Below are 72,089 nucleotides of genomic sequence, written 5' to 3' on the forward strand. Positions count from 1 at the left end.
TCTCCAGTACAATTTCAAAGGAAATATTTTTCTCTCCTTCCATTTTCTTGCTGTAATTTGCATAAAAAATAAATGTATCAGTAGAGATAGGGCACTGTTGGGTTTAAGTTCATACAGGTAGTTTTGAATTTTTTAACAGTGAAGTTATCTTTGGGCAGTGTATGGTATCAGGCTGGAAGTAGAAATATAAAAAAGTGTATATCATGAAGCCTAAGTAAATTCATAATTATACAAGACAAGCCTAACTCCATCCATAACTATAACAGAGAAGCGTATCTCAATCTATAACTATTACAGAGGGATAGTATATAACTATCAGAAAATGTTTTCCCAATTAACTTAAAGTGCACAACATACTTCAGTTTTCAAAATAACATCATACCTTTCAAAAAGAAGTTTAAGTTCTCTGTGGAAATGCTTTTGAAATGTACTTCAGGAAGTAGTAGTCAAAATGGCTGTGTTTCCCTCTCTTTGTTTATATATACTTATGTACATAACCAATCAAATGTCATGAAATAATAGTAGAAAATGAAAGTAACATTTTAATTGGTTATAAATTCTAACACTTCAGATGTGTTTTTGTGAAGTAATTCACCTCAGGATATTTAGAGAGGTCTACAGGCTAAATGGCTCAATGGAATTCCACCAAATTTAGGAAAATGGTAGGGACTGGTATATAGTATGGCCTATTCTATATTTGGTGAAAGTGTATCCGGTAGTTTTTATGTAAATTAACTTTTAAAATTTTTGGGGAGCGCTTCCCGGAGCGCGCCCCGGTACGCGTACCGGCAGCGCTACGGGAGTCCTCCATTTTGTGTTTCGGTAGATTTGAGATAGAAAATGGAGGACAAACAACGTTGGGAATGGGTATAAGGGGCCATCGTAGGCACTCGCTGATCCTCTAGGTTTTCTGAGGGGGTCTTAGGAGGCCCATATAGGCCAAAATAAAATAAAACAAAAATTAAATTTTCGCGGGGGGAGCGCCCGGTACGCGCACCGGGAAGCGTACCGGGGAGCGTACTATGGTGAAAAATAGTGAAAAAAGTTAGAAAAATATAATCATTTGGAGTGATCAGAGATAGGGTAGCCCTGAAAAGGGCTTTTGGGTTCTATGGCTGATTTAGGTACCCACAAGTAGGTACCAATGCACAGTCTTAAATTCAGGAGGAATATTCTATTCCCCTCATCTGAGAAGTGCACACCATCTCCTCTGTAGATATCTTGCATGTTGTAACGCAAGTTGTATATTGAACCCATTCCATAGTCTCTCATGTAAGCAGAAACAGATTTATTCACATGTTTCCGTGCTTTCTCAAATTGTGGACAAAATTGGTTGGACCAGTTCCATTTCTGTCTTTGGCATATATTGGAAAATACCATGCAGTTTGAGGAAAAAGTGCCATCAATTGTTCAAAGGTGTCCTTTAAAAGCATTTCCAGACCTACCCCAGTCAAAGTGCCTAAGTCATTTCCACCACAGTGCAGAATTATGAGGTTAGGGTGTGGCAAATGCAAAAAGGTTTTCACCAATGGTATCAATTGGTGACATCTCAATCCTCTCTTGCCAATCCATTTAATGTTCACATTTGGTAAATCAAGGTTGTGAAAATTTCTGGTAGCTGCATACCTTTGAGCCCAGTGGATATAGCTATGTCCAATAATCCAGACAGAATACATGGTAGAGGAGGTTCTGGTGCAGTCAGATGCAGTGTAGGAATAAAATGGCAGTTGGAACAGTAGGAGTTTGCAAATAAAAACCTGTGGAGTTTCAGTGCTCTTGAATCACAAGCAATGATTGGTAGATTGAGATAGTTGAAAACTGTAAGTTAGGGTGCATGGTTGTGTTCTGTGTAAGAAGTAATTTGAATGGTTAAAAAAAAGTCATTTAAAGAAACATTGCACCAGATAAGCTGGTGTATTCGCAGGTCAAACATCCTTGCTGAGGTGAATTGCAACATTGTAGAATAAACTTTTAAACCTGAGAGCTCAGTGAGGAGGGAGTTGCTATGGTAACAGGTAGAAAGGGCTGAGGGGGGGAAGGGTGTTGGTTTGAAAATACAGAGGGAAGAGTTTTGATTGGTTACCATGAGCAATATGTGGGTAGATTTAGAGATTTTCTGTGCCATTATTGGTTGCAGTGCCTGGAGAACATACCTTTTGCTCTGCTATAGAAATATTGGTGTGTGTATCTGACACTGTTCTGAATCTCTCAAAGCATTTGTAAAGGTGAGTTATGATTCATTTAGATAGAGAGTTTAGATTCAGAAGCACATTGATTTTCTTTGCTTTTGGTTTGTGTGATGCTTTTAAAAAGTACATGGTTTCTATATTTGCAAAATAGAGGATTTTTATTTTGTGAAATAGTGATGTTTCAGCAGTGAAGTTGAATGGTTGTACATAGGACTTGCACTTAGTATTTAAAATGTTATTTTAAAAATTAATTTTAGGGCAAATCAATGGGTTTCAGTAGTGAAAATGAATGCTTGTATATAGGATCTGTGCAGTGTTTCTAAAATGTTAATTGAAAAACGATTTTAGTGCAAAACAATGGGTTTTAGTAGTGAAAATGAATGCTTGTAAATAGGATCTGTCCTCTGTTCATAAAATATTAAATAAAAAACGATTTTAGGGCAAATTAATGGGTTTCAGTAGTGAAAATGAATGCTTGTACATAGGACCTGTGTTCTGTTCTTAAAATGTTGATTGAAAAACGATTTTAGTGCAAAACAATGGGTTTTAGTAGTGAAAATGAATGCTTGTAAATAGGATCTGTGCTCTGTTCATAAAATATTAAATAAAAAACGATTATAGGGTAAATTAATGGCTTTTAGTAGTGAAAATGAATGCTTGTACATAGGACCTGGGTTCTGTTCATAAAATGGTAATTGGAAAACGATTAGGAAGCACACTGAGCTTGTTTGCTGTTGGTTTGTGTTATTTTTTTGGTAATGCTTGGTAGCATTGTTTGCAAGAGAGAGGAAATGTATTTTGTAAAATAGTGAGTTTTCAGTAATGAAATGGAATGCTTGTACTCCAGCAATGCATCATTTCACATGGGGAAAGCTGCATGTGAAAGCGTTTGCCTCAGTCTTATGCTTGCTGTAAGGCAGGCGCAAGATTTTGACGTAACAGTGTACTAAAAGTGATGCAGTGAAATCTCCTAGATTTTACTGTGTCACTATTATGAGGCTTTTTGCGGGGGAATGCCCCCTCTGTGTACATTACATATATACAATACATACATTACACCTGACAGAAGTATAATGTGGCGCAGAGATTTAAAAAGTGACGCATCTACCTACATGCGTCACTTTTTAAATATGGCGCAAAAAGGTACATGTTTTATGCCACCGATGCGTCACAAAAAGTGACGCATTAGCAGTGCAAAACTGACGCAGGGCCTCATAAATGAGGTTCATCTTTTTTTGCACACTACTCCAGTTTAGTCCTGTCCATTGCACTCTTGGACACAAGCCTCACCTTTTGTGCTCCCCTGGACAGGCTTCATCTCATCTGTACTCCTGCTTAGGTGTTAGAATCCTATCATATGGGGAAAGCTCCATGTGAAAGCGTTTGCCTCAGTCTTATCCCTGCTGTCAGGCAGGTGCAAGATTTTGACGTAACAGTGTCTTAAAAGTGACGCAGTGAAATCTCATAGATTTCACTGCGTCATTATTACGAGGCTTTTTGCGGAGAAATGACCCCTCTGTGTACATTACACTTGAAAGAGGTATAATGTGGCGCAGAGGTTTAAAAAATGACGCATCTACCTACATGCGTCACTTTTTAAATATGGCGCAACAAGGCACATGTTTTATGCCGCCAATGCGTCACAAAAAGTGACGCATCAGTAGCGCAAAACTGACGCAGGGCTTTATAAATGAGGCTCACCTTTTTCTTGCACACTCCTCCAGTTTAGTCCTGTCCACTGCACTCTTGGACACAAGCCTCACGTTTTGTGCTCCCCTGAACAGTCTTCATTTCATCTGCACTCCTGCTTAGGTGTCAGAATCCTATCACATGGGGAAAGCCCCATGTGAAAGCGTTTGCCTCAGTATTATCCCTGCTGTGAGGCAGGTGCAAGATTTTGACGTAACAGTGTGCTAAAAGTGACGCAGTGAAATCTCATAGATTTCACTGCGTCATTATTACGAGGCTTTTTGCGGAGAAATGACCCCTCTGTGTACATTATACTTGACAGAGGTATAATGTGGCGCAGAGGTTTAAAAAATGACGCATCTACCTACATGCGTCACTTTTTAAATATGGCGCAACAAGGCACATGTTTTATGCCGCCAATGCATCACAAAAAATGACGCATCAGTAGCGCAAAACTGACGCAGGGGTTTATAAATAAGGCTCATCTTTTTCTTACACACTACTCCAGTTTAGTGCTGTCCACTGCACTCTTGGACACAAGCCTCACGTTTTGTGTTCCCCTGGACAGGCTTCATCACATGAGTATTCCTGCTTAGGCCTTATAATTTTATTTTAGAATAACATTTGAAAAACAATGAAAAGGTCATATGTATAAGCTTTTCATTACACTACTAAAATATTTTTGCTGCAAATTAATGAGTTTTACATTTTTGTGAAAGTTTAAATAGTAGGACCTGCACTGTGTTTCTAAAATGTTATTGAAAAATCGATTTTGGTGCAAATTAATAGCTTTTACATTTTCGAGAAAAAATAAAAAGTGTGTGCATGATTACATAAAAAAATTAGACCTTTTCACAATTATGTCACCAGTGTTACCTGAGATTAGGAAGTAGATTGTGCAGATGAGGTGAGACATGTCCAGAGGGACAGAGGAGGTGAGGTTTATGATCAAGACTGTAGTGGGAGAGAGGCCTTTCCTGGGAAGCATAGGTGGTGAAGCCTGGTATACAACGGTAACCACGCATTTTTTACAACGCGGTACCGTTACCACGCTACTTTTACCACGCAAGTCGTTACCACGACTTGCGCTGGGGGGCGCTCCAGGATAGTAAATAGATTAATTTACTATCCAACTCCTTTCCCTAGAGTCCACGGGGACTGGAGTTGGAATAGTAAATTAAAAAATTTACTATCCAGCGCCCCTCCACGCAAGTCGTTGTAACGACTTGCGTGGTAAAAGTAGCGTTGTAACGGTACGCGTTGTAAAAGTACGCGTGGTACCGTCATATATCCGTGAAGCCTGTGTATAAGAGTGCAGTGGACTAGACTTCATGAAGTCTATCCCCTACTGGACTCTTAGACAGAGGTCTCATATTCTTTGTACCTGTGGACAGAGCTGTCTTCCACTATACTCTTCAATACAGGCCTCACCTTTTGTGCACCCCTGGAGAATCCTCACCTGATCTGTAACCCTGAATAGATCGTTTGCTTTTTGTCATTGCTTTGTTGTTTGGTAATAGTGGTCTATAATGTGCTATTTTTTTCTTTAACACAGATTGAAATCAAGATTTCAAGAGTAAGCAAACATGCCCTCAAGGGAAAGGAGAAGAAAACAACATAACCGCCAAAAAACAAAAACAACACCGGAATTACAGCACTCTTCCACAACAAATACTTCAAAAAACAGGAACCAAGCTCCTGGTAAGTCATCTAAGTCTTTCATACGCAACATATGTACTTCAAAAAAAATTGTTGGACAGCATGTAGAAAAAGAGAATGAGAGAGTACATTTGAAAAGGAAGGAGAGAACCTCAAAGAATCCTACAACTGGAGCAGGAGAGAATAATATGTATAGGAACAAAAGGCAGAATCAGTTTAGAGACATTCGTAAACGAATGTTTCGCAATAGGGTGGTTTTAAATCTGTTAAAAAACATTAGGAAAGGTAAACAGAGAGCTGCTTTTTATAAGAACAAGAAAAGTGTAGAGAAGATTGTTGATCAGGCTTTTGAAGTTAAGAAAAAATTATTTATTTTAATAATCAATAGAATTAGGACACTTAACAAGACAATTGATGTTTTCAAATCAAACAGTAGATGGAAAAGAGTAATTAATCGGACTAATTTTTGTAAAGTTTTTTCAGGAGAATGGATGCACAGTTCAAGTTGTGAGCCATTTTTTAATGAGGAGAGTTACTTCCAGGAGAATGATTTAGTGCATGCAGTTGACACCAGTGGTCGAGCGTATGAAGTGAAAGACGGTTGTCTGATTGAAAAAGAGAAACTTGTGCCTAGAGAACTAGAAGAGGTGTTAACTGATGAAGTTTTAGGGAGACGTACTAAGGGTCCAGTGTACACTTGGAAGTGTAGTCGTATTTGTAGTGTGCGACAGGAATCAATTGATTTGTTTTGTAATTTCTTACGTACATATAGTAAGAAAAGTCTAAAGCAAAAAGTGAAGTTGTTGCATGACTTAGATCCTTGCAGAGTGAGAGAAAACACAGATTTGCAAGGCCATTCACTGGCTTGTCTTTCTAGAAAAGTCTGTCAGAGTGTTTTTCATCATTTTAGGATGTTAGCAGTGCATCATACCAAAATGAGGAAATTAGTAAGAATGTTGTATTATGCAAAAAGTCCAGCACTTAAGCTTAAACAATTAAACAGTGCTCTTTTGCATGGAACTGAATTAGATGTGAAGATTTGTGACAAAATTGAGATTTGTTATTTTGGTGAAAAAGAGGACAGTGTAGAAATTGACACAGCAATTCAAGGTAATGTGGAAGACAATGTACAGATTTCAAGTACAGAAAATTTTGAGCAGGAAATTACCAGGTTTAAGGTGAAATCAAGTGAAAGGCCGAATTTTACTTGTGTGTGTTGTCGACAAAGTCGTTATAAACATCAAGCTAGATTAGTTGATTTATACGTAAAAAGTGAAAAGATGAATAAATATGAGTGGAAGGATTTTGCAACTTATTTGTGGGTGGAGAATTGTTTTGATTTGAGTTCTGATCAGCGTATTTCTAAATATTGTTATGATAAATTAAATCAAAACAGAAGGCCTGCTAGAGCTGTTCATAATAATCTGGAGTTGGTAGACATTCCCCGTGAATTGATGGATTTAAATACATATGAGTCTATTTTGATTCAATGTGTCCATCCTTTTCAGGCAATTGTTCGCATGGAGCCTAAGATAGGGAAATTGCCTCCTACAGATTTGCAGAGAGTATTAAAGGGAAGAGTTGTTTATTTGCCTCTAGATTTCAAAAAAATATTGCTACAATTGGTATAGAACAAGTAGAAGAGGAACCTTTAGTTATTCTAGTTAATGGGGTTCCGACAAAGAGTAAGAAAATCTGGCAAGATTTAGTGGATGTTAGGAAAGTCAAAAAGGCAACGTTGTATTTAGTCAAAAACAATGAGTATTACAAAGATGTATGTGTTGCAGCAGAGGAAACAGCTGCAGATGAAGACAGTGATTGTTCAGGCGGCCAAATTGAAAAAGTTGATGTGTCTAGAAGTGAAGAAATATATGAACATTATACTGTTCATCCTTTGCATTCCAAAGAAGTAATGGGGAATGCAATTGAATTGTTTCAAATGAAAGCAGCAAAAGGAAGTCCCATTAGTGTATGGGAAGAAAGTTTGGAAACTCGTTGTTTTCCACAGCTATTTCCAACAGGTCGAGGTGGACGATATGACGATCGACCACTTCAAATTCCTGCATCTGAATATCGAACTGTTAGATTATATACTGAAGATCCAAGGTTTCGTCAATGCATTCCCTATTTGTTTCATTTACTGTATGAAAGTGACTTGTCTGGGCTTTCTTATGCAGTAAACCATATACTGAAAAGTGGAGCACATCTGCAAAATGTTTCGGCGAGGGACTTTATGGAGAAAGTGAATCTGCAAGATAATATTTTGGAATCTCATTTAATCAATTTCATGGCATGTCAGCGTGGTACAAACGAGTATTGGTACCGTCGTCATGGGGAATTGAAATGTATGCTAAGAAACTTAGGAACTCTTACATGGTTCCTCACTAGCTGTGCCGAGTATGCATGGGACGACTTACTTCAATTTCTACGAGAGGCAAATGCAAATATACAAAATATAGAATTCAAAACACCTGGAGAACTGTGTTCTTTGGATCCAGTGAATGTATGCAGATATTTCAATCATAGATTTAAAGCTATGATGTCTTTTATTACCAACAAAAAAAATCCTCCCCTTGGAGAGGTTTTGGATTTCTTTGGGAGAAAGGAGTATCAAGCGAGAGGTGCTCCTCACATACACATGTTTTTGTGGATTAAAGATGCACCCAAATTTGGAATAGATTCGGATGAGACAGTGATGAGCTTCATTGAAGAGTATTCAACATGTGCTGTTCTGAAAACTACCGAAGAAAATAGTTTAAGGCAACAAGTTTTACGCTTTCAATCCCATCGTTGTGGAAAGTACTGTCGTCGAAAATTCAGAAACAAGGACAAGTTCTACACAAAATGTCGTTTCAGCTTTCCACGACCAGTGATTTCTAAAGGAAGAGTAAATAATTTGATGTCTTCTCTGCGACATACTGTGACGAGGAAATCACCAAAAAATACATACAATTTAAAAAGAAACGAAGAGTCCAAGTACATCAACGATTACAACCCAGTGATTTTGTCCATGTGGAATGCTAACATGGATATTCTATTCGTTGCTGACAACTCTAATGCTGTGGCTCGATATGTGACGTCTTACATCACAAAAAAAGAAAAGACAGAACTGAAGGAAATGTGGGAGGACATTTCACATGAAAAGAGTCTAAGCAAGAAATTATACAGTTACAGTCTGAAGATGTTGTCGCATCGAGAAATTGGAGCATATGAATGTTCTGATCGATTGTCATCAGCAAGTCTCTATGCCAAATCTAGAACCATCATTTGGGTGAGTCTAGGTCTTGCTGCAACACAAAACCGACTTTTGAAATCTGTACAGGAAATAGAGTATTTGGCGCAGAAAGAACCAGAAAGTACAGATATTTTGAAGACAAACATGTTGGATACATACTATCCAAATAGAAGTCCTTATCTTGAGAACGCTTGTTTCTATGAAGTTCTGCAAAGATATATTTATAAGAGGAACATCAGAGAAGATATCAATAATGGAATATATACTGTCATTGGATATGAAGGATGTCTAGTGAAACAGAGAAAAGGTCATTTGATTAATCATCAAAAATTGAGTTGTGAAAATCCAAACAAAAGAGATTTTTACTATTTGGCTCTTTTGCAACTCTTTAAGCCATGGCGTACAGAAGAGGAACTACTTGGAGATTTTCTGTGTTACGAAGATTCTGTTAATGCAATCAAGGATACCATAGAATGCCCTGTTTTTCCAAATTATCTGCAAATGTTGAACGAAGAAATAGAGCAAGAAGCCACAATTGCTGCAGAGATTGCTAGAGACAGTTCTCAAGTCAGTCAGAGTTCTGCTTCATTGAGTCAGGATCCACTTGGAGGACCAATTATACAAAATGAAGCTGCCACTGCCATGGATGAGGTGGAAAGAGCTATGGAACAAGCTATGGAACAAGCTCAAGATGATGTAGTTAACTTAGAAGATTTGGTGAAACAACTAAACCTTGAGCAGATATATGACGAAGTCACAGAACAGATTGAACATGGATTCAGTCATGAGAAAAAAGAGTGCTCATGTACATCATTTAAGCCTGTCCAACTGTACGTGAGTGGAGAAGCGGGAACTGGAAAAAGTTTTCTGATTAAAGCAATTGCAACTTATCTGCAGAAAAGGACTGAATCACCGCTGTCTTGTGTTGTTGCCGCTCCAACTGGGCTGGCTGCACATAACATTAAAGGGATTACTTTACATCGTTTACTGATGCTGCCAGTGGAGCATGATAACAAATTGCAATATCACAAGCTATCTGGAGATACGTGTTCCGAAGTTTCGAGAGTCCTGAAGAAAATGAAACTTCTTATCATTGATGAAGTAAGCATGGTGTCAAATATAATGCTTGCTTTTGTGCATTTGAGAATGCAAGAAATTCTTAGAACAGACTATCATGTCTTATTTGGAGGAAAACACATTATTGTTTTTGGAGATCTACTGCAGTTGACTCCAGTGAAAGGACAACCTGTGTTCAAAATGCTCACGCATGAAGATACCAGGAAGTGCCTAGGAAGCATTGGAAACGTTAATATATGGTTAAACTTCAAATATGCAGAACTGCTTCAAAATATGCGGCAGGCAAAGGATGAAGATTATAAAAATATTTTACAAGATGTAAGAATCGGAAAAGTAAGTCAGCAAGGGAAAGAAGCTTTACATGGACAATTAATTTCAAATTTGTACCCAAATGAAAACATTCTTCCAGAGAATATTTTTAATAAAATTACCGAGAAGAAATCTGGCATATGTTTGATGCCAACTCTGAAAGAATGTTCCATGTTCAACAACAAAATGTTAAAGTTAGAAAATGAAGAGATAGTGAAACTGGAAGCTACAGATAAAATAGACATATGGGAGCAACAATTATTTTGTCTGAAAATTTGAAATCAAATTGGATTCATTAGAGAAGACTATTTCTAAAACTGCTGGTTTTAAAAAGACTCTGAATGTGTGTTTAAATTGTCGTATCATTTTGAGAAGGAATTTAAATGTTGAAAGAGGTCTGGTAAATGGAGCAATGGGTCATGTTGTTGGTTTTGTGAATTACAAAAATAGAGATGGAATTGAAATTTTAAAAATTAAATTTGATGGCATTGATTAAATAGAACAAATTTGTCGTTGTTCAGCTAGATTTTTGCTCGTGAAAGACTTATATGTTCGCCGAAAACAGTTTCCTATTTGTTTGGCATATGCGGTGACAATTCATAAGTCTCAAGGTTTAAGTGTGGATAGCGCTTTGGTGAACATTGGAAGTTATGTGTTTAAAGAGGGTATGGCATATGTGGCATTATCACGAGTCAGAACTTTATCAGGATTGTACTTGATTGAGTGTGATGAAGCAAAGATTTGTGCAGATCTACATTGTGTTAACGAATACAATAGGTTAAGAAGAGAGTATGTTCCACATTTGCCTCAATATCCTCTGATTGAAAAACGTGTGGTAGGCCAAAAAAGAAGAAATGAGAGTAATTGCAGTGAGGTAGTAGCAAAAAGACAAAAAGTAGACGAAACTGTAATTGTAAGCAGAAGGAAAAAGGATTCTGTTGAAGATGTTGTTGGGTTTCAGTTTGAAAACAGGTCTGGTGTCAACTGCTATGCTAATGTAGTGGTTAATGTTGTTTTTTTTCTTCTAAATATTCAAGAACAGATTGTTGAAAATCGGGATCAAAGATTCTGTTGTTTGTTGAATTCCGTGTTTGAGAAATGTACCAGTGATAGAGGAAAAATAGAAAGTGTTTCAGAAATTCGAAATTTTCTAGACATATGTACTGGTCAAAATCAATTTTCACAGAATATTCAGCAGGATTGTCAGGAATTTTTAATGTATATGTTTGATGTATTGGAAGATGAAGGTGTAGATATAAAAAATCTTTTTAGCCTTTCTTATCAATGGCAGCATGACTGCGACAACTGTACTTTATCAAGTACTACTAGAATAGACACTGAAAGATTTATATATTTGACTTTACCAGACTGCAAATCAGTGCCTTTTAATAATCTAGTTAAAGCAGCGGATCACAATATGGTGTGTCCCCAATGTAAGTCTACAATGCTGTCCACATTATTTCTACAAAATTATGGTCAGTATGTCATTTTAATGTTCCAACGATGTAGACCTGATGGAACTAAATTGACAACTTCTATTAAAAATGTTGTGGCTTCACAGTTATCGATATCAGGAAGAACCTTTGCAACTGCAGCTATTATTTTTCATGAAGGTCCTTCTACAGCATCAGGGCATTACACATGCTATTTAAAAAGTTGTAAAGGTTGGACCCAATGTAACGACACTCATTTGACTTTCAAACAACGTTTGCCTTTTGGCTTAAAAAATTCATACCTAGTGTTTTTACAACCAAAATTTAGGTAAAGGTAATTGGCCTATGAAGACGGAAGCAGTTAATAAAGGTTATTTTGCTGTTTAAAAATATATTCTGAGTAAAAGTGATCCAGGTAATATAAAAAATGGACTTGTCATATAGGTACTGTTAGTGTATCTCATAGTAAGTGATATTAGTATTATACAAAATGATGAACATGAGTGAGTCAGAGATGGTTTTACAAATACCTAAATATTGTGAAAATGTTGTAGAGCCTTTCTTTCAGAACGTCGGAAAAAAGGTCATTTCAGAGTTTCTTTGAATTAATTTGAAAATATACTCATACATCTGACACTATTAGGCCAAAAGGAAAGGTACAGGAATGAGTAAAGCGTCATGACTGAAAAAAAGGGGTATATGAAAATAATGAAAATATTTCAGATGTTCTTGGAGCTTTTCTTCTAGAAAGACGATGAAATGGATTTTTTACTGAACAGCAAAGTACTTTGCAACGAGAAAAGGACCTCTATGATATACTATTTGGCCTCAAGGAAAAGTAAGTCAATCAAAGATTAGTGTACATTTGTCATTTGTCAGTATCTAAGGTTTTTTTTTAAACACAATCTTTTAGATTGTGTTTTTTTCCTGCTGTCATATGATGAGTAATTTGAACTCACTGTTTTAAGTGAAATTCAATATATTCTGAGAACAGCAAAAATAAACTATGTAACATGTTGTACAAGTTATTCTATACTTTGGATTGTGTAAATTAAATTGTATCCCCATTCTCTTACACTCACTTTCCTTTTTCCATCCTCTTTCAGCTCTTTTTACTCACTTGTAATGTCTTTCTCTCACTCTCTGTAACCCCCGTTCCTTTACTCCACTTCTTTGACAAGCCCTCATCCTCATTTCAACTGTCTGCATCCCCTCTCTCCCTTGCATAAGTTTTCAGCTTTCAGTCTCTCTGCTTTACATCCCTTTTCCGCATTTTCCTCCTTTGCTCTTTTAGTAATTCCTGTTTACTCACTCAGCAGTATTATCGCACTCTATCACTATAAATCACCCACTCTTCCTCGCTTATCTTTGTTTGCTCCTTACTTTTGACCTTTTCTCTCCATTTTTCGTTCACTACTTCTATGTCCTCAGTGGCTCACTCTCCTTGTGTTATGTTCACTTGTGTTTATCTTTTCCGTCTCAGTCATTATCTTTTTACTTACTACTGTTTCCTGATTTAGTTTTGCTAAGTCACATTGTTTTAGTATCTTTCTTACCTTCAGTTCATTTCTCTGTTCTTCTCTTCCTCTCTGTCAGTGAATCTATATGCCTTACTTTTAGTAATTTGCTCTCATTCTATTTCTTTTTTTCTCTTTTTATCCTTCTACCTTACTTTATTTCCCTTCCTGTGTCCTTCACTCTTACTTTATTTCTAGATACACTGTTATGATTTTTAACCTCTTCATTTGTATATTTTAATTTAAAATAAACATTTTACTAATTATAACTTATTTTTTCTTCTCTCTTTCACAGATACAAAGTGCAGTAAAAAGAAATAATTAAAGTTTCATTTATTATATGGTAAGTATGACTAAAAAAATGTAGTTTGTCATCAACCTTTGCTTTAAGCTTACTAATATTTTCTCAACCAACCTCACTCCTGTGTCTTTATTCTGCTTCCCTCACTTATTCTTATTCTCCATGTTTACTCCAATTTCCCTATTTCCCCTCTCATATTCAACTTCTTTCAATCCCTATTCTTTACTTCACTTACCCTCTGTTCCCTTCCTTTGCTTCTTCACTCATTTTGTTTTTCTTAATTATTTATGTTACTCGTACACACACACCTCATCCCCCTCTCAACACATACACACACCTCTAACATACACCCCACACACACACCACACACACACCTCATACACACAAAAAATCCCCCACACACACTCTTCACATATACACACACATTCCATACACACACATACATCGCACACATATACACCCCACACCCATACACTCCTCACACATACTTCACACACCCTCACCTCCACCCACACCAAAGCACCCCACACACCCACAGACACACCTTACACACCCACACCCCGACCTACAGCCACTGACTCCCTATAAGTCACACACCCTGCATTACTTATCTTTCTTTGCTGTTTCACTCAAATCCATTCAGGTACTGTTTTCTTTACTCTCTTTGTCCTTTCTCTTTGTCAATCCCCATGTCTTATCCTAATTCAATTTTTCACCCTCTTTCACCCCTACTTACTTACACTAACTGGTCTTTTCTTACCCTCACTCACCGTTCTTCATTTATCCCGGTTACGCCACTACCCTTCATTCTCAATTTTTTACTGTCCTTTCTTTTTCTTTCAACACCCACTCACATTCTCCCACTATCTCTACTTTAGTCTTCTTCCTCTCTCTTTTCCCTTCTTTCGCTCCTTTAGTCGTTTTACTTTTCTCACTTTCACCCTACTATTACACCTTCTCTGTTTTTTACTGGATATATGATGTTACAACGCATACTTTTACCACGCATACTTTTACCACGCATTTTTTAGCACGCACATACTATTACAACGCATGCTATTACCACGAGTACCATTACAACGCAATATTGTATAATAAATAGAAATGTACTATTACAACGAATATGATTAATACGCATACAATTACAACGCAAATGGAATATAATTATAATTTTTTTTTTTGTACAATAAACACTGGAATGGGATGCAGGGAAAATAGGGGTTTTGGGTTGGGAAGTGTTTTAAAAAATGTTAAAAAACTACAACGGATTAATCAAAATATTTGTTATTTTAACAAGATTAATACTCGAGTATTAAAATTAATACTCAAGTATTTAATTATTTATTTCAAAATTTTTAAAAAAATTAAAGAAGTATAAATTATCAATAATCCAAAATTACAAGTTTTAAATTTACAATTACATTTACAATTTTAAATTTTAATTATATTTTGTAAAAAAAATTATGGAACGGGATACAGGGAAAATAGGGGTTTTGGGTGGGTAAGTGTTTTAAAAAATGATAAAAAAACTACAACGTATTAATAAAAAAATTGGATATTTCAGGAAGATTAATACTCGAGTATTAAAAGTAATACTCGAGTATTTAATTTTTTTATATCACATTATTACAATAAATTAAATTAAAAAAAACCTACAACATATTAATGAAATTATTGATTGTTTTACCAAAATCTATAGTCGAGTGTAAAAATTAATACTCGAGTATTTAAAAACTTAATACATTGTAATACTTATTTCAACAAAAGCATATATTTTATTACCAAAACAACGCATGCAGAAGTAAATTAAATAAATTGCTTATTTAAATATTTCGATTAATGAAAAAGAATTATAATAAAGTCAACATATTTCATTATTTACGTTTTGAAAAGCAATCGCCATTTTAAGTAAGTAAATCAAAGATTAGTCCTACAACAATTTCAATGACAATAAATTCATAACACTACTGACAAAATGGATGCCAAAACGGCACGAATAACCCGATTTACGTTTCTTTTAATAAAATTAAAAACTATATGTTTTCACAGAAAAAGATTACTTTTAAATTTTACATTACAGCGCTGTGTCTATGTAAAAAAACAGAAACATTAACCCTAAACATATAAATACGAGACAGACACCATTTTATGACCAGTTGATCCGCAACTACCAGAGTGAGCAGACGCCAAACCTGACTCTCTGACCTTATCACCTCTTCAAAAGAGAAAACAAATCTCTGGAGTATAATTTTGCGATTTATAAGTAAGTAAATAAAATAAATAACGACATTTTCATATAATTAAATATTGATATAATCCCAAAATAAAAATGTTTATATATATATATATATATATTATCAATAAAAACGTATATTTTAATAAATATATTATTTATTATTTTTAAAATAACTGGATATGTAAGAAAGCAATATAAAACAATCCCAAGAAATATTTAAGTAAGTCACTAAAAATTAATATTAATATTTTGAGGTTAAATATTTTTCTCAACCTTTTTTTCCAATAGACGAACAATTGAAAACATTTGCGCAAAGAACTATAGCTACCAAACTGTGCTTTAAAAATTTCCAGGTAAAAATGAAATATTTTTATATATAATTTCGAATCTTGTGAAGCGCAAATAAAATTATTAATAAAGATATTTTTCAAATTTTAATCAGGTGAAATTATTTGACAAAAAATACTACTTTTTACAAACATCGAGAATTTCAAGGTCATCACCTTATAAGGTAAAAGAAAATATATATTATTGTATTAACGTTTAATTAAATTTGAGGAGACAGTATTATGGATACTAGTGGATAGTAGTGTTTTCGAGTTAATGATAGAATTAGGGTGATAATGGTATACATGGTAATAATAGTATGCATAACTAAATACTATATTAAGGTTTAAATTAGTGTAAATGTATGAATAGTGTATGTACTGCCTGTGTTGTACTTGTTCTGTGTGTGAGGGAAGCTTGCACTGCTATTGCCTATGCTGTACCTGTTCTATGTGTGAGAGAAGCTTCCACTGCTGTTCCCTGTGCTGTACCTGCTCCGTGTGTGAGGGAAGCTTGCACTTCTGCTGCCTGTGCTGTACCTGCTCCATACGTGAGGGAAGCTTGCACTGTTGCTGACTGTGCTGTACTTATTCTATGTGTGTTTTAAGCTTGCATTGCTGCTGCCTGTGCTGTACCTGCTCCATCCTTGAGGGAAGCTTCCACTGTTGCTGCCTGTGCTGTACCTATTCTATGTGTGTTAGAAGCTTACATTGCTGCTGCCTGTGCTGTACCTGCTCCATGTGAGACGGAAGCTTGCACTGCTGCTGCCTGTGCTGTACCTGTCCTATGCGTGAGGGAAGCTTGCACTGCTGCTACCTGTGCTGTACCTGCTAGACGTTGACAGCTGTTGAAAGGGAGAATAGATTTGATTAATTTTTTTATTTACTTTATAGGTTTTTATATAGCGCGGACAGTAGGAATAGTGTAGGTATCGTAGAAGTGTTTTAGAGTTGAGGGTAGTGTAAATGTGTGAGTATAGTGGGTATTGTAGTAGTGTTTTATATTTGAGAGTAACAGACACAATGTTTATATCACCAATCAATAAACACAATAATAATAATAATCAACATTTCTCTCACTTATTTTAGAGAAAGCGAACTATATATATTCCTGCCAACCAAAGATAACAACAAACAAAAGAACAATCTGACCAAATTTTTCAACAAAAACAAGCAGCTACCAATAAGGTAAATAAATTCATAAAGTGTTTTTGTAGTTAAAGTGCTGGATAGTGTAAAGGTATTAATTACTATTCCAACTCCAGGTAAGTGCTGCAGTAGGGAAAGTGTTGGATAGTGTAAGGGTATTAATTACTATTCCAACTTCAGGTAAGTGCTACAGTAGGGAAAGTGCTGGATAGTGTAAGGGTATTAATTACTATTCCAACTCCAGGTAAGTACTGCATTAGGGAAAGTGCTGGATAGTGTAAGGGTATTAATTACTATTCCAACTCCAAGTAAGTGCTGCATTAGAGAAAGTGCCGGATATTGCAAACATGTCAATTTTCCACATATGTACAGTTAAAAGTTTTTCAATTGCAATGATTAATTATTTTTCTGTTTCAAATTAACATACACAATGTTTATAACACCAATCAAAAAACACAATAATAATAATCAACATTTCTCTCCCTTATTTTAGAGAAATAGAACTATATATAAACCGACAACCCAAGAAAACATCAAACAAAAGAACAATCTGACCACATTTTTCAACAAAAACAAGCAGCTACCAATAAGGTAAATAAATTCATAAAGTGCTATTGTAGTTAAAGTGCTGGATAGTGTAAAGTTATTAATTACTATTCCAATTTCAAGTAAGTGCTGCAGTAGGGAAAGTGCTGTATAGTGTAAGGGTATTAATTACTATTCCAACACCAGTTAAGTGCTGCAGTAGAGAAAGTGCTGTATAGTGTAAAGGTATTAATTACTATTCCAACACCAGTTAAGTGCTGCAGTAGGGGAAGTCCTGTCCACTGCACTCTTGGACACAAGCCTCACGTTTTGTGCTCCCCTGAACAGTCTTCATTTCATCTGCACTCCTGCTTAGGTGTCAGAATCCTATCACATGGGGAAAGCCCCATGTGAAAGCGTTTGCCTCAGTATTATCCCTGCTGTGAGGCAGGTGCAAGATTTTGACGTAACAGTGTGCTAAAAGTGACGCAGTGAAATCTCATAGATTTCACTGCGTCATTATTACGAGGCTTTTTGCGGAGAAATGACCCCTCTGTGTACATTATACTTGACAGAGGTATAATGTGGCGCAGAGGTTTAAAAAATGACGCATCTACCTACATGCGTCACTTTTTAAATATGGCGCAACAAGGCACATGTTTTATGCCGCCAATGCATCACAAAAAATGACGCATCAGTAGCGCAAAACTGACGCAGGGGTTTATAAATAAGGCTCATCTTTTTCTTACACACTACTCCAGTTTAGTGCTGTCCACTGCACTCTTGGACACAAGCCTCACGTTTTGTGTTCCCCTGGACAGGCTTCATCACATGAGTATTCCTGCTTAGGCCTTATAATTTTATTTTAGAATAACATTTGAAAAACAATGAAAAGGTCATATGTATAAGCTTTTCATTACACTACTAAAATATTTTTGCTGCAAATTAATGAGTTTTACATTTTTGTGAAAGTTTAAATAGTAGGACCTGCACTGTGTTTCTAAAATGTTATTGAAAAATCGATTTTGGTGCAAATTAATAGCTTTTACATTTTCGAGAAAAAATAAAAAGTGTGTGCATGATTACATAAAAAAATTAGACCTTTTCACAATTATGTCACCAGTGTTACCTGAGATTAGGAAGTAGATTGTGCAGATGAGGTGAGACATGTCCAGAGGGACAGAGGAGGTGAGGTTTATGATCAAGACTGTAGTGGGAGAGAGGCCTTTCCTGGGAAGCATAGGTGGTGAAGCCTGGTATACAACGGTAACCACGCATTTTTTACAACGCGGTACCGTTACCACGCTACTTTTACCACGCAAGTCGTTACCACGACTTGCGCTGGGGGGCGCTCCAGGATAGTAAATAGATTAATTTACTATCCAACTCCTTTCCCTAGAGTCCACGGGGACTGGAGTTGGAATAGTAAATTAAAAAATTTACTATCCAGCGCCCCTCCACGCAAGTCGTTGTAACGACTTGCGTGGTAAAAGTAGCGTTGTAACGGTACGCGTTGTAAAAGTACGCGTGGTACCGTCATATATCCGTGAAGCCTGTGTATAAGAGTGCAGTGGACTAGACTTCATGAAGTCTATCCCCTACTGGACTCTTAGACAGAGGTCTCATATTCTTTGTACCTGTGGACAGAGCTGTCTTCCACTATACTCTTCAATACAGGCCTCACCTTTTGTGCACCCCTGGAGAATCCTCACCTGATCTGTAACCCTGAATAGATCGTTTGCTTTTTGTCATTGCTTTGTTGTTTGGTAATAGTGGTCTATAATGTGCTATTTTTTTCTTTAACACAGATTGAAATCAAGATTTCAAGAGTAAGCAAACATGCCCTCAAGGGAAAGGAGAAGAAAACAACATAACCGCCAAAAAACAAAAACAACACCGGAATTACAGCACTCTTCCACAACAAATACTTCAAAAAACAGGAACCAAGCTCCTGGTAAGTCATCTAAGTCTTTCATACGCAACATATGTACTTCAAAAAAAATTGTTGGACAGCATGTAGAAAAAGAGAATGAGAGAGTACATTTGAAAAGGAAGGAGAGAACCTCAAAGAATCCTACAACTGGAGCAGGAGAGAATAATATGTATAGGAACAAAAGGCAGAATCAGTTTAGAGACATTCGTAAACGAATGTTTCGCAATAGGGTGGTTTTAAATCTGTTAAAAAACATTAGGAAAGGTAAACAGAGAGCTGCTTTTTATAAGAACAAGAAAAGTGTAGAGAAGATTGTTGATCAGGCTTTTGAAGTTAAGAAAAAATTATTTATTTTAATAATCAATAGAATTAGGACACTTAACAAGACAATTGATGTTTTCAAATCAAACAGTAGATGGAAAAGAGTAATTAATCGGACTAATTTTTGTAAAGTTTTTTCAGGAGAATGGATGCACAGTTCAAGTTGTGAGCCATTTTTTAATGAGGAGAGTTACTTCCAGGAGAATGATTTAGTGCATGCAGTTGACACCAGTGGTCGAGCGTATGAAGTGAAAGACGGTTGTCTGATTGAAAAAGAGAAACTTGTGCCTAGAGAACTAGAAGAGGTGTTAACTGATGAAGTTTTAGGGAGACGTACTAAGGGTCCAGTGTACACTTGGAAGTGTAGTCGTATTTGTAGTGTGCGACAGGAATCAATTGATTTGTTTTGTAATTTCTTACGTACATATAGTAAGAAAAGTCTAAAGCAAAAAGTGAAGTTGTTGCATGACTTAGATCCTTGCAGAGTGAGAGAAAACACAGATTTGCAAGGCCATTCACTGGCTTGTCTTTCTAGAAAAGTCTGTCAGAGTGTTTTTCATCATTTTAGGATGTTAGCAGTGCATCATACCAAAATGAGGAAATTAGTAAGAATGTTGTATTATGCAAAAAGTCCAGCACTTAAGCTTAAACAATTAAACAGTGCTCTTTTGCATGGAACTGAATTAGATGTGAAGTAGATTTGTGACAAAATTGAGATTTGTTATTTTGGTGAAAAAGAGGACAGTGTAGAAATTGACACAGCAATTCAAGGTAATGTGGAAGACAATGTACAGATTTCAAGTACAGAAAATTTTGAGCAGGAAATTACCAGGTTTAAGGTGAAATCAAGTGAAAGGCCGAATTTTACTTGTGTGTGTTGTCGACAAAGTCGTTATAAACATCAAGCTAGATTAGTTGATTTATACGTAAAAAGTGAAAAGATGAATAAATATGAGTGGAAGGATTTTGCAACTTATTTGTGGGTGGAGAATTGTTTTGATTTGAGTTCTGATCAGCGTATTTCTAAATATTGTTATGATAAATTAAATCAAAACAGAAGGCCTGCTAGAGCTGTTCATAATAATCTGGAGTTGGTAGACATTCCCCGTGAATTGATGGATTTAAATACATATGAGTCTATTTTGATTCAATGTGTCCATCCTTTTCAGGCAATTGTTCGCATGGAGCCTAAGATAGGGAAATTGCCTCCTACAGATTTGCAGAGAGTATTAAAGGGAAGAGTTGTTTATTTGCCTCTAGATTTCAAAAAAATATTGCTACAATTGGTATAGAACAAGTAGAAGAGGAACCTTTAGTTATTCTAGTTAATGGGGTTCCGACAAAGAGTAAGAAAATCTGGCAAGATTTAGTGGATGTTAGGAAAGTCAAAAAGGCAACGTTGTATTTAGTCAAAAACAATGAGTATTACAAAGATGTATGTGTTGCAGCAGAGGAAACAGCTGCAGATGAAGACAGTGATTGTTCAGGCGGCCAAATTGAAAAAGTTGATGTGTCTAGAAGTGAAGAAATATATGAACATTATACTGTTCATCCTTTGCATTCCAAAGAAGTAATGGGGAATGCAATTGAATTGTTTCAAATGAAAGCAGCAAAAGGAAGTCCCATTAGTGTATGGGAAGAAAGTTTGGAAACTCGTTGTTTTCCACAGCTATTTCCAACAGGTCGAGGTGGACGATATGACGATCGACCACTTCAAATTCCTGCATCTGAATATCGAACTGTTAGATTATATACTGAAGATCCAAGGTTTCGTCAATGCATTCCCTATTTGTTTCATTTACTGTATGAAAGTGACTTGTCTGGGCTTTCTTATGCAGTAAACCATATACTGAAAAGTGGAGCACATCTGCAAAATGTTTCGGCGAGGGACTTTATGGAGAAAGTGAATCTGCAAGATAATATTTTGGAATCTCATTTAATCAATTTCATGGCATGTCAGCGTGGTACAAACGAGTATTGGTACCGTCGTCATGGGGAATTGAAATGTATGCTAAGAAACTTAGGAACTCTTACATGGTTCCTCACTAGCTGTGCCGAGTATGCATGGGACGACTTACTTCAATTTCTACGAGAGGCAAATGCAAATATACAAAATATAGAATTCAAAACACCTGGAGAACTGTGTTCTTTGGATCCAGTGAATGTATGCAGATATTTCAATCATAGATTTGAAGCTATGATGTCTTTTATTACCAACAAAAAAAATCCTCCCCTTGGAGAGGTTTTGGATTTCTTTGGGAGAAAGGAGTATCAAGCGAGAGGTGCTCCTCACATACACATGTTTTTGTGGATTAAAGATGCACCCAAATTTGGAATAGATTCGGATGAGACAGTGATGAGCTTCATTGAAGAGTATTCAACATGTGCTGTTCTGAAAACTACCGAAGAAAATAGTTTAAGGCAACAAGTTTTACGCTTTCAATCCCATCGTTGTGGAAAGTACTGTCGTCAAAAATTCAGAAACAAGGACAAGTTCTACACAAAATGTCGTTTCAGCTTTCCACGACCAGTGATTTCTAAAGGAAGAGTAAATAATTTGATGTCTTCTCTGCGACATACTGTGACGAGGAAATCACCAAAAAATACATACAATTTAAAAAGAAACGAAGAGTCCAAGTACATCAACGATTACAACCCAGTGATTTTGTCCATGTGGAATGCTAACATGGATATTCTATTCGTTGCTGACAACTCTAATGCTGTGGCTCGATATGTGACGTCTTACATCACAAAAAAAGAAAAGACAGAACTGAAGGAAATGTGGGAGGACATTTCACATGAAAAGAGTCTAAGCAAGAAATTATACAGTTACAGTCTGAAGATGTTGTCGCATCGAGAAATTGGAGCATATGAATGTTCTGATCGATTGTCATCAGCAAGTCTCTATGCCAAATCTAGAACCATCATTTGGGTGAGTCTAGGTCTTGCTGCAACACAAAACCGACTTTTGAAATCTGTACAGGAAATAGAGTATTTGGCGCAGAAAGAACCAGAAAGTACAGATATTTTGAAGACAAACATGTTGGATACATACTATCCAAATAGAAGTCCTTATCTTGAGAACGCTTGTTTCTATGAAGTTCTGCAAAGATATATTTATAAGAGGAACATCAGAGAAGATATCAATAATGGAATATATACTGTCATTGGATATGAAGGATGTCTAGTGAAACAGAGAAAAGGTCATTTGATTAATCATCAAAAATTGAGTTGTGAAAATCCAAACAAAAGAGATTTTTACTATTTGGCTCTTTTGCAACTCTTTAAGCCATGGCGTACAGAAGAGGAACTACTTGGAGATTTTCTGTGTTACGAAGATTCTGTTAATGCAATCAAGGATACCATAGAATGCCCTGTTTTTCCAAATTATCTGCAAATGTTGAACGAAGAAATAGAGCAAGAAGCCACAATTGCTGCAGAGATTGCTAGAGACAGTTCTCAAGTCAGTCAGAGTTCTGCTTCATTGAGTCAGGATCCACTTGGAGGACCAATTATACAAAATGAAGCTGCCACTGCCATGGATGAGGTGGAAAGAGCTATGGAACAAGCTCAAGATGATGTAGTTAACTTAGAAGATTTGGTGAAACAACTAAACCTTGAGCAGAAACAGATATATGACGAAGTCACAGAACAGATTGAACATGGATTCAGTCATGAGAAAAAAGAGTGCTCATGTACATCATTTAAGCCTGTCCAACTGTACGTGAGTGGAGAAGCGGGAACTGGAAAAAGTTTTCTGATTAAAGCAATTGCAACTTATCTGCAGAAAAGGACTGAATCACCGCTGTCTTGTGTTGTTGCCGCTCCAACTGGGCTGGCTGCACATAACATTAAAGGGATTACTTTACATCGTTTACTGATGCTGCCAGTGGAGCATGATAACAAATTGCAATATCACAAGCTATCTGGAGATACGTGTTCCGAAGTTTCGAGAGTCCTGAAGAAAATGAAACTTCTTATCATTGATGAAGTAAGCATGGTGTCAAATATAATGCTTGCTTTTGTGCATTTGAGAATGCAAGAAATTCTTAGAACAGACTATCATGTCTTATTTGGAGGAAAACACATTATTGTTTTTGGAGATCTACTGCAGTTGACTCCAGTGAAAGGACAACCTGTGTTCAAAATGCTCACGCATGAAGATACCAGGAAGTGCCTAGGAAGCATTGGAAACGTTAATATATGGTTAAACTTCAAATATGCAGAACTGCTTCAAAATATGCGGCAGGCAAAGGATGAAGATTATAAAAATATTTTACAAGATGTAAGAATCGGAAAAGTAAGTCAGCAAGGGAAAGAAGCTTTAAATGGACAATTAATTTCAAATTTGTACCCAAATGAAAACATTCTTCCAGAGAATATTTTTAATAAAATTACCGAGAAGAAATCTGGCATATGTTTGATGCCAACTCTGAAAGAATGTTCCATGTTCAACAACAAAATGTTAAAGTTAGAAAATGAAGAGATAGTGAAACTGGAAGCTACAGATAAAATAGACATATGGGAGCAACAATTATTTTGTCTGAAAATTTGAAATCAAATTGGATTCATTAGAGAAGACTATTTCTAAAACTGCTGGTTTTGAAAAGACTCTGAATGTGTGTTTAAATTGTCGTATCATTTTGAGAAGGAATTTAAATGTTGAAAGAGGTCTGGTAAATGGAGCAATGGGTCATGTTGTTGGTTTTGTGAATTACAAAAATAGAGATGGAATTGAAATTTTAAAAATTAAATTTGATGGCATTGATTAAATAGAACAAATTTGTCGTTGTTCAGCTAGATTTTTGCTCGTGAAAGACTTATATGTTCGCCGAAAACAGTTTCCTATTTGTTTGGCATATGCGGTGACAATTCATAAGTCTCAAGGTTTAAGTGTGGATAGCGCTTTGGTGAACATTGGAAGTTATGTGTTTAAAGAGGGTATGGCATATGTGGCATTATCACGAGTCAGAACTTTATCAGGATTGTACTTGATTGAGTGTGATGAAGCAAAGATTTGTGCAGATCTACATTGTGTTAACGAATACAATAGGTTAAGAAGAGAGTATGTTCCACATTTGCCTCAATATCCTCTGATTGAAAAACGTGTGGTAGGCCAAAAAAGAAGAAATGAGAGTAATTGCAGTGAGGTAGTAGCAAAAAGACAAAAAGTAGACGAAACTGTAATTGTAAGCAGAAGGAAAAAGGATTCTGTTGAAGATGTTGTTGGGTTTCAGTTTGAAAACAGGTCTGGTGTCAACTGCTATGCTAATGTAGTGGTTAATGTTGTTTTTTTTCTTCTAAATATTCAAGAACAGATTGTTGAAAATCGGGATCAAAGATTCTGTTGTTTGTTGAATTCCGTGTTTGAGAAATGTACCAGTGATAGAGGAAAAATAGAAAGTGTTTCAGAAATTCGAAATTTTCTAGACATATGTACTGGTCAAAATCAATTTTCACAGAATATTCAGCAGGATTGTCAGGAATTTTTAATGTATATGTTTGATGTATTGGAAGATGAAGGTGTAGATATAAAAAATCTTTTTAGCCTTTCTTATCAATGGCAGCATGACTGCGACAACTGTACTTTATCAAGTACTACTAGAATAGACACTGAAAGATTTATATATTTGACTTTACCAGACTGCAAATCAGTGCCTTTTAATAATCTAGTTAAAGCAGCGGATCACAATATGGTGTGTCCCCAATGTAAGTCTACAATGCTGTCCACATTATTTCTACAAAATTATGGTCAGTATGTCATTTTATTGTTCCAACGATGTAGACCTGATGGAACTAAATTGACAACTTCTATTAAAAATGTTGTGGCTTCACAGTTATCGATATCAGGAAGAACCTTTGCAACTGCAGCTATTATTTTTCATGAAGGTCCTTCTACAGCATCAGGGCATTACACATGCTATTTAAAAAGTTGTAAAGGTTGGACCCAATGTAACGACACTCATTTGACTTTCAAACAACGTTTGCCTTTTGGCTTAAAAAATTCATACCTAGTGTTTTTACAACCAAAATTTAGGTAAAGGTAATTGGCCTATGAAGACGGAAGCAGTTAATAAAGGTTATTTTGCTGTTTAAAAATATATTCTGAGTAAAAGTGATCCAGGTAATATAAAAAATGGACTTGTCATATAGGTACTGTTAGTGTATCTCATAGTAAGTGATATTAGTATTATACAAAATGATGAACATGAGTGAGTCAGAGATGGTTTTACAAATACCTAAATATTGTGAAAATGTTGTAGAGCCTTTCTTTCAGAACGTCGGAAAAAAGGTCATTTCAGAGTTTCTTTGAATTAATTTGAAAATATACTCATACATCTGACACTATTAGGCCAAAAGGAAAGGTACAGGAATGAGTAAAGCGTCATGACTGAAAAAAAGGGGTATATGAAAATAATGAAAATATTTCAGATGTTCTTGGAGCTTTTCTTCTAGAAAGACGATGAAATGGATTTTTTACTGAACAGCAAAGTACTTTGCAACGAGAAAAGGACCTCTATGATATACTATTTGGCCTCAAGGAAAAGTAAGTCAATCAAAGATTAGTGTACATTTGTCATTTGTCAGTATCTAAGGTTTTTTTTTAAACACAATCTTTTAGATTGTGTTTTTTTCCTGCTGTCATATGATGAGTAATTTGAACTCACTGTTTTAAGTGAAATTCAATATATTCTGAGAACAGCAAAAATAAACTATGTAACATGTTGTACAAGTTATTCTATACTTTGGATTGTGTAAATTAAATTGTATCCCCATTCTCTTACACTCACTTTCCTTTTTCCATCCTCTTTCAGCTCTTTTTACTCACTTGTAATGTCTTTCTCTCACTCTCTGTAACCCCCGTTCCTTTACTCCACTTCTTTGACAAGCCCTCATCCTCATTTCAACTGTCTGCATCCCCTCTCTCCCTTGCATAAGTTTTCAGCTTTCAGTCTCTCTGCTTTACATCCCTTTTCCGCATTTTCCTCCTTTGCTCTTTTAGTAATTCCTGTTTACTCACTCAGCAGTATTATCGCACTCTATCACTATAAATCACCCACTCTTCCTCGCTTATCTTTGTTTGCTCCTTACTTTTGACCTTTTCTCTCCATTTTTCGTTCACTACTTCTATGTCCTCAGTGGCTCACTCTCCTTGTGTTATGTTCACTTGTGTTTATCTTTTCCGTCTCAGTCATTATCTTTTTACTTACTACTGTTTCCTGATTTAGTTTTGCTAAGTCACATTGTTTTAGTATCTTTCTTACCTTCAGTTCATTTCTCTGTTCTTCTCTTCCTCTCTGTCAGTGAATCTATATGCCTTACTTTTAGTAATTTGCTCTCATTCTATTTCTTTTTTTCTCTTTTTATCCTTCTACCTTACTTTATTTCCCTTCCTGTGTCCTTCACTCTTACTTTATTTCTAGATACACTGTTATGATTTTTAACCTCTTCATTTGTATATTTTAATTTAAAATAAACATTTTACTAATTATAACTTATTTTTTCTTCTCTCTTTCACAGATACAAAGTGCAGTAAAAAGAAATAATTAAAGTTTCATTTATTATATGGTAAGTATGACTAAAAAAATGTAGTTTGTCATCAACCTTTGCTTTAAGCTTACTAATATTTTCTCAACCAACCTCACTCCTGTGTCTTTATTCTGCTTCCCTCACTTATTCTTATTCTCCATGTTTACTCCAATTTCCCTATTTCCCCTCTCATATTCAACTTCTTTCAATCCCTATTCTTTACTTCACTTACCCTCTGTTCCCTTCCTTTGCTTCTTCACTCATTTTGTTTTTCTTAATTATTTATGTTACTCGTACACACACACCTCATCCCCCTCTCAACACATACACACACCTCTAACATACACCCCACACACACACCACACACACACCTCATACACACAAAAAATCCCCCACACACACTCTTCACATATACACACACATTCCATACACACACATACATCGCACACATATACACCCCACACCCATACACTCCTCACACATACTTCACACACCCTCACCTCCACCCACACCAAAGCACCCCACACACCCACAGACACACCTTACACACCCACACCCCGACCTACAGCCACTGACTCCCTATAAGTCACACACCCTGCATTACTTATCTTTCTTTGCTGTTTCACTCAAATCCATTCAGGTACTGTTTTCTTTACTCTCTTTGTCCTTTCTCTTTGTCAATCCCCATGTCTTATCCTAATTCAATTTTTCACCCTCTTTCACCCCTACTTACTTACACTAACTGGTCTTTTCTTACCCTCACTCACCGTTCTTCATTTATCCCGGTTACGCCACTACCCTTCATTCTCAATTTTTTACTGTCCTTTCTTTTTCTTTCAACACCCACTCACATTCTCCCACTATCTCTACTTTAGTCTTCTTCCTCTCTCTTTTCCCTTCTTTCGCTCCTTTAGTCGTTTTACTTTTCTCACTTTCACCCTACTATTACACCTTCTCTGTTTTTTACTGGATATATGATGTTACAACGCATACTTTTACCACGCATACTTTTACCACGCATTTTTTAGCACGCACATACTATTACAACGCATGCTATTACCACGAGTACCATTACAACGCAATATTGTATAATAAATAGAAATGTACTATTACAACGAATATGATTAATACGCATACAATTACAACGCAAATGGAATATAATTATAATTTTTTTTTTTGTACAATAAACACTGGAATGGGATGCAGGGAAAATAGGGGTTTTGGGTTGGGAAGTGTTTTAAAAAATGTTAAAAAACTACAACGGATTAATCAAAATATTTGTTATTTTATCAAGATTAATACTCGAGTATTAAAATTAATACTCAAGTATTTAATTATTTATTTCAAAATTTTTAAAAAAATTAAAGAAGTATAAATTATCAATAATCCAAAATTACAAGTTTTAAATTTACAATTACATTTACAATTTTAAATTTTAATTATATTTTGTAAAAAAAATTATGGAACGGGATACAGGGAAAATAGGGGTTTTGGGTGGGTAAGTGTTTTAAAAAATGATAAAAAAACTACAACGTATTAATAAAAAAATTGGATATTTCAGGAAGATTAATACTCGAGTATTAAAAGTAATACTCGAGTATTTAATTTTTTTATATCACATTATTACAATAAATTAAATTAAAAAAAACCTACAACATATTAATGAAATTATTGATTGTTTTACCAAAATCTATAGTCGAGTGTAAAAATTAATACTCGAGTATTTAAAAACTTAATACATTGTAATACTTATTTCAACAAAAGCATATATTTTATTACCAAAACAACGCATGCAGAAGTAAATTAAATAAATTGCTTATTTAAATATTTCGATTAATGAAAAAGAATTATAATAAAGTCAACATATTTCATTATTTACGTTTTGAAAAGCAATCGCCATTTTAAGTAAGTAAATCAAAGATTAGTCCTACAACAATTTCAATGACAATAAATTCATAACACTACTGACAAAATGGATGCCAAAACGGCACGAATAACCCGATTTACGTTTCTTTTAATAAAATTAAAAACTATATGTTTTCACAGAAAAAGATTACTTTTAAATTTTACATTACAGCGCTGTGTCTATGTAAAAAAACAGAAACATTAACCCTAAACATATAAATACGAGACAGACACCATTTTATGACCAGTTGATCCGCAACTACCAGAGTGAGCAGACGCCAAACCTGACTCTCTGACCTTATCACCTCTTCAAAAGAGAAAACAAATCTCTGGAGTATAATTTTGCGATTTATAAGTAAGTAAATAAAATAAATAACGACATTTTCATATAATTAAATATTGATATAATCCCAAAATAAAAATGTTTATATATATATATATATATTATCAATAAAAACGTATATTTTAATAAATATATTATTTATTATTTTTAAAATAACTGGATATGTAAGAAAGCAATATAAAACAATCCCAAGAAATATTTAAGTAAGTCACTAAAAATTAATATTAATATTTTGAGGTTAAATATTTTTCTCAACCTTTTTTTCCAATAGACGAACAATTGAAAACATTTGCGCAAAGAACTATAGCTACCAAACTGTGCTTTAAAAATTTCCAGGTAAAAATGAAATATTTTTATATATAATTTCGAATCTTGTGAAACGCAAATAAAATTATTAATAAAGATATTTTTCAAATTTTAATCAGGTGAAATTATTTGACAAAAAATACTACTTTTTACAAACATCGAGAATTTCAAGGTCATCACCTTATAAGGTAAAAGAAAATATATATTATTGTATTAACGTTTAATTAAATTCGAGGAGACAGTATTATGGATACTAGTGGATAGTAGTGTTTTCGAGTTAATGATAGAATTAGGGTGATAATGGTATACATGGTAATAATAGTATGCATAACTAAATACTATATTAAGGTTTAAATTAGTGTAAATGTATGAATAGTGTATGTACTGCCTGTGTTGTACTTGTTCTGTGTGTGAGGGAAGCTTGCACTGCTATTGCCTATGCTGTACCTGTTCTATGTGTGAGAGAAGCTTCCACTGCTGTTCCCTGTGCTGTACCTGCTCCGTGTGTGAGGGAAGCTTGCACTTCTGCTGCCTGTGCTGTACCTGCTCCATACGTGAGGGAAGCTTGCACTGTTGCTGACTGTGCTGTACTTATTCTATGTGTGTTTTAAGCTTGCATTGCTGCTGCCTGTGCTGTACCTGCTCCATCCTTGAGGGAAGCTTCCACTGTTGCTGCCTGTGCTGTACCTATTCTATGTGTGTTAGAAGCTTACATTGCTGCTGCCTGTGCTGTACCTGCTCCATGTGAGACGGAAGCTTGCACTGCTGCTGCCTGTGCTGTACCTGTCCTATGCGTGAGGGAAGCTTGCACTGCTGCTACCTGTGCTGTACCTGCTAGACGTTGACAGCTGTTGAAAGGGAGAATAGATTTGATTAATTTTTTTATTTACTTTATAGGTTTTTATATAGCGCGGACAGTAGGAATAGTGTAGGTATCGTAGAAGTGTTTTAGAGTTGAGGGTAGTGTAAATGTGTGAGTATAGTGGGTATTGTAGTAGTGTTTTATATTTGAGATTAACAGACACAATGTTTATATCACCAATCAATAAACACAATAATAATAATAATCAACATTTCTCTCACTTATTTTAGAGAAAGCGAACTATATATATTCCTGCCAACCAAAGATAACAACAAACAAAAGAACAATCTGACCAAATTTTTCAACAAAAACAAGCAGCTACCAATAAGGTAAATAAATTCATAAAGTGTTTTTGTAGTTAAAGTGCTGGATAGTGTAAAGGTATTAATTACTATTCCAACTCCAGGTAAGTGCTGCAGTAGGGAAAGTGTTGGATAGTGTAAGGGTATTAATTACTATTCCAACTTCAGGTAAGTGCTACAGTAGGGAAAGTGCTGGATAGTGTAAGGGTATTAATTACTATTCCAACTCCAGGTAAGTACTGCATTAGGGAAAGTGCTGGATAGTGTAAGGGTATTAATTACTATTCCAACTCCAAGTAAGTGCTGCATTAGAGAAAGTGCCGGATATTGCAAACATGTCAATTTTCCACATATGTACAGTTAAAAGTTTTTCAATTGCAATGATTAATTATTTTTCTGTTTCAAATTAACATACACAATGTTTATAACACCAATCAAAAAACACAATAATAATAATCAACATTTCTCTCCCTTATTTTAGAGAAATAGAACTATATATAAACCGACAACCCAAGAAAACATCAAACAAAAGAACAATCTGACCACATTTTTCAACAAAAACAAGCAGCTACCAATAAGGTAAATAAATTCATAAAGTGCTATTGTAGTTAAAGTGCTGGATAGTGTAAAGTTATTAATTACTATTCCAATTTCAAGTAAGTGCTGCAGTAGGGAAAGTGCTGTATAGTGTAAGGGTATTAATTACTATTCCAACACCAGTTAAGTGCTGCAGTAGAGAAAGTGCTGTATAGTGTAAAGGTATTAATTACTATTCCAACACCAGTTAAGTGCTGCAGTAGGGGAAGTGCTGGATAGTGTAAGGGTATTAATTACTATTCCAACTCCAAGTAAGTGCTGCAGTAGAGAAAGTGCTGGATAGTGTAAGGGTATTAATTACTATTCCAACTCCAGGTAAGTGCTGCAGTTGAGAAAGTGCTGGATAGTGTAAGGGTATTAATTACTATTCCAACTCCAGGTAAGTACTGCAGTAGAGAAAGTGCTGGATAGTGTAAGGGTATTAATTACTATTCCAACTCCAAGTAAGTGCTGCATTAGAGAAAGTGCTGGATAGTGTAAGGGTATTAATTACTATTCCAACTCCAAGTAAGTGCTGCATTAGAGAAAGTGCCGGATATTGCAAACATGTCAATTTTCCACATATGTACAGTTAAAAGTTTTTCAATTGCAATGATTAATTACTTTTCTGTTTCAAATTAACATACACAATGTTTATAACACCAATCAAAAAACACAATAATAATAATCAACATTTCTCTCCCTTATTTTAGAGAAATAGAACTATATATAAACCGACAACCCAAGAAAACATCAAACAAAAGAACAATCTGACCACATTTTTCAACAAAAACAAGCAGCTACCAATAAGGTAAATAAATTCATAAAGTGCTATTGTAGTTAAAGTGCTGGATAGTGTAAAGTTATTAATTGCTATTCCAATTTCAAGTAAGTGCTGCAGTAGGGAAAGTGCTGGATAGTGTAAGGGTATTAATTACTATTCCAACACCAGTTAAGTGCTGCAGTAGAGAAAGTGCTGGATAGTGTAAAGGTATTAATTACTATTCAAACACCAGTTAAGTGCTGCAGTAGGGAAAGTGCTGGATAGTGTAAGGGTATTAATTACTATTCCAACTCCAAGTAATTGCTGCAGTAGAGAAAGTGCTGGATAGTGTAAGGGTATTAATTACTATTCCAACACCAGTTAAGTGCTGCAGTAGGGAAAGTGCTGTATAGTGTAAAGGTATTATTTACTATTCTAACTCCAGGTAAGTGCTGCATTAGGGAAAGTGCTGGATAGTGTAAGGGTATTAATTACTATTCCAACTCCAGGTAAGTGCTGCATTAGAGAAAGTGCCGGATACTGCAAACATTTCATTTTTCCACATATGTACAGTTGAAAGTTTTTCAATTGTAATGAATAATTAGTTTTCTGTTTCAAATTAACAGACACAATGTTTATAACACCAATCAAAAAACACATTAATAATAATCAACATTTCTCTCTCTTATTTTAGAGACATAGAACTATATATAAACCGACAACCCACGAAAACATCAAACAAAAGAACAATCTGACCACATTTTTCAACAAAAACAAGCAGCTACCAATAAGGTAAATAAATTCATAAAGTGCTATTGTAGTTAAAGTGCTGGATAGTGTAAAGGTATTAATTACTATTCCAACTTCAGGTAAGTGCTACAGTAGGGAAAGTGCTGGATAGTGTAAGGGTATTAATTACTATTCCAACTTGAGGTAAGTCGTCTAGTAGGGAAAGTGCTGGATAGTGTTAGGGTATTAATTACTATTCCAACTCCAGATAAGTGCTGCAGTAGGGAAAGTGCTGGATAGTGTAAGGGTATTAATTACTATTCCAACTCTAGATAAGTGCTACTGTAGTGAAAGTGCTGGATAGTTTAAAGGTATTATTTACTATTCCAACACCAGTTAAGTGCTGCAGTAGAGAAAGTGCTGGATAGTGTAAGGGTATTAATTACTATTCCAACTCCAGATAAGTGCTGCAGTAGTGAAAGTGCTGGATAGTTTAAAGGTATTAATTACTATTCCAACACCAGTTAAGTGCTGCAGTAGAGAAACTGCTGGATAGTTTAAAGGTATTAATTACTATTCCAACACCAGTTAAGTGCTGCAGTAGAGAAAGTGCTGGATAGTGTAAGGGTATTAATTACTATTCCAACTCCAGATAAGTGCTGCAGTAGTGAAAGTGCTGGATAGTTTAAAGGTATTAATTACTATTCCAACACCAGTTAAGTGCTGCAGTAGAAAAAGTGCTTGATAGTGTAAGGGTATTAATTACTATTCCAACACCAGTTAAGTGCTGCATTAGGGAAAGTGCTGGATAGTGTAAGGGTATTAATTACTATTCCAACTCCAGGTAAGTATTGCATTAGAAAAAGTGCTGGATAGTGCAAACATGTCAATTTTTCACATATGTACAGTTAAAAGTTTTTCAATTGCAATGAATAATTCGTTTTCTGTTTCAAATTAACAGACACAATGTTTATAACACCAATCAAAAAACACAATAATAATAATCAACATTTCTCTCCCTTATTTTAGAGACATAGAACTATATATAAACCGACAACCCAAGAAAACATCAAACAAAAGAACAATCTGACCACATTTTTCAACAAAAACAAGCAGCTACCAATAAGGTAAATAAAATCATAAAGTGCTATTGTAGTTAAAGTGCTGGATAGTGTAAAGGTATTAATTACTATTCCAACTCCAGGTAAGTGCTGCAGTAGGGAAAGTGCTGGATATTGTAAGGGTATTAATTACTATTTCAACTCCAGATAAGTGCTGCAGTAGGGAAAGTGCTGGATAGTGTAAGGGTATTAATTACTATTCCAACTCTAGATAAGTGCTACTGTAGTGAAAGTGCTGGATAGTTTAAAGGTATTAATTACTATTCCAACACCAGTTAAGTGCTGCAGTAGAGAAAGTGCTGGATAGTGTAAGGGTATTAATTACTATTCCAACTCCAGATAAGTGCTGCAGTAGTGAAAGTGCTGGATAGATTAAAGGTATTAATTATTATTCCAACACCAGTTAAGTGCTGCAGTAGAGAAAGTGCTGGATAGTGTAAGGGTATTAATTACTATTCCAACACCAGATAAATGCTGCAGTAGAGAAAGTGCTGGATAGTGGAAGGGTATTAATTACTATTCCAACTCCAGGTAAGTGCTGCAGTAGGGAAAGTGCTGGATAGTGTAAGGGTATTAATTACTATTCCAATTCAAAGTAAGTGCTGCAGTAGAGAAATTGTTGGATAGTGTAAGGGTATTAATTACTATTTCAACTCCAGGTAAGTGCTACATTAGAGAAAGTGTTGGATAATGTAAGTGTATTAATTTCTATTCCAACTCCAAGTAAGTGTTGCATTAGGGAAAGTGCTGGATAGTGTAAGGGTATTAATTACTATTCCAACTCCAAATAAGTACTGCATTAGGGAAAGTGCTGGATACTGTTAGGGTATTAATTACTTTTCCAACGCCAGGTAAGTGCAGCAGTAGAGAAAGTGCTGGATAGTGTATGGGAATTAATTTCTATTAGTACTCCAAGTAAGTAGTTCAGTAATTAAAGTGCTTAAAAGTGTATATGTATTAGATACTATTCCAAATCTGGGAAAGTGCAACATTTAGGAAAGTCTTGAATCCTAAAAATGATTTACTAAGTATTCTAACCCTGGGTAAGTAATGCACTTTTAAAGTTGCAAAATTGTCTCAAGGTATTACTCACCATTCATACTTCTCACAAAATACTGCATTATGAAAGCTGAATCTTTTTAAAATAATTATAATTTTTATAAATGCTCAAAATTTCACTAAAATTCTTTTTTTTTTCCCCTCTAGAACATGTCTACTCATCCAACTGTAAATTTTATTATGTCCAGAAAGGGAAACCGACTATTAAATCATGGAGGGTACATTTATTGTAGGGAAAGAATAAGTTTAACAAGGAATCATTGGAGGTGCGTGAATTACTTTTCAACCCGTTGCAGTGGCAGAGCGGTTACGGTTGATGATATTATTGTAAGAACAACTGACCATAACCACTCTGCCTCTGCAACAGAGGTTGATGTAAGAGAAACAGTAAATGAGATGAAAGTAATGGCAAGCACCTCCAATGAATCTACAGGAACAATTTTAAGAGAGGTTGCTCAACATATCCCTACACATATAGCAAGTAATATGCCTACCATCCATAATTTGCGTAGAATAATTCAACGTCAAAAGCAGGCAAGTAATACCCAAACTAATACACCACATACCTTTTCTGACATAGTTATACCTCATGAACTTACAATATCTTTTTCTGATGAATCTTTCCTTTTACATGACAATGAAAACCCTCAGAAACGTATATTAATATTTAGTACTCCCCGTAACCTTGTAAAACCGGAAAGCAGTGAAATTTGGATGATGGATGGGACGTTTAAAAGCACACCCCATCCATTTACCCAAATTTATACAATACATGCTAAAATTAACAATAGTGTAATCCCCCTAGTATATAGTTTGCTGCCTGATAAAACTTCTGCAACATACACAGAATTTTTGTCTGTTATTAAATCCAAAACTCACCAAAGTCCTAGGAAAATAATTATTGATTTTGAATTGAGCATGATCAATGTGATCTCCAAAATGTACACGGATACCCAAATTCAGGGGTGTTTTTTCCATTTTTCCCAGGCATTCTGGCGTAAATTACAAAAAACACCCCTTGTTACAGAATATTCATCAAACAGCAAACTACAAGTTGAAATAAAAAAATTAACTGCTCTTTGTTTTGTCCCTCCTCAAAGTGTAGACGAATACTACACTGCCATTATAGAATCAGATTATTATTTAAGAAATGAAGAACAATTGGCACCCATTCTAAATTATATGGAAGACACATGGATTGGACACCTAAGCAGATTGGGTCGCAGGAGGAAGCCACGTTTCCATGTGGAGTGGTGGAACTGTTATTCGAGTTGCTTGCAGGGAGAGGCTAAAACAAATAATGCCATAGAGGGATGGCATAACTCCTTCAACCATGTAATTGGCAAACACCACCCAAATTTCTACTCTTTTTTGGAAACTTTGAAGAAGGAGCAAAGTTTCCAAGAAATGAGAATTTCTCAAACTCTTACAGGTAAACTAAACTCACAAATTACTCAAAAAACAAAGGAAATGTCTGAACGACTATTGGCATTATTGCAACAGTTTTCGTTGTGCGTGGCTTTGGATTACCTGGAAAATCTTGCTCATTCTCTCTTTTTAGTTTTTTCCATAACATTACTTTCCTGCTTTGCCCAAAAAATAATTCCTCATAAAATTTGAAATTGGCTTTTATTTTATAAAAAAATTACTTTTTCCAAAAAGAAGTCGGGGTTCCTTTTTTATTAATTTTTTTTACACTCTATAATACAATATATTTGAGTGTTTTTCTACTAATTGGTGAAGAAACCAATTTGTAAAAAGTTTATTATTATTTTTTTACCATTCTGGATTTTTAAAAAAAGCATTATTGATAAATTCTCTAAACTCTTCTTTGCTTTACTGTACCTCAAAATATTGTTTTATTAAAGCTTCTACAACGACCCTTTTTTTTGGCAAATGGATAAAAAAAAAAAAAATTGTTTCTATTTTTTATGAATTATTAATTTTAAATATCCGATACAAATATTTTCGAAATAAAAAAATAAATTTTTTTCATACTTTGCAAAAACTTTATGTTTTCTAACGATTGGAAATATTTTTTTAAAATGTTTCGAAACAACATTTATCAAAATAATTATGAAACATAGCACTCCATATTATTCTGTTGAAATAAAGGCTTGCATATTCTTGTAAAGTATTATCGCATTGCAAAATTATTAAGATGCATAATATTTTACAAATATTTTCTTAAATGAATCACTATTCAAAATCAATTCAAAGTTCACAGACACGTAATCGCAAATTTCAATCTCATTCTGATATTTACATCTCTCAAATGAATCAATCAGAATCGCTGTCCAAAATAAAACCAAGAAGAAGAAACATAACTTTCTATTTACCAACTTTAATCACCAAAATCATCCAAATTCCAACAAAGTTCGCTATATTTTTTTCCGTTTTCAAAAATTATTAACAAAATGCCCAATCCATTTGCCTAAATCAAAAATAAATCAATTATTCTTTTCCATAGAAGCTTTTTTAAACAATAAATTGACCTTGAATTACTCTCTCTTTTATTTTCCATAATATTTCGGAACATTCAAAAATGCTTTTTTTAAACAAACAATTCAACAAAAATACATGCAGCATAAATATGAAACATATACATGTAACATAAAAGTACACATCTTTTTACATGTTTAAAATGTTATATACCTTTTTTGTAATGAAATATACATATCGATATATTTCATCATGGAACCCGACTTAGACATATTCTCGATATATGATTAGCGACATGCATTTATAAGTTCGTTAACATCTTTTTTTTAAGAGCAACCTCAACTTATACTTCCCTTACAATAAATGTGTCCCTTTTTAAATATTTTACTGTATAATAAAGCTTTAAATGTTTCCTACCTGAATGCAGATCAGCTTCCTGCTGCTTCCTCCAACGATGATCTTCAAAATGGCCGCTTACGCACACGTTAACGTCTTGACGTCATGAATGCCTACAACGAAAAAAAAGGGACTACTTTTTTTAAAGAATATTATTTCTTTGTTGTATTTTTTCATTAATTGTACATGTAGTGCAAAATAATTATAAAATATGTAATAAATATAATAAAAAAGTACTTTAATATAAAAATATATTTATGAATAAAAACATTTCCAATTAAATTTCTGCCTCTGTTGTTTGTATTAATTTATTTATGCTGTATATATTTAATTGTCTACACTTTCTATATATTAACTATCATGTCTCCTTACCTGTTTTCTTGCTTCTTTTTCTTTCTTTTCTCAGTCTATCCTCTTCTTTAAATCATCCTATAACTGTATCGCGGGACCCATATGCAATGTCATAGAAATAAATGAAGGACAAATCTTACCATAGAAAACAGTGTTAAACCGTGGGAACCAAAACTTTCAATATGGTTTTGAGTAATTTATTAATGTTAAATGTACATTACATTTACATTAAATATTGATAAATAATTATTTACATTTTTTAGTAAATTGATAAAATTATAGCCATTAATTTAAAATTAAATTAAAATTTCAATTTTCAATTTTTAATATAAATTACTATAAATAATATGAAAATAAATATAATACCAATAAAATCAAAATAATTAATATTTCAATATTTTTAAATAAATAAATTTAATTTTAAATAATTAATTCATGTCTATATTAATAAAATTTACATGTAAAAATAATAACATAATATTGCTCCATAATTTAATTTACACATTAAATACATTACTATTAATTAAAATATAATATAAAATATTTTATAATTTAACCTAAATAACAAATATTACTACATACATTAAAAATTCAAATATTAAACACTAATTAAAATATAATATAAAATATTTTATAATTTAACCTAAATAACAAATATTACTACATACATTAAAAATTCAAATATTATTTATTATTACAATTTAAAAAATACTTAACAAATAATATTACACATTAAATATATTATTATTGATTTAATTAAAATCAAAATTATTTTTAAAAAACACTGCATTTACATACAAAATGCTAAAAAAACTACAACGTATTATTCAAAATATTGGTTATTTCAGCAAAATTAATACTCGAGTATTAAAATTAATATTAGTATTAATATTAAGATTAATACTCGAGTATTTAATAATTTATTAATTTTATATTAATTTATTAAAATAAATTAAATAATTATAAATATTCAGTGATCCAAAATACATAACAAATATTATTACACATTAAATATATTATTATTTATTTAATTAAAATTCAGTGAATATTCAGTGATCCAAAATACAATAATATTCAAAATATTGGTTATTTCAGCAAAATTAATACTCGAATATTAAAATTTATATTATTATTATTAATATGAAGATTAATACTCGAGTATTTAATAATTTAATAATTTTATATTAATTTATTAAAATAAATTAAATAATTATAAATATTCAGTGATCCAAAATACATAACAAATAATATTACACATTAAATATATTATTATTTATTTAATTAAAATTCAGTGAATATTCAGTGATCCAAAATACAATAATTAAATTATTTTAAATAAACACTGTTCTGCATTTACATTAAAAATGCGTTGTAAAATACATGCGTTGTAATAATACATGCGTTGTAAAAGTATGCGTTGTAAATGTATGCGTTTGTAAAAGTATTTGCGTGGTAAAAGATGCATGGTGATGGTATTGCGTGGTAAAAAATGCGTTGTAATAGATGTATGCCTTTTTTACTATGTAATAAACAATCCCTCTGTGTTCATCCTGTAGCTCTCTTTCTCTTAACATTACTCTCTTTGTGTTCTTCCCTCATGGTAACTCCTTCATTAAATTTTTTTTTCCTATTTTTTTGGGGGGCGCGCCCCGGTACGCGTACCCTAAGAAAAAAAAATTAAAAGTGATTCATTAAAAATATAGGTTTCTTTTTATAAATGAAAGGTAGTTCTAAAAAGAACTGTTTTTTTTCTTCTTTTTGTTGTTTTATATATTTTTTTAATGTTTTTTTTAACATTTTGTACTTTTCTTGGCTTTTCAAAACAGTTTTATATTTGTTTTGTATTTTTATGGAAAGAAACAAAAACAGTAAATTGTAAATGGCTCAACAGGAGCAAAAAACAAAAAACGGCAAAAAATTACTGTTTTTTGGGGCATTTGTGATTGTCACCAGCAAGGACGACAAGCTTCATGCTCTGTTCACCATAGGCGATGAGCTTGCCACATGCAATACATGTGATTCTAAAATCTGCAAATCATGGCTGAATACAAGGCATCGTCTCCGTTGTATTTGGTCCCGATGGAGTGGGTTGCTTTCTTTTGGAGCTGGTCCTTGAACACTGGCCAGTTCCCTGATCTCTGCATGAGAATAGTTGTTAGGATGCTTCCGGGTCATATGTCGAATCATGGTATTATTACCAAATGAATATTTTTTGTCTGGATTGCCCCTTGAGAGTTGTTCGCCACAGATTAGGCAAGTTACCTTGGCCGCATTCACTTTTTTCTTGCCCTCTGGAAGTGAAAAAAACTCCCATACAATGTGCTCTTTTGGCTTGTATAGAGTATTTTATTCTGGCAGCCATCTTCTCCCCTCCTCCTCCTCCTCTTCCTCCTCTTGGTGATGGTGGTGGTGGGGGTGGTGGTGCAGATGCTCCAGCTGTTGCTGCTACAGTAGCCATTTCAAAGTACAAAAGAATTGTCTCTATAGATGAAACAGGTCTTCCTCAGTCAAAGGACAAAGTCAGAATAAGGAAGAAAGGTGGGGTTTTTCATCATTTGGGAAAAAAACTGTTCTGAACCAATCAGAAGTGTTATTTTCAGGTCACAAGACCTAGGCTTTACTCATTTGGGAAAAACAACTGTCCTGAACCAATCAGAAGTGTTATTTTCAGATCTCAAGACCCAGGCTTTACTCATTTGGAAACCAAAACTGTTCTGCACCAATAGAAAGTGTTATTTTCTGGTCACATGACCTGACGCGCTTATGCTACGCGCCCCGGGGCGCGCCCGTAGTCGCGCTCCAGGGCGCGCCCCGGGGCGCGCGGCGTTAGCGCATCGAGACATTCCGCGATCGTATGCGCACGCGTGCTCCCAGGTGCGCTTACGCTGTGCGTCATATGACGCATCACGCGTCTACGCGATACGTCACGATGTTGTTTTCGTTCGTGAGAATAGCGCTAACGGGACGCTCGCCGGTACGTGCCCCAAGGCGCGCCGCAATCGTATGCGCACGCGTACTTCCGGGTGCGCTTACACTGTGCGTCATATGACGCATCACGCGTCTACGCGATACGTCACGATGTTGTTTTCGTTCGCGAGAATAGCGCTCACGGGACGCTCCCCGGTACGACCCCCAAGTTAAAAATAAAAAAAAAAATTAACAAAAATTGACATAATTATACAATATAAAATTCGTTTTAAAATTTATTATTTTTTATACCTATACAAATTTGCTATTGAAAAACCATTAAAATTCACTGAAAAAACCATAGGTTTCACACCAGTTATAGTTAGGAATTAGCATTTAAAAAACCTATTAAATTCACTGAAAAAACCATAGGTTTTACACCAGTTATAGTTAGCTGGAAGTTTTACTCGCATAAAACCATTGAAATTCCCACGTTATAGTTAGTTGGACTCACTATAACGTGCGCGTGCAATGCACTGCTGATGACGTCACATATTACATCACTCATGACATGGTCAGTGACATCACTCATGACATCACTGATGACATCTCAAATGACATCACTGATGACATCATCCAGTGAATGTGTATCTTTCTGAAAAATAAATATTTTTTATATATGTATATCTAAAGGTTGATGGAAGAATAAATGGGTAAATAAATGTCTAAATGGATGTTTTTTTGTGTAAAATTGATTGGTTAACTGACTTATTAAATGTATCTTAGTGAATACATATATTAGCGAGTAATGTTTAAATATTTAAATATCTGTATCTGTGTCTCACTTTGTGTATAAGTGGCTGCATGGGTTGGTGAGTAGCTACATGAGTGTGTATATGGGTTATTAGTTGTTTTTTTGAGTATCAGTATCAGTGTCTGTATGGTTCGGTGGGGGATATTACTTAGAGCACAGATGCATGAATGAGTGACTCACTATTTGTATGTATTTTGAAGACAGCATGTGTGCAAGACTGTATGGGTGGATGATTGTGTGTATGGGTGGGTTAGTGAGTATGTGTTTTTATAATTGATTGTTTAAGAGAGTAAATATGTTTCAGTTTCTGTAGAAGTATGTGTAGTGGTGTGTATATAGCAGTATAATCAAGTAAATGTTTTTTTGATAGTTTATTTGCATGTGTGGATTTGTGTGTGAGTAACTATATGGATGAGTATTAGTGTGTAACAGGATGTATAGGTGTATGAGTACATATGATGAGTAAGTACATGCATGAGTGACTATATAGAACTGTTGGTGAATAAGTGGATGTGTATGTAGATGTTGGAATTACCTAATAAGTTGTTGTAATTGGTATTGGTTTCTCCTTTATTAAGAAAATGTTAGTTTGTATTTTTGAATGTGTGTGTCAAAGGTTATTTTATGCTGATAGGAGGTCTGCCACTTTGTCACAAGGATGTTGTCATCAGTGATGTCATTTGAGATGTCATCAGTGATGTCATGAGTGATGTCACTGACCATGTCATGAGTGATGTAATATGTGACGTCATCAGCAGTGCATTGCACGCGCAAGTTATAGTGAGTCCAACTAACTATAAAGTGGGAATTTCAATGGTTTTATGCGAGTAAAATTTCCACCTAACTATAACTGGTGTGAAACCTATGTTTTTTTCAGTGAATATATATATATATATATATATATATATTACCTACTGGCGGTCGCCAGTAGGTATATATAGTTAGGATTTTTTCTCTATGGGTTTTTTGAAAATTCTATGTCTAATAACTTTGGCGTTTGTGGACGGAATTGGCTGAAATTTTCAGGAAAATGGCACATTTTGTTTCTGAGCAGCCCTTGAAAATTTGGGGGGGGTTCGTCAAGGGGGGGCCGAGAAAAAAGGGGGGTCCCAAAACGTGTTTTTAACATTGAGTTTTCCATAGGGCGGTTGGCCTCACTTTTAGCCCGAACGGCTGAATGGATTTGCACGAAACTTGGCAAAATTGTAGGGACTGGTAGCCCGATGTGCCTTTTGTAGGTCTCAATATATGTGCTCCAGTGGATTTTGAGAAATTAACGTTTAAAAAAAGATATATATCTGTAACAGCGGACCAGGCAGCGCTCCGGTTCGCGTACTTTACGCGCAACGGAGCTTTGTGAAGCGAAGCTGATTGGTTCTCCGGCGTCTGTCAACATTCCAAAAAGTCCGTAGCGGCCGCCATCTTGTCTCTCGGTAGGATCGAGAGACAAGAGGAGGTCAAAACAAAGGGGGAAATAACTATAAGGGGGCATAGTAGATCCTCGCTGACCCCCTAGGTTTGATGTGGAGGTTTTAAAAGGGCCCCGCGGGGCAAAAAAAAATAATAATAATAATAATCGAACGGCTGAATGGATTTGCACGAAACTTGGCAAAATATTAGGGACTGGTAGCCCGATGTGCCTTTGCTAGGTCTCAATATATGTGCTCCAGTGGATTTTGAGAAATTAACGTTCAAAAAAAGATATATATCTGTAACAGCGCTCCGCTTCGCGTAACGGAGGTTTGCGAAGCTGATTGGTCATTCTGTCACTGGGCTATAGTTGGGCTACATCTGGCTGATATTTGGGCTACATTTGTTTTTTTGTGTGTCTGGCGGCCATCTTTGGGCTACATTGGGCTACATTGGGCTTCATTGGGCTACATTGGGCTACATTTGGGCTCCAACATATATATAGGCCAATGTAGCCCAATATATATTTTTCAAAGTTAATTTTCGTAAAAACCACTGGAGCATATATCTTGAGACATAGCAAAGGCACATCGGGCTACCAGTCCCTACAATTTTGCCAAGTTTCGTGGAAATCCATTCAGCCGTTCGAGCTAAAAGTGAGTCCAACCGCCCTATGGAAATGAAGGAAATGAATGGGTAATTTGTAATTAGCAAATAGCTAATCGCAAACTAGGAATGGTAAAGAATCGCTATTTATTCCTTAAAGTTCGCTATTTAGGAAATGCAAAAAACTTTGATGATACATATGGCGGTTCATCTCTAACAAGATAAGAAGCATAGGGATACATTTATGATGACTGGCGCATCACCAGGGATGTGTTAGTCATTCTGTGCCGCTGTTCCGTCACCTATGGTGTGCTGCATTTACAATGCGGCGCATCATGGGGCAAAAACAGCACAGATGCGTGATGTATCTGTGCCGTAAAGGTGGCGCATTGCTGGAGTTGTATCGCAAGTGTGATGAAGCTCCAGCAAGGGTCGGGGGTGCCCCTGTCGCAGGGTTTCTGTTCTCACACAGAACTGTGGACAGAGGATTGGAACCTCGGCGAATTAGGGTGTCCCAAAACTCACGTTAGTAATCAAAAACTCCTTAGCAAGCTAGGTACAGTGTCACATTGGATATAACAAACTCTCAATGTTTAGACAATCCAGAATATGAACTTATAGTACCTCAGGATACGTGAAACTCATGAACAGTCGGTCGTTATATATTTCTTAGAAACCAGAACATGGAGTTAAGAAGAACACATGTGTATTTGAAATGTTTATTTACTAATGCCGTCTTCTCAGGCGTAGTATCTTAGATAATAGAAGTACACATATTATCAGTAGCAAAATTACCAGCATAGTTACTAGTACATAAAAAGCGAATGGTGACAGTATGTTAACATGCTGTAAATGAATAAGAGTTAGCAACACTTATAAGCAGCCGCGGGCCGTGGAGGGAGTTACGGTGGGGCAGGGAGGCGGGGAGGGGGAGGGGCAAGGTAGAGAGGGCTCCACCCTGCTTCTCCCCCTCCCCGCCTCCCTGCCTCACCGTAACTCCCTCCACGGCCCGCGGCTGCTTATATCTCACCCTCCCTAATACACATATTATATTATTTGCTAAGAAGGTCTCTTTGTGTTGGTTTAGGGCGTGCCCATACTTTAGTGTCTTAGATTTGAAGGAATCACATCAGCATACACCAGCTCTCTCTTCATGTGAACCGCATCAACTGTTGTGTATGTGTGTTCGGCAAAGCAATATAAAACTCGCCTCATGCCCAGAATTGGCAGAAGTTGCACTTATGTTATGAGTATGAAGTCGTGGAGATCAGACCTCATAACAATTCTGTATCGTGTTGTTCTTGAAACTTTAGCACTCGCTGTACAGATATAGTTTAACAAGCAAAGCAGATAGTAGAGCAATAACATATTATTCTCATGTAAACCACGATGAACTACTAGGTGGAAAGCTAAAGCAACAACTAAGTGTCGTGTGCAGAAGTTGCAAAAAAGGAAAAATGGCGTTTAAACCGGTAATGAGCCCATGCTAACTTAACACGGTGTAAAGATATCCAGGACCTAGATGACACCTCCCCATGATCCGGAAACGAACTGAATAAGATAATAGAAGTGCCATCTCATGAGAGCAGATTGCAAGTTTATATGTGGACGGTCCGCAAGGTAAAGCATTAAAAACTAGGAAAATTTAATGCTAAAGAAAAATAAAACAGCCAAGTACTTTATCGAGTCTTAAGCCAATAGGCAAGGTAAATAATAAAAACTTGACAAATAAGTCAATGAATTGTCAATGAAATGCTAGTACTCAGCATATCAAACATGAAAAAGGTCTATGACATAACTGTGTATGCAAAATAAGCTGCAACAGCCTCCAATAGGAAGTCACCGTCTTCATCCGAAAACAGTTCAGCCATCCAATTTAAAAGCGGAAAAGAACATACGTGCTCTCCCAGCACCGGATCCTCTATCACCATCAGAGGACAGCTCGGTGGGTTTTCAAGAAAGCTCTGTTCCAAGAAAGACTGTGCTGCCGCCAGTAAATTCCAGGGACCAAGTAGTCCATGCATCAATGCCACAGCCATAATCCTTTCGCCAGGACAAACCAACTCGTGAGTAATGATAGGAGTCATCAGCTGATTAAAGTCGACGTCAGGAGAAACCGGTCCGCAGAGACACAAATCAATGGCCCAATCGAAATCACAGGTCAGGCAGTGAAATACAGGCTGGACACAGGTGAAGTAGGAGAATCGAAAAGATAATCCATATGCCGTGCTTAATATCGCCAACGGCATTGTGCCATAATATTCTAGCATGCGATTGCGGAACAGTGTCAGCAGCTGCAGGGTGGGAGGTTGCATAGGAGGGACATCCATATTTAAAAATGTAAAAAAGCACAAGAGCGTCCGCTGGTAATGCAAGTAAAAATGCCAATCCACGAACCGGAGTGGAGAAAATGGAATGAAAGGAAGCAGGGATGACTCCAAAGATTTTCTCAAATGAAGTCACGAGACCACTGGTAACAACTTTAAAAAAGTGCGCCAGGGTCTTTGTGGAGGATGCGTTAAAGATAGTCGGAACCATCTTGCTGAAATTGAAAGGCAAATCTGAATTAAAAGTATTCCTTTTATCGTAACAGTAAGTGAACGGGTTATTTGCTGCAGAAATGTTCTATTTCCTCCCACACATGAACATAGGGAGTTTTCAATCTGGCCACAAATACCAACCTTGGGACAGATTTCAACGGCATGGCAAGAATAAGAGCTCTTTTGTCTCAGAGAGAGGTGGCCTTGAGTTCGGCCCGTGAAACTTTCGTGCTTCACATAGCGAACACCCGTACAGAGGTGCAGACCCTTTTCAATTAACTCAGAACAATCTTCATTATTGAGCATCAAATAACTACCATTTTCCAACAACTTGAACGTGGGGATGATAGCAGGAACTGGCGTGCCTTGCAACACGCAAGCCATATTCGGTCGGTGTTTGTTGCATGAACCGTGTAACTGTATGTGCCTACACATTAGTGAATGATCTGGCGTCTCAGTGCATTCCTCTCCATTCAGATAAACTTCTTGATCATCTTTGAAACATCTGTATGTGTATGGAAGCGACCAGACCTCATGAAGAAAAGCACTACCTAAAGGTTCATAACGACCTATTGGTATATATTTCATACAATTTGAAAACTTATATAAAGCAAAAGGCAGCGTTATTAAACCGTGGATAAGGCACGTTGCCAAAAAACCCGCAATCCTCTGCTGATGATGTCACTGAGCATGTCATGAATGATGTAATATGTGACATCATCAGCAGTGGATTACGGGTAATAGTATCTCTAGTTTACTCCCCTATAGCTGTCTTTCTTTTAACATAAGTGTCTGTTTCCTTCCCTTATACTTACTGTTTTTGGTTCGCTTCTAGTTCGCGTACCGGTGAGCGAACTGGGAAGCGAACTAAGAGAAATAGAGGTTGGCACAGTTCCAAATATTGTACCAATTTTTTAATAACGGGGAGGTAGTTCTGAAAAGAACTTTTTTTTTTATTGTTTTTGTTGTTTTATATTTTTTTTATTATTTTTCGGAACATTTTTTTACTTTTTTTGAATTTTTCTGAAGTTTTATATTTTTTTGGGTTTTTCTTGGAGGGGGCAATGAAAACGATTCATTGTAAAGGGCTCAACAGGAGCAACAAAACAAAAAAAGAAGTATTTATTATTTTGGGCGTTTCGTACAAACTTGCATATGATAGTCAATAGCTCTGTTGATCAGAGTGATGCTTTTTTCTCCGTAGGAAATGAATCCATCGCAAAATACGCAGGTGTGTTTTACTTCACCAAATTTCATTTGTATATTTGGCACCATCTCCCTGCCCTCTGGTCCCGTTACTTCCGGTACAACAGATCTTCTGGCCATAATAGGGAGATTATCTAGGTCGTTCCGAAACTGTGCAGCACTGTAGTTGTTAGGATGCCACCTAGTCATATGGCGATGCATTGTGTAGTTTCCGAAACTGTATTTTTTCTCGGTTCCTCTGGACAGTCTATCTTGACATATAAGGCAAGTTACGTATCTTGCATTTACTTTTTTCTGACCTTTGGGAATTTTAAAAAATTGCCAAATGAAGTTTTCTTTCCGGTGAGACGTCCTGGGCTGCTCAGGCAAAAACTGCCTCTCTTCGTGCTCGTCGTCCTGTTCCTCTTCTTCTTCTTCTTGTTGAATTATAACTTGAGCAGGTGGTCCACTCTTCCTTGGATGTGGTGGAGGTGGTGGGGAAGCACCAGCTGAAGCTACTAAAGAAGCCATTGCTCAGTGATCACAAAGGGTCTTTCTCTCACAATGATGAAAGTCAGAGTGAGGAAAGAAGGAGGGATTTTCATCATTTGGGAAAAACAAGAGTTCTCAACCAATCAAAAGTGTTCATTTTAGATTATATGACCTAGTCTTACATCATTAGGAAACCAAAAGTGAAATGAACCAATGAAAAGTGTTATTACCAAGTCACATGACTTGCTGTGTTTACGTTAAGCGCTTTGCAGGGCCTCCCGGTTTGCTTCCAGAAACCTGCGCTTTGCGACTCGCTTCGCGTACCAGTTCGCTAACGTAGCACGTCATATGACGTATCACGCGACAACGTGAAACGTCATGCGGACGGGAGGCGTCACGGTGTTGTTTTCTAACGCGGCACTTGCGGTAAAGAAACGTTTACCGGCTCGCGGTCTATTTCGCGGCATCAAGGTCAGCTAACGGAAAGCTTCCCGATTCGCGAAGCGGGAACGAAGAAAAAAAAATATTAAAAAAAAAAATTATTCATAAACATATAAAATATATTTTTGGATTTAAAGAAGAATACATTTTACAGCTACAGATATTAGCTGTTAAAAAACCAATGAAATTCACAGAAAAAACCATAGGTTATAGACCATATATAGTTAGGAATTAGCATTTACAAAACCTTGAAAATTCACTGAAAAAACCACAGGTTATAGACCATATATAGTTAGGAATTAGCATTTAGAAAACCTTATTTTACTCACACAAAACCATTGAAATTCCATATATAGTTAGTTGCACTAACTATATATCGTGCACCCGCAATCCACTGCTGATGATGTCACATATTACATCATTCATGACATGGTCAGTGACATCACTGATGACATCACTGATGACATCTCAAATGACATCACTGATGACATCACTGATGACATCTCATTTGACATCAATGACCACATCACTGATGATATCATTCATGTGACAATACAATGCATCTCCTCACATTTTAATATAACCTCTGTTTCACCCAGTGTTAAAAAGAGAGTATAATTTTTGAAACCATTGACACACCAATACTAGTTACTACATACGCACTCACTGATTGCTACGTCTACACACACCTTCACTCATTCACCCATACAATCATTCATACATACAATCACTCATCTTTACAACACTATCATATGCACTCATACACCTATACAGACACTCACAGTCTGCCACTCATCCATGGAGTTACTCACACACCTAGTCAGTCCTGTAAAGAATCAATGACACTTCCATTTTCTTGTCTATACAGTTAAACATAGAGCACCTTACATTTTCAAACATATACTAACACATACTTACCTTCTTATACAATCATTGATACAAGTACAGATTGATCTGCACAGAGTCACACACCTCCCAGCTAGCCACACACACACTCAGTCTCCCATACAAATACTTGGGCAATCAATCAATAACCCATATAGTTACTCATATAGCTACTGATCAACACATGCAGCAGTTTACAGAACAACAGACATAATGATGCACAAATTAAGACAGTTTAGTCACTAACCCATGCAGTCAGTGAGACACATTTAATCACTCACTCATACAGTCAGTCATGCACCTACTAAATCCTTCGTCCAGACACTTACACATCCACTCATTCTTCAATATGTAAGACATATTTAAACTTTATAGAAACACACAGTCACTGGATGATGTCATCAGTGATCTCATCAGTGATGTCATTTGAGATGTCATCAGTGATGTCATCAGTGATGTCACTGACCATGTCATGAATGATGTAATATGTGACATCATCAGCAGTGGATTGCGGGTGCACGATATATAGTTAGTGCAACTAACTATATATGGAATTTCAATGGTTTTGTGTGAGTAAAATAAGGTTTTTTAAATGCTAATTCCTAACTATATATGGTCTATAACCTATGGTTTTTTCAGTGAATTTTCAAGGTTTTGTAAATGCTAATTCCTAACTATATATGGTCTATAACCTATGGTTTTTTCAGTGAATATATATATATATATCATGAGATCACTGATGACATCATCCAGTGACTGTGTGTTTCTGTAAAGTTTAAATATGTTTTACATATTGAAGAATGAGTAGATGTATAAGTGTCTGGACGAAGGATTTAGTAGGTGCATGACTGAATGTATGAGTGAGTGATTAAATGTGTCTCACTGAGTGCATGGGTTAGTGACTAAACTGTCTTAATTTGTGCATCATTATGTCTGTTGTTCTGTAAACTGCTGCATGTGTTGATCAGTAGCTATATGATTAACTATATGGGTTATTGATTGATTGTCCAAGTATTTGTATAGGAGACTGAGTGTGTGTGTGGCTGGCTGGGAGGTGTGTGACTCTGTGCCGATCAATGTGTACTTGTATCAATGATTGTATAAGAAAGTAAGTATGTGTTAGTGTATGTTTGAAAATGTAAGGTGCTCTATGTTTAACTGTATAGACAAGAAAATGGAAGTGTGATTGATTCTTTACAGGACTGACTAGGTGTGTGAGTAACTCCATGGATGAGTGGCAGAGTGTAAGTGTCTGTATAGGTGTATGAGTGCATATGATAGTGTTGTAAAGATGAGTGATTGTATGTATGAATGATTGTATGGGTGAATGAGTGAATGTGTGTGTAGACGTAGGAATCAGTGAGTACGTATGTAGTAACTAGTATTGGTGTGTCAATGGTTTCAAAAATTATACTCTGTATTTAACACTGGGTGAAACAGAGGTTATATTAAAACGTGAGGAGATGCATTGTATTGTCACATGAATGATATCATCAGTGATGTGGTCATTGATGTCATTTGAGATGTCATCAGTGATGTCATCAGTGATGTCACTGACCATGTCATGAATGATGTAATATGTGACATGATCAGCAGTGGATTGCGGGTGCGCGATATATAGTTAGTGCAACTAACTATATATGGAATTTCAATGGTTTTGTGTGAGTAAAATAAGGTTTTTTAAATGCTAATTCCTAACTATATATGGTCTATAACCTATGGTTTTTTCAGTGAATTTTCAAGGTTTTGTAAATGCTAATTCCTAACTATATATGGTCTATAACCTATGGTTTTTTCAGTGAATTTCAATGGTTTTTTAATAGCAAATATCATAAGCTGTCGAATGTCAAGTACGTGGTAAGTAAAAACATTTTCGTGTTTATGCACACTGATCTGCTTTGAATACTGCCCCCCACCCCTCATTTCTATTAGGAGTACTCTCTCTTTGCAGATAGTGAAGGGTAGTTAACGCAGCCCTTTGCCCCCTTTGTAATACGTCGTGCCTGCTTCTCTCTCCATTTGATTGATTGTTCTCTTTGGTTCATTCTCTATTTACAAACAAGCACAGAGTCGCAATACTCTGTTTAGTCTTTGCAGATAGCGAAAAATCGTGTAAAAAAACAAAAGGAATCGAGCAAAATCAGTAGGCCACTAATGGGATCTCTTTTTGACCTCGCTAAAATAGAAACATTAGGAACAACCTGTTGAAAATAGCAATGCGTATGTACATAAGCGGCGTTCATTTGTGTTCACAGTACCCCTTGTTGATTGTTTCAATCGAGCATTGAATTGTTCGAAGTTAATTCTCTTAAGGATCTTCTCTACCTGCAAACGAGGAAGAATAGGAATATTCTCTCTCCCTTTGCAGATAGTGAAGGGTAGGTAACGCAAGCCTTTAACACGTCGTACCTATTTCATTCCTCATTGATTGATTGATTGTCCGAACATTGACTGTTTGGGAATTAGTTCTTTTTGGAGGTATTCCCTGTTTGCAAATAAACGTAGGAAAATCTTTGCAAGTAGTGAAAGGGTACGTAATGCGGACCTTTCTCCCCCGTTGTAATCTGTCATGCCTATCTACTCCCCACTGATTGATGCACCTTTTTCACCCGGACCATTTACTAGAGATACGTCATCTGGCCCGACCAGAGAGCACCCCTAGTGAAAAGGACATATGCAATAATAACGAAGTGATCACTGTATCCTGTTAACAGAAACTTTACCATGAAACAACCTGGAAAGAAAAAAATAGGAAAACGAAAATCAGTAGGCCACTGATGAACATGAACTTTTATTAAACAACAAACAAACAAACGATAACATAACGTAATGATAAAACCTATTAATGTCCTAGAAACAAGAAAACGTTAAAGTATGCCAGTGGTGAGAGACCAGAAAAACAGTCCGAGAAACCAAATCACCCCTCGCTGTCCCAACTCATGCACTCTGAAAGTTCAAAGTTTTGAGGAGTGCTTGTAACATTGTCTGAAGCCTATTTGCAATTGCTTCATCTTCACTATTCTTAAAGTAAGTGGGGGCTGTTGTGATGCGGTGCCACCCTGAACCGCTTGACGGAGGCCCCCGAGGGACGGTGTCATGTCGCGGACTCGGAGGGGGCGCTTGGCTCCGGCCCCCTCCCCAAGTCGTGTTGCCCTGGTGTGGCCTGAGATCGCCCCCGACATAGGTGGCCGGCTCCCGGGGTCAAGCGGAACTTTTTTCCTTTTGGTGACTCTTCCATTCTTCACCTTGTCCCACAATCCGTTTCACCTAAAGACACGCTGTAGTGGGGCACCCCTTTTCCGTTTCATTTGCCATTCAGCCCGCTTTTGCTACACTGTGCCTCTTCCGCTATTCAGCTGTTTACCGCCCGCTCTTTCGACTACAGCGTCTCGCTCACCATGTACTTGAGTTGCTCCCGCTCTTGCGGTGCAGCGATAGGCGGCTGCCACAGGACTCTCAAAATGGCGGCCATCTCTTCAGATTTGGGCGTGGTCCACTAAAATGGGCCTGCGACACCTTGGAACTCGGACGCTTGTCTGCTAGAGCTTGGGCTCCATTCTCGAAAGCGTCCCCTCATCCTTGAAGATTCTACAAAAGTCTTGGGGGCCCCCGACTCCCGCAGGCTTCTGGTGGGGAGCGCCTAGCATGATTGCTCGTGGAATGGCCACGACGGAGCTACGAAATGGTGGTGCTCTCATGCTAACGCCAGCTTCAGTCTGAAACATCCAGAAACACTGTAGACTACCAATTCGATCAGTTCCGGTAGCGCTCCAACGTGACCCGGTAGAGAAGAACTTGCCCTCCCCTCTTTGACTGATGGTTCTTGTTGCCTGTCCCTTCTGTTGTCATTTAACAGAACTATTTAGCCTGCTGAAAGGGGTTGTGTGCCGTCCGCTGGTTGGTGGAGACATTTTGACTATATTCTGGACCTGCGTTGTCGCGTAATGCGTCATATGACGTGCCGCGTTAGAAAGTTTAATAAATTATTAAACACAATAAACAATCCTTAAAAAATAAAAAAAAATAAAAAATAATCAACAAAACCAACAATCAATTAACAACAGTATTTGAAAAGTCTATCATTCATTTTTCATTGCAGTACGCTGCCCAGAAAGCTTCCCGGTTCCCGGACCGGGCGCTACCCACGCAAAAAAACAAAAAAAAAATTTTTTTTTTTTTTGCCCCGCGGGGCCGTTTTAAAGCCTCCACATTAAACCTAGGGGGTCAGGGAGGATCTACTATGCCCCCTTATGGTTATTTGCCCCTTTGTTTTGGCCTCCTCTTGTCTCTCGATCCTACCGAGAGACAAGATGGCGGCCGCTACGGACTTTTTGGAATGTTGACAGACGCCAGAGAACCAATCAGCTTCGCTTCACAAAGCTCCGTTGCGCGAAAAGTACGCGTCCTGGAGCGCTGCCCAGAGCGCGCTTACAGATATATATCTTTTTTTAAACGTTAATTTCTCAAAATCCACTGGAGCACATATATTGAGACCTACAAAAGGCACATCGGGCTACCAGTCCCTACAATTTTGCCAAGTTTCGTGCAAATCTATTCAGCCGTTCGGGCTAAAAGTGAGGCTAACCGCCCTATGGAAAAATCAATGTTAAAAACACGTTTTGGGACCCCCCTTTTTTCTCGGCCCCCCCTTGACGAAACCCCCCCAAATTTTCAGGGGCTGCTCAGAAACAAAATGTGCCATTTTCCTGAAAATTTCAGCCAATTCCGTCCACAAACGCCAAAGTTATTAGACATAGAATTTTCAAAAAACCCATAGGGAAAAAATCCTAACTATATATACCTACTGGCGACCGCCAGTAGGTAATATATATATATATATATATATATATATATATATATATATATATATATATATATATCCAAAGAAAAGGTCCCCGCAGGGGGAGCCTCCAACCCTTCAGGGCGGCCTCAGGACGGGCACGGAGGAGCCCGTTAATTCCGAACCTCGAAAGCAGCAAAAACAGAGGCCCGTTACTTGAGGAAAGCTTTTTATTCTTAGGCAATGCCGCATACATGCTTCCCTAGCCGAACATGTTTCGGCGTCTTCATCAGCCTTGTTCACGGACAGGAAGCTATGGCAAAGTGCTTCCGTGCTGGCATTTAAATGTTTGGGACACGTGGCTGTTCAGTGCCTTCAATTCCCACAATGCACCATCATGTGTAACAGAGATCGTTTTTTTCAAAAGACAGTGTTTTATTTTTATCAAAAGTTTTTCTTTATCTTCCTTTAAGGTGCGGTGCATAAATTCATGGTATCCCATTAGGAACAGTCACAGATACATTATTTTCTTGTACTAGTGATGTTGTTATGGTACCTTGAATTTTTGGCTTTCCTCAGGCACGATCGTTAGGGTAGTGACACCCCAACAGAATCCCTTCCAACACTGCTGGCAATTTTCGCTAAGTTGCATATCCTGTGTAGGTATTGCTGCAGCGCGTACGTCATGCTCCCGTATTCAATCCAAAGCAAAGGTCCCCGCAGAGGGAGCCTCCAACCCTTCACGGCGGCCTCAGGACGGGCACAGAGGAGCCCATTAATTCCGAACCTCGAAAGCAGCAAAAACAGAGGCCCGTTACTTGAGGAAAGCTTTTTATTCTTAGGCAATGCCGCATACATGCTTCCCTAGCCCAACATGTTTATATATATATCCAAACATTGCAGGATCCCAATTTGGAATGAGGCCACACAGAGGTAAAGTATGCCCGTTCATTTAATGACAGCTTGCCAGAGGGAGCATTTCATACAACCAAACCAACATCAGTATTTTTGCCAGACGAGTTTCAAGAACCAAATAATTTCTTCAGTAGCATTCGGAGGACAGGAAGAAGCGCTTTAGGTTTATGTGCAGTTTTAATTAATCGCACCTGCCTCAATGGGCGTGGCATCACGGCATTCTTGGTGATGTAGTACGTAACATTTCTCCCTCAGTGGGTACGCTTCTTAAAGTCCCAATTACTCCATAAAATGATGCCCAGGGTTCTAGAAGGCACCTGCCTCGCTTTGGAGCTGAAATCGAGCTTCAAACTGGCACCCCCCCCTGCTTGAGGTCCCAGCTTGGACCTTTATCAAAGGAGAGAGACACCACAGCAAGTCCAGGTGCAACAGCTGCTCCACCACTTTGATTGATTTATCAGGGTGTCTGCCCTCTAGTGGTCACCTCGCAGGGCTGATTCTCCCCCAAAGTCTGCTGGTACTCGCAGTCCGTTGTTGTCCATGCAGAGTAGTCCGTGCTGTGTTTGTCGTACTGCAAGCAATTTGTCACAAAATCCCCGCATGCCGCTTTTCAGGCTGCAGGGAACCTTGTCCAAAGTCTAGTCTTTGGAGGCTGCTCGCCTGCCCTTTAGCTTTCGCGAACATCCAAATTAGGTCCAGGGTCGGGCAGTATGTGGCGCTCTTCAGTGGGGGAGCGTAACTCGAGGCAGGACCTTGACTCATAACATACACCAAGTTCCTCATCAGAAGAAAAACGAGTCGCTCACCTTCCGTGATCTTTTTAAAAGCATTTATTAATTTGCAGCTTGCAGTTTGTTGAATTTCCTAATGCATTTTGGTCCCAACTTGGACCTATATCAAAGGAGAGAGACGCCACAGCAAGTTCAGGTGCAACAGCTGCTCCAGCACTTTGATTGATTTATCAGGGTGTCTGCCCTCTAGTGGTCGCCTCGCAGGGCTGATTCTCCCCCAAAGTCTGCTGGTACACGCAGTCCGTTGTTGTCCATGCAGAGTAGTCCGTGCTGTGTTTGTCGTACTGCAAGCAATTTGTCACGAAATCCCCGTATGCCGCTTTTCAGGCTGCAGGGAACCTTGTCCAAAGTCTGGTCTTTGGAGGCTGCTCGCCTGCCCTTTAGCTTTCGCGAACATCCAAATTAGGTCCAGGGTCGGGCAGTATGTGGCGCTCTTCAGTGGGGGAGCGTAACTCGAGGCAGGACCTTGACTCATAACATACACCAAGTTCCTCATCAGAAGAAAAACGAGTCGCTCACCTTCCGTGATCATTTTAAAAGCATTTATTAATTTGCAGCTTGCAGTTTGTTGAATTTCCTAATGCATTTTGGTCCCAACTTGGACCTATATCAAAGGAGAGAGACGCCACAGCAAGTTCAGGTGCAACAGCTGCTCCAGCACTTTGATTGATTTATCAGGGTGTCTGCCCTCTAGTGGTCGCCTCGCAGGGCTGATTCTCCCCCAAAGTCTGCTGGTACTCGCAGTCCGTTGTTGTCCATGCAGAGTAGTCCGTGCAGTGTTTGTTGTACTGCAAGCAATTTGTCATGAAATCCCCGCATGCCGCTTTTCAGGCTGCAGGGAACCTTGTCCAAAGTCTGGTCTTTGGAGGCTGCTCGCCTGCCCTTTAGCTTTTGCGAACATCCAAATTAGGTCCAGGGTCGGGCAGTATGAGGCGCTCTTCAGTGGGGGAGCGTAATTCGAGGCAGGACCTTGCCTCATAACATACACCAAGTTCCTCATCAGAAGAAAAACGAGTCGCTCACCTTCCGTGATCTTTTTAAAAGCATTTATTAATTTGCAGCTTGCAGTTTGTTGAATTTCCTAATGCATTTCGGTCCCAACTTGGACCTTTATCAAAGGAGAGAGACGCCACAGCAAGTTCAGGTGCAACAGCTGCTCCAGCACTTTGATTGATTTATCAGGGTGTCTGCCCTCTAGTGGTCGCCTCGCAGGGCTTATTCTCCCCCAAAGTATAACATACAACATCTCCGGTTACAGGAAATTGCCTGGTTGGCTCATGGGCGGTCCGAGTTGGGGCTGCCGGCAGCCCGAATCATTCCACCTTTCTTCCGTTTTTCAACAGACGGATATAAAGTTGCTAGTGCAAAACATATTTAATGGCAGGAAACAACACTTTTCACCTCTCGGCTTGATCACATTTCAAAGTGTGTGACACACAGCGATAGGTAGATAGGTTCTAACTATAACTACCTACTGGCAACCCCAGTAGGATATATCCAAGAAAGAAGTGACTCAAACAGATAGATTCACCAAAGAACAAAAATATATTTCCACTACAACGTTTCAGCTTCCGCCTTCTTCAGGTAGTTTCAAGATGGTAAGCTCAGTGGCTGCACAGATGACACAGCTGAATTTTCAAAAAGCATCATGAGTGAAGATTCCAATTGGAATGTGGAATCAATGCAGTCCTGAGAGTTCTTGAGATATGCAGTAATCAGGTTGTATTGTCAGTAATGTCCAGTCCATCTGGATGCAATGATTTTAAACAGTACATCCAGAAGTTTTCCCTGGAGTCCAATAGTTCTTCCTTTGAGACATGTTCCACTGGGAAAATCTTCAAATCTGATAGTGAATGATCCGGGAAACGTCGTTTACAACGCGGTGTTTACACCGCACGACCTTTTCCCTGCAGCTATTACAACGCAAGTCGTTACTACGACTTGCGCTGGATGGCGCTGTGGGATAAGGAATGTTTTAATTTTATAGTCCAACACCTTCCCTACTGTTACGGGTACTGGTGTTGGAATATAAAATAAAAAAATTCCTAAATCCGTGCCCTCCAACGCAAGTCGTTGTAACGACTTGCGTTGTAAAACCTGCGATGTCAAGTACCGCGATCTAAAAGATCGCGTTGTACTGACATACATCCGAATGATCCACCAGGTTAAAATGATTGGCTACAGGCTGGTCAATTTTCTTATTAATTATTGCTGATTTGTGGTTCCTGAATCGTGTGCGGAGGTCATTCACTGTTTAGCCTACATATTGTTTTTTACAGCTTTGCCGTTGGCCCTGAATCACATAAATAATGCATGTTGAGCGACATGTAAGATGCTGCCTTATTGCATATGTCCTTCTGGTAACATAACTAGTAACTGATGATGTTTGTAAAAGGTATTCACACGTGATGCACCTTTTAGAGTCACAGCAATGAACCTCTGCATTTGTTACAGGTTGCTTGAGTTCAGCTCTCACAATAAGAGATCGTAAATTTGGAGCTCTGCGGTAAGCAATGACTGGCGGTTTTGGAAAAACCTTTTGCAATTTTTCACAAGTGGACAGTAAGGGAAATGTTTTTTGCATTATATTTCTCTAGTTGGGAGCTGATGGATGATAGTCAACTACTGGCGTTGGTATTCCAAATAAGTGCTTCTCTGGGTAACTGCAAAGACTTGTCAATTTGTTGTTGTATGATATGCAGAGGATAGCCTCGCCTTCTAAATAATGTAGCAAGCTCCTGTAGATGGTCTTTACAGCTTTCCTCATTGCTGCAGATGCGTCCTATTCTGAGTGCTTGGCTGTAGATGATGCACAGTTTAGTGTGATGTGGGTGACATGAGTCCAGTTTAGATACAAATGAGCATCTGTAGGCTTGTGGTACAGATCAGTTGTCATTTTGTGTTCATGAATGGTGACTAGCACATCCAGAAAAGGGAGATGATGCTTCTGTTTGGTATTGCTGCTGGTAAATTTGATGGTAGGATGGATATTGTTGATATTAGCTGTAAATTGTTCCAATGTTCTACTTCCTGCATTCCATATTATAAATATGTCATCAATGTATCGTAGCCTTAGCAGTGGTTTGATGCTAGAAGTAGCAAGTATACTGTTCTCTAGTTTGCCCATGAAGATATTTGCATAGGATGGAGCCATCCGAGTACCATTGAATGTAAAATTGTTGGATTTAAGGATAACTCTAGCAAAGTTGGTAAGCACATTTGTTGATGGTTTTTTGACAGTTCTTTTACTAAGAGCTTCAGATAACGCCATAGCCCATCCTCATGTGGTATATTGATGTATAATGATGTAGCAACAAATGTAGCCAGAAGAGTATCATCATCAAATGTGTAGGTTTGGTTTAATTTTTCAATAATCTGAAGGAAGTGACTGGTATCTTTAACAAATGATGGAAGTTCCTGTACAATGGGCTGGAGGTGCAGGTCAACAAATAAAGATAGTCTTTCAGTGGCGGTGTCATTGCCAGAGATGATGGGACAGCCAGGATTGTTCATTTTGTGAATTTTGGGAAGCATATAAAATCTCCTAGGTCTTGGTTTGGGATGAACAAGTATATCTGTTGTTGTTTCATCAATGAGGTTTAAGCACCTGTACCTTACAACCATGTTTTTAATTTCTTTGTTCAAATCTTCAGTGGGATCAGTTTCTAAAGGTTTGTAAGTGTTGGTATCCATTAGTTGTCTCATTCCTTCCTCAATATAATCACTTACTTTCATGGCAACCACTGCACCACCTTTGTCTTCCGGTTTTATAATGACATCCATTCTCTGTTGAAGGAGGTGGAGAGCTTTTCTTTCTTCTTTGCTAATGTTATAAAAAATCCATTTAGGTGTTGATTCCTTGATGAGTCTGTTGATGGATAAAATGTATGTATGCAGCCAATGAGCTTACCTTCTTGAAACTACCTGAGGAAGGCAGAAGCTGAAACGTTGTAGTGGAAATATATTTTTGTTCTTTGGTGAATCTATCTGTTTGAGTCACTTCTTTCTTGGATATTTTATTTCTTTGTGACTCATTGCATCCTTTGGGATCCAGATTTTTGCCCTGGCTGGCTGTTGTTTTCCTGTGATCCTTCATCCTCAAGTACATATACATTTGCCGTTTTGAAACTGGTGCAATAAAACATCTTGCCTTACTTTTGGATTCGCTGGTCTTTGTTCGCCACTGGTTGGAGGTTCAAGATCGTGTGTTTGGATCTATATATATATATATATATATATATATATATATATATATATATATATATATAATTATGTATATATATATGTAATATAAGAAATTATTTCCAGCCACCACTGGCGCAGAAATCAAGCCCACCAGTCGGACCTCAGAAGAAACGCATTTTATTCAGCAGGTACCGGTTTCGACCTTCTCAGGTCTTAATCAGACGCAACCTTTGGAGAGCAGGTGAGCAAGGTTCATATGAATGTCCTTTTAGCCAAGAGTGAAGAAAGACTTCTGGATGAGTTTCGCAGCAACTTGTTCAGATTAACATTCATAATCTTTTACTTTGTTCTTTCTTTGCCCCGACCTCCGGATATTTTACAACCTTTCTTTTACCGTTTCTCAGCAAGAGTGCTCGTACTTGTGTGATATTTGAAGGTTTCTCCTTTGGCTCGGTGATCACTTATTGCCGGACTGCAAGTCCCATCATTCCACACGTTTGTTAATTAGTTACCCCGAAAAGTCAGTCTTCTCCATGTTTTTCCTTTAGTGTTATTGGTTTGGCTTTGTTTCTTCCTTCTCTTTATTTGCGCACTTTGTTCTCCCAAGTGCCCACTGTCACGATAAACAATGGGCGCCCTGCTGATTATCTGTCAACCGGGGTCCGACCGTGCAGGAATCCAGTATCCCGCAAACCTTGACTGTACATCTGAAAGGCCAAATGACACTGGCCCGCAGACCTCCTAGGATCGGTGGCAGCGCCTCCCGCATACCTTAGTGGTATGCGGGAGGCGTATATGTATATATATAAATATATATTACCTACTGGCGGTCGCCAGTAGGACCTAGTTTCCATAGAAAATCTGCAACATTCTATTTAGAATAACTTTGGCGCCAGTCGACGAATACACGCAAAATTCTCCAAGAAAATGGCCTGCTCCGCTCCACTCCTTCCCTGAATGTTTGGGGGTGATTCGTGAAGCGGGGCCTGAGAAAAAAGGGTGATCCCAAAACATGTTTTCCCCATGCAATTATCCATAGGACCTTAAGCCAGGGCTACAGCCCGAACTGCTGAATGGAATTACACCAAATTTGGCAAAAAGGTAGAGTTCAGTTTGCAGATTGGGCTTTTTGTTAAATTGTATAAATCCGTTCAGTAGTTCCAGAGAAATTCAAAAGTAAAATCATAGATATATCTAGAGACGAAGTACCGTACGCGTACAGTAAGTGTACCGAAAACTGTACAATTACGAGCACGAGGTGCATGCTGGTTGGCTGTCAACTGTCTGTCAACACTCCAAACCAGGAAGTGTTGGCAGCCAACTTGTGCCTCGGTAGAACCTAGTCACAAGAAAACAGGGAAATAAAGGTGAAAACGAAGAAAAGGGGGCAGGGTAGAAACACCCTGAACCCCTAGGCCTGCTAATGGGGTACCACAAGGACCCCCAAGGACCCCCAAAAATAATATTATTTTTTTAAAATAGAGGGATACGCGTATGGTATGTGTACACTGCCGGTTTCCAAAAAAAAACTTAAGGCACCACTCTGCAAACACGCCCACTTGCGCGTTTGCAGAGGGGAAAGTAATTCCCCTTGAATCCTGGGGATCCCTGGGGGCAAGTAGCCCACCAACAACCTCCAGTATGCGCCAGGGGGCTGCCTTGCAGAGACGTGTAAAGAGGCCACACCCCTTTTTACACCTCTCTGCAACGCAGCCCCCTGGTACATACTGGAGGTTCCTGGTTGGCTAGTTGGCCCCCAGGGACCCTCAGTATTCAAGGGGAATTAGTTCCCCCTCTGCAAACGTACAAGGGGGCTGCCTTGCAGAGACGTGTAAAGAGGCCACACCCTTTTTTACACCTCTCTGCAAGGCAGCCCCCTGGCGCATACTGGAGGTTCCTGACCCCCTAGGCCTGCTCTGGGGGTCCCACAAGGACCCCAAGGCCCAAAAAAAAATATACAATTTTTCTAAATCCCGGGATAGGTGCAGAGTATGCGTACCCTGCCGATCCCCCAAAAAAACATTAAGGCACCACTCTGCAAACACGCCCCCTGGTGCGTTTGCAGAGGGGGAAATAATTCCCCTTGACTACTGGGGGTCCCTGGGGGTCAAGTAGCCCACCAACAACCTCCAGTATGCGCCAGGGGGCTGCCTTGCAGAGACATGTAAAGAGGCCATGCCCCTTTTTACACCTCTGTGCAACACAGACCCCTGGCACATCCTGGAGGTTCCTGGTTGGCTAGTTGGCCCCCAGGGACCCTTAGTATTCAAGGGGAATTAGTTCCCCCTCTGCAAACGTACAAGGGGGCTGCCTTGCAGAGAGTGTAAAGAGGCCACACCCCTTTTTACACCTCTCTGCAAGGCAGCCCCCTGGCGCATACTGGAGGTTCCTGACCCCCTAGGCCTGCTCTGGGGGTCCCACAAGGACCCCAAGGCCCAACAAATATATATATTTTTTTTTAAATCCCAGGATACGTGCAGGGTACGCGTACCCTGACGATCCCCCAAAAAAGCATTAAGGCACCACTCTGCAAAGGCGCCCCCTGGTGCGTTTGCAGATGGGGAAATAATTCCCCTTGACTACTGGGGGTCCCTGGGGGTCAAGTAGCCCACCAACAACCTCCAGTATGCGCCAGGGGGCTGCCTTGCAGAGACGTGTAAAGAGGGCACGCCCCTTTATACACCTCTGTGCAACGCAGCCCCCTGGCGCAAACTGGAGGTTCCTGGTTGGCTAGTTGGCCCCAGGGACCCCTAGTATTCAAGGGGAATTAGTTCCCCCTCTGCAAACGTGCAAGGGGGCTGCCTTGCAGAGACGCGTGAAGAGGCCACACACCTTTTTACACCTCTCTGCAAGGCAGCTACCTGGCGCATACTGGAGGTTCCTGACCCCCTAGGCCTGCTCCGGGGTTCCCACAAGGACCCCAAGGCCCAAAAAATACATATATATATTTTTTAAATCCCATGATTCTTACAGGGTACGCGTACCCTGCCGATCCCCCAAAAAAACATTAAGGCACCACACTGCAAACGCGCCCCTGGTGAATTTGCAGAGGGGGAAATAATTCCTCTTGAATACTGGGGGTCCCTGGGGGTCAAGTAGCCCACCAGGAACATCCAGTATGCGCTAGGGGGCTGCCTTGCACAGAGGTGTAAAGAGGCCACGCCCCTTTTTACACCTCTCTGCAATGCAGCCCCCTGGCGCATAGTGGAGGTTCCTGGTGGGCTAGTTGGTCCCCAATTAGTTCCCCCTCTGCAAACGTTGCAGGGGGATGCCTTGCAGAGACCTGCAAAGAGGCCATGCTCCTTTTTACACCTCTCTGCAATGCAGCACCCTGGTGCATACTGGAGGTTCCTGGTGGACTAGTTGGCCTCCAGGGACCCCCAGTATGCAAGGGAAATGAGTTCCCCCTCTGCAAATACACCAGGGGGCTCCCTTGTAGATAAGTGTAAAGAGGCCACGCCCCTTTTTACACCTCTCTACAACGCAGCCCCCTGGAGCATACTGGAGGTTCCTGGGGGGCTAGTTGATCCCCAGGGACCCCCAGTATTAAAGGGGAATTAGTTCCCCCTCTGCAAACGCACCAGAGGGCGCTTTTGCAGAGTGGTGCAATCCATCACCTCAAGCCCTGCCCCCTCCCTGCACCACTCTGCAAACGCGCCCCTGGCATGTTTGCAGAGGGGGAAGTAATTTCCTTTGAATACTGGGGGTCCCTGGGGGCCAAATAGCACACCAGGTACCTCCAGTAAGAGCCATGGAGTTGCTTTGCAGAGTGTTGTAAAAAGGGGCATGGCCTCATTACACCTCTCTGCAATGCAGCTCCCTGGTGCATACTGGAGGTTGCTGGTGGGCTAGTTGGCCTTCAGGGACCCCCAGTATTCAAGGGGAATTAGTTCCCCCTCTGCAAACATGCCAGGGGGCTGCCTTGCAGAGACCTGTATAGAGGCCACACCCCTTTATAAACCTCTCTGCAAGGCAGCCCCCTGGCACATACTGGAGGTTCCTGACCCCCTAATCCTGCTCTGGGGGTCCCACAAGGACCCCAAGGCCCCAAAAATATATATATATAATTTTTTTAAATCCCGGGATACGTGCAGGGTACGCGTACCCTGCCGATCCCTTGAATACTGGGGGTCCCTGGGGGTCAAGTAGCCCACCAGGAACATTCATTATGCTCTAGGGGGCTGCCTTGCACAGACGTGTAAAGAGGCCACGCCCCTTTTTACACCTCTTTGCAACACAGCCCCCTGGCGCATACTGGAGGTTCCTGGTGGGCTAGTTGGTCCCAAGGGACCCCCAGTATTGAAGGGGAATTAGTTCCCCCTCTGCAAATGTGCAAGGGGGCTGCCTTGCAGAGACATGTAAAGAGGCCACACCCCTTTTTACACCTCTCTGCAAAGCAGCCCCCTGGTGCATACTGGAGGTTCCTGACACCCTAGGCCTGCTCTGGGGGTCCCACAAGGACCCCAAGGCCCAAAAAAAATATATTTTTTTTAAAAATCCCGGGATACGTGCAGGGTACGCGTACCCTGCCGATCCCCCCAAAAAACATTAAGGCACCACTCTGCATACACGCCCCCTGGCGCGTTTGCAGAGGGGGAAATAATTCCCCTTGAATACTGGGGGGTCCCTGGGGGTCAAGTAGCCCACCAGGAACATTCAGTATGCGCTAGGGGGCTGCCTTGCACAAACGTGTAAAGAGGCCACACCCCTTTTTACACCTCTCTGCAATGCAGCCCCCTGGCGCATACTGGAGGTTCCTGGTGGGCTAGTTGGTCCCCAGGGACCCCCAGTATTGAAGGGGAATTAGTTCCCCCTCAGCAAACGTGCCAGGGGGATGCCTTGCAGAGACGTGTAAAGAGGCCACGCCCCTTTTTACACCTCTCTGCAATGCAGCCCCCTGGCGCATACTGGAGGTTCCTGGTGGGCTACTTGGCCCCTAGGGACCCCCAGTATTCAAGGGAGATTAGTTCCCCCTCGGCAAACACGCCAGGGGGCTGCCTTGCAGAGAAGTGTAAAGAGGCCACACCCTTTTTTTAACCTCTCTGCAACGCAGCCCCCTGGGGCAAACTGGCGGTTCCTGGGAGGCTAGTTGGTCCCCAGGGACCCCCAGTATTGAAGGGGGATTAGTTCCCCCTCTGCAAACGCGCCAGGGGGTGCTATTGCAGAGTGGTGCAATCCATCACCTCAAGCACTGCCCCCTCCCTGCACCACTCTGCAAACGCGCCCCATGCGCGTTTGCATATGGGGAAGTAATTTCCCTTGAATACTGGTGGTCCCTGGGGGTCAAATAGCTCACCAGGTACCTCCAGTAAGCGCCACGGAGCTGCTTTGCAGCGTGTTGTAAAGAGGGGCGTGGCCTCATTACACTTCTCTGCAATGCAGCTCCCTGGCGCATACTGGAAGTTGCTGGTGGGCTAGTTGGCCTCCATGGACCCCCAATATTCAAGGGGAATTAGTTCCCCCTCTGCAAACGTGCCAGGGGGCTGCCTTGCAGAGACCTGTAAAGAGGCCATGCCCCTTTTTACAACTCTCTGCAAGGCAGCCCCCTGGAGCATACTGGATGTTCCTGGTGGACTAGTCGGTCCCCAGGGACCCCCAGTATTGAAGGGGAATTAGTTCCCCCTCTGCATACGCGGCTGGGGGCTGCCTTACAGAGACGTGTAAAGAGGCCACGCCCCTTTTTGCACCTCTCTGCAATGCAGCCCCCTGGCGCATTCTGGAGGTTACTGGTGGGTTAGTTGGCCCCCAGCGACCCCCAGTATGCAAGGGGAATTAGTTCCCCCTCTGCAAACGCGCAGGGGGCTGTGTTGCAGAGAGGTGTAATGAAGCTACACCCCTTTTTACACCTCTCTGCAATGCAGCCCCCTGGTGCATACTGGAGGTTCCTGGTGGACTAGTTGGCCTCCAGGGACCCCCAGTATGCAAGGGGACTTAATCCCCCAATTTAGAATGCGCTACAGGCGCGTTTGCACAGTGGTGAAGGTAGGGGGCGGGGCTTAGGGTGATATGTGTGCAAACATGCCCTGTGGCACGTTTTAAGTTGGGGATTTAATTCCTCTTCAACCCAGAGGTCCTCTAGGGGTCAACTAGTCCAACAGGTACCTCCATTAAGCACCACAGAGTTGCATTGCAGAGTGTTGTAAAAAGGGGGCGTGCCGTCTGAACACCTCTCTGCAACACAGCTCCCTGGTGCATTCTGGAGATACCTGGTGGGCTAGTAGGCTCACAAGGGACCTCAGGATTGAAAAGGAATTAATTCCTTAATCTAAAACACGCCACAGGGCGTGTTTGCACACGTCACCTCAGGCCCCGCCCCCTTCCTTCACTATTGAGCACAATAATCCTCTAAAATCAGCGGAACTACGAATTCCGATGTACTCACCTGTTAACACGAGAGACGTCAGTGCTGCATCTTTGAGCCCAGTGTTGACCCTGAAAAGTAAATCTAAGCGTATTTACCAGTAACTTGTATTTCCTTCCATAGGAATCAATTGTGTGGTTTTCACCAGAAAAGTTTCTGTCTATTTTTGAAACGTACAAATATTCCTCTAAAATCAGCCGAACTACGAATTCCGATTTACTCACATGTTATGAGGAGAGACCTCAGTGCTGCATCTTTCAGCCCACTGCTGATCCTGAAAAGTAATTCTAACCATACTTACAGTAACTTGAATTTCCTTCCATAAGCTAACATTGACTGGTTTCACTTGGAAATTCTTCTAAGTGTGGAGTTTTGGAACTTTAAAAAATTCCTCAAAAATCAGCCTAACTACGAATTCTGATTTACTCACCTGTTATCAGGAGAGACCTCAGTGCTGCATCATTCAGCCCTCTACTGATCCTGAAAAGTAATTCTAACCATACTTACGGTAACTTGAATTTCCTTCGATAGGCTAACATTGACTGGTTTCACTTGGAAATTTTTCGAAGTGTGGAGTTTTGGAAATTGACAGAATTCCTCAAAAATCAGCTGAACTACGAATTCTGATTTACTCATCTGTTATCAGGAGAGACCTCAGTGCTGCATCTTCCAGCCCACTACTGATCCTGAAAAGTCATTCTAATCGTAGTTACAGTAACTTGAATTTCCTTTCGGGGCTAACATTGACTGGTTTCACTAGGAATTTTTTTTAAGTGTGGAGTTTTGGAAGTTTAAAAAATTCCTCTAAAATCAGCCGAACTACGAATTCCGATTTACTCACCTGTTATCAGGAGAGACCTCAGTGCTGCATATTTCAGCTCACTACTCTTCCTGAATATTAAATTTAACTGTACTTACCAGTAACTTGAATTTCCTTCCATAGGATATCATTGCCTGCTATATAAAATAGTTATAAATGGAAAAATTATAAAAATAAAAAAATAAATATTACAATTTCAATATTTTTAAAAACATTTTTCTCAATTTATATTAAAAATATGTAATGTAATTTAAAAAATAAAATATCTTAAAATAAATACTTTAAAACAATGTGGTAAATTACTATAAAAAATGTAACAATTAATACATTTAAAAATTATCATTTACAAAACCTTTGAAATTCACAGAAAAAAACATAGGTTTCAGCCACGTTATAGTTAGGAATTAGCATTTAAAAAACCTTAGAAATTCACTGAAAAAAACATAGGTTTCAGCCACATTATAGTTAGGAATTAGCATTTAAAAAACCTTGAAAGTTCACTGAAAAATATATAGGTTTCACACTTGTTATAGTTAGCTGGACATTTCACTCATACAAAACCATTAAAATTCCCCAGTTATAGTAACTATAACTCGCGCGCTCGCAATGCATTGCATTGCTGATGATGTCACATATTACATCACTCATGACATGGTCAGTGACATCACTGATGACATCTCAAATGACATCAGTCATGACATCACTGATGACATCTATACATCCTGTTACACACCGACACTCATCCATTGAGTAACTCAAATACATACTCACACATGCAAATAAACTATCAAACATCCATTTACTTGCATTTACAGCTATACACACACCACTACACTTACTTCTACAGAAACGTACACATACTTACCCTCTTAAACAATCACTTGTAGAAACACATATTTATTTATACAGGAACTCGTCCAATCTCTCACTCTCACATATAATCACTTATATACCTCAATACTCACATATACTAGATAAAAAACATATGTTGTTACTCATAAAGATACTATTGAGACAGTCATTCACTCACTAACACACCCATACACACACTCATCCACCCATACAGTCCTGCACACATGCTGTCTTCAAAACACATACAAACAGTGAGTCAGTCATTCATGCATCTGTGCACTAAGTAATACCCCCACAAAACCATACAGACACTCATTCTGATATTAAAAAAACAACTAATAACCCATAGCGAGACTCATGTAGCTACTCACCAACCCATGCAGCCACTTGTACACAAAGTGAGACACTGATGCAGATATTTAAATATTTAAACATTACTCGCTAATACATGTATTCACTAAGATACAATTAATAAGTCAGTTATACAATCAATTTTACAAAAAAAAACATCCATTTAGACACTTATTTACCCATTTAAAGATACATATATAAAAAATATTTATTTTTTCAGAAAGACACACATCCACTGGATGATGTCATCAGTGATGTCATTTGAGATGTCATCAGTGATGTTATGAGTGATGTCACTGACCATGTCATGAGTGATGTAATATGTGACGTCACCAGCAGTGCATTGTGGGCGCATGTGTGGGCGCGCGATTTATAGTTAGCTGAACTAACTATAACAGGGGAATTTCAATGGTTTTGTATGAGTAAAATGTCCAGCTAACTATAACGTGTGAAATCTATGTTTTTTCCAGTGAATATATATAAATATATATGTATTCACTGAAAAAACCATGTGTGAAGCCTATGTTTTTTTCAGTGAATATATATATATATATACGTTTTTTTAAATGTTAACTCCTAACTATAACGTGGCTGAAACCTATAGTTTTTTCAGTAAATTTGCAAGGTTTTTTAAATGCTAATTCTTAAATATAACGTGCCTAATACCTATGGTTTTTTTCAGTGAATTTCATAGGTTTTGTAAAGCCAATTTTTAAATGTATTAATTGTTATATTTATTTCTTTGAAACTAATTTAGTACATTTTTTATAATTAATTTAGCTATTTTATTTTTTAAATTACAATGCATATTTTTAATGTAAAATAATAAAAACAAATCAAAAATATTTTTTTTTTTAATATTTTTTTTCACTACATTAAAATTAATTTCTATATATTTTTCTGGGCATTTTCTGTGGGTGGTAAATGTAGGATACGCGTACCATCCTCCCACACTCCTGCGCATCTGTCACACGTACCCGCGCATACGTCACAAATACGTTTTGATGTTACGCATCGCATCGGCGGTTCCGCGTGACATCATGTACGTTTGTACGGCGTATGGTACGCGTAATCCGCTCATTTTTTTTAATGTTTAAACAGCTATATCTATGTATTTAATGTAAATTTTAAGGCAATACATTATCTGAGGTAATCATGAAAATACTATTCATTTAGTTTCAATAAGCGTATATTACTTTTAAAAGTAACTACGCGAATTGTGGGGTACGTTGTACGTACGCGCACCGTAAGAGCAGCCTACACACACCCCATGTGACTTCAAAACAACAGATTTGATTGGTTAATCATTCTTCTTTGACCTTTACTGAAGAAACATCCTTTTGTGAAGCTGCTGTGTTTTTCAAGACATCTTCAATATGGCTCAACACCAGAATGAAGATTTGTCTGAACACTCTTCAGAAGAAGAATTTGTTGCTGAAGATCCAGTCGCCAAAAGGAAGGAAGCTCTGATATGGAAGTTTTTTTCGATTCCTGACGGAGAAAAAAAAGTAAATGCAGCAAAGTTAAACTGTAAGGTGTGTGGAACAGTGCTTTCCAGAGGTAATCCAAATAAGAAATATTCTTTTGGAACTGCAAGCACGGTAAAACATGTGAAGACACAACTTCCCCGCAATTATGTGAGAGCTGCATGCGACAGGCTTCGCCAAGACCCTCCACCAGCTGTAGCCAGCACTACCGCAGGACCATCAAGTCCTCATCCAGATATCCGACCTGATTTTGCTGATTTGATTATTTTATGTAATTCTTGTAAAGAAACTCTATGCTATGGAGAACAATCCATAGATTTAATTTGCAGGCGAAAACAAGACCACCGTTGCTCCCACCGTTAATTTCTTTTGTTTATTTGTTCCAGTTCCAGACTGTTTTGTTTGAACAGTTCCATTTTTTCCTTTAAAAATCCCCCAAAAATCCAAAACAACAAAAAAGACAAAAAAAAAGTTCTTTTCAGAACTAACTTCACTGGTCAAAAAAAGCTAAATTAGAATGATAGTCTGTACAAGTTTTTTGGAATGAATGTGTAGTGCATATTTGAATGAAAGAACACATTGGTAGTGTATGGTGAATGTGAAACTGCAGAACTATAAGGAGGTGCTACAGCATAACTCTATAAGGTATTTACTTGAAGTATACTGTAGTACTTCTGAAGCACATGAATGTAACATATGTACATAAATATGTTACAAGTCTATACTTCCCTCTGCACTGCTGGTGAAATTGCCTGGGTGAATTTATAAGTGTTTGTGTTTTAATGCAGAGAATGGATTAGTACATACTGATGAATGAATCACTACAACAGTGCAACAGCAGTGACAGAGTGCTTGGTGAAAGTGTAAGGATAAAGACTGGGGAATTGAAGGTGTGAAAGACAAGTGAGAAGGTGGATACAAGACTGCATGCATAGTGCATAGGGGTTTGCAGCAGTCCTTGTCCTAAGGCCAACTTTGCTGCATGAGTACTTGAGTACTGGCTGAATGAATACAGTTCTGCAGGCACAGTGGCTGACTGAATTTATAGATGCTTGAGTTTAAGTGCAGTTACTGCATTAGCACATACTACTGAATAGGTCACTATAATAGTGCAACAGCAGTGACACAGTGTTTGGTGGAAGTGTAAGGATACACAGTGAAGAATTGAAGATATGAAAGACAAGTGTGCAGGTGGATACAAGACTGCATGTATAGTGCATAGGGGTTTGAAGCAGTCTATGTCCTAAGGCCTACTTCGCAGCAAGAGTACTTGGGTACTGACTGAATTATTACAGTTCTGCAAGGAGAGTTCCGGACTGAATTTATAAGTACTTCAGTTTTAGCACAGTGAATGGATTAGAACATACTGCTGAGTGGGTCACTAAAACAGTGCAACAGGAGTGACAGAGTGTTTGGTGGAAGTGTAAGGATACAGACTGGAGAATTGAAGATGTGAAAAACAACCAAATCATTCTCTCTCAAATTTCTCAAATGGATACTGACTCACAGTTTGATTCTAGACAAATAACAGTATTTCTTATAAATGGAGTGTATAGATACTGACTGGGAAAATGTAGGCCTGAAACACAAGTGTGAATTTGGTTACACTACTACTTGCATACTGCATAAGAGTTTCAAGCACTGAATGCCCCAAAGCCTGGCTTACTGCAACAGTACATGTAC

Source organism: Lissotriton helveticus, chromosome 2_1 (assembly GCF_964261635.1).
Source record: "Lissotriton helveticus chromosome 2_1, aLisHel1.1, whole genome shotgun sequence".
In the NCBI taxonomy this organism is placed as follows: Eukaryota; Metazoa; Chordata; class Amphibia; order Caudata; family Salamandridae; genus Lissotriton; species Lissotriton helveticus.